The 72,089-nt window shown below is 42.8% G+C and overlaps 4 protein-coding genes across 5 annotated transcripts; all 4 read right to left on the bottom strand.

Annotated features, from left to right (window-relative positions):
• Positions 1 to 44,652: 44,652 nt before the first annotated feature.
• On the bottom strand, positions 44,653 to 46,128 carry LOC126565974 (uncharacterized). The gene is made up of 2 exons (XM_050223175.1): positions 46,012 to 46,128; positions 44,653 to 45,945 (listed from the first exon to the last, which is right to left on the bottom strand). Exons 1-2 carry the CDS (start codon positions 46,126 to 46,128, stop codon positions 44,653 to 44,655), a joined length of 1,410 nt encoding a protein of 469 aa, XP_050079132.1.
• Positions 46,129 to 46,885: 757 nt separating this feature from the next.
• LOC126565973 (uncharacterized) lies at positions 46,886 to 48,142 on the bottom strand. The gene has a single exon (XM_050223173.1). It carries the CDS (start codon positions 48,140 to 48,142, stop codon positions 46,886 to 46,888), a length of 1,257 nt encoding a protein of 418 aa, XP_050079130.1.
• Positions 48,143 to 49,305: 1,163 nt separating this feature from the next.
• On the bottom strand, positions 49,306 to 50,559 carry LOC126565972 (uncharacterized). The gene has a single exon (XM_050223172.1). The coding sequence runs from the start codon at positions 50,557 to 50,559 to the stop codon at positions 49,306 to 49,308; it is 1,254 nt and encodes a 417-aa protein (XP_050079129.1).
• A 7,145-nt stretch (positions 50,560 to 57,704) lies between these two features.
• Positions 57,705 to 59,616, bottom strand: LOC126565136 (uncharacterized). Of its 2 annotated transcripts, none has more exons than XM_050222281.1 (6): positions 59,354 to 59,616; positions 59,030 to 59,238; positions 58,625 to 58,760; positions 58,283 to 58,545; positions 58,058 to 58,190; positions 57,705 to 57,932 (listed from the first exon to the last, which is right to left on the bottom strand). In XM_050222281.1, exons 1-6 carry the CDS (start codon positions 59,403 to 59,405, stop codon positions 57,826 to 57,828), a joined length of 900 nt encoding a protein of 299 aa, XP_050078238.1. In that variant the 5' UTR covers positions 59,406 to 59,616; the 3' UTR covers positions 57,705 to 57,825. The 2 variants fall into 2 exon arrangements, with proteins under 2 accessions (XP_050078238.1, XP_050078239.1); XM_050222282.1 differs by having other exon boundaries at positions 57,705 to 57,929.
• Positions 59,617 to 72,089: the final 12,473 nt, after the last annotated feature.

Raw genomic sequence — 72,089 nt, 5'->3', positions numbered from 1 at the left:
GCTCGCCATGCATGGATAGCAGCAATGTTTCTGGCACGGGCAAAAACGAAACCATTAGAAAGGATTAAGCTGTAATGCAGATGAATTTGAGGCACACGAGGGTCAAAGTTTTACCCCAGCGAGACTTTGATTGATTCACAACGGGGTCGAATGGCCGGGTGTGCGTTAATTCAGTCGCGGTGATGTCGACTGAATTAACGGTGTCGGTGATAGGGGGGCACGCAAGTATTGTGATGAAAAAAGTTTACCCCGGACCAACCTGCAGTGGACCGCTACTGTTCGTGTGACGAGGGATTAGTAAAAACAATGTTTTACACTCACCTTCGCCTAGACTGACGTGTACATAGTAACAAGTACACACTGCGGCGAATGAATAAAAAGCCGGAACGAGAATCAAACAATACAGTGCTCACACACACACATACACAGAAAAAAAAGGGAAAAGAGTGTGCAAAAACATGAAGTGCAAAGAACAAGAGTGCCGAGTTGACAGGCTCCGGAAAAGTCGACCCGCGGTCACAGGCTCTCTCCTGTTTAAATATTTGCTTTTCCACTTTCTTGGGGCTTTCGGACGGCGCGTTTCGCCAAACGAACCAGCAGCAACTCTTGAGACGGAGCACTTTGGGGTTTTCTTATTATCTTTAGGGCCTCCGAAACCCCCGTTTTTCTTGCTTACACTGGCGGCTTTTCAGCAAAATGGGCGCGAGCCGACAAAATGGTTAATTTATTAACAAGCCAAAGATAGAATTACCCACCTTGTTTTCTTACCGGCTCTCGTCGGTTACGCGAACGTCGTGGCTCAACGCAGGCCGCAACATGAATTGGCAGATGAAGTAAAATTAAAAATTAATAGGTAGACTTTTGTACTGGAACAGAGAAAACAAACTAAACCGAACGAAAAAGAGCAAAACACCAAAGCCCAGCAAACCAATCCCTGGTCGGTCTGCGTCGATTTTGTTCTGCGGCCACAGGCGGCGGTCTTGATGATGGTTGTTTTTGCATGGTATATTAATTTTTGCGATGTTTGAAAATGCTCCCGATGGAAGAGGGCAGAAAAAAAAGATCCCCATACAAGCAAATTAGAACCCATTTTCGGGAAAACTGACGGAGGTTTGCTTGATGAAGACACGTTTGGACTGGGTCTGGGTAGAGCGTAACATTCCCCGGCGCGTTGTCACCGAGGTTCGTTACCGCAAGGGAAGGGGATCAGTTTATGTTGGTGGCCCACATCCATCCGTCGAGCCACTCGATGTGGTATGGAACGAGCGAGGCGTGGGATTTATGCAACCAAGTTTAGGGGAAGTAAAGGAGGGTTGTTAACCGAACTCCGGCTACTGCTGTTTTCTTTAGAAAGGACGACAGCATGGAGGTTCTCGGCAGGTTATGAATACCTTTTGGTCGGTGCTCTTTTTATCTGCCAAATGTAAAGGCCATCAACATGTTTAGAAGTGGCGTGGCACATGACCGACGTGTCAACTAGCAACTAGGTATATCTTTATTAATTCCTAACGCGAATCAATAACAAAACCATGCTGCATTCCGCACAACCATACTAAAATGTAATCCTTCTATTAACCGAAAATACCCATCCGTCTTGAGTAAAGCGTTTTTCGTGGATTTGTAAACGTAAGAACTCATCTAAAATCGTGCCATCAAGTTGGTAGCAAACTGCTGGTTGGTTGGTTCGTAGGTTGGCTGAGTGCTTCGATATTCCTCAATCAACTCGCTGATTATGTACATATAGGGGGAGGGCGAGGGTGATGTTTGGCTATCGTTTAGGTGGTTAAATAAAACTCCGTTCTCCCGTCTACGGTGCAATTTTTCCCTTTTATACACCGGAATGAGATTGAAACGAACGGGTAGTGGCGTGTGTGTGTATGTGTTTGAGCTTTTTTTGCAGTACAGTGAATCGACTGCCGTAATAGATGGGCCACCAGCACGGATAGCGTTGCGAAGACTAACGGGAGACCCTGGGCAAGATGATGCTTTGCCCTGGCTGGTTTTACGCCGGCACGAATCGTGAAGCACGATGGCAGAATTGAATGGGAAGATGTGTCTGTCTGTCTCTGCAAGTCTTGTAATGGCATCCGTCTTTACCGATCGGCCATCCTCGCTATTTCCTGGGCGCACGGCACGGGCGCACCACAAAATGGCACGGGATGAGAACGGAACGATCAAAAAGGATATCTGAAGCATAAATAGAGCAAATATTATTTCCATTTTAAACGAGAACGACGAACATATTGGATGCGAACACACTAACCGTCAAGCATATTTTCTTTTCCGGCAATACTTTCCACCCGTGGAGCTGCGATGAGATGCTCCACTACTTGCAGAAAGTGTTTCGGGAAATGGAGTAAAGGTGGGAAACAGAGGAAGGGAGGGATGAGGCAGCAGTGAAAGAATATTCGGCACAGTTTATTCTATGACGTGATTGATGGGTTCATTCGAATGTAAAAATCCAGAAGAAGATGCTTTGTGGAGGAAAAGTGCGAACATCAAACATCTGCCAGGAGTGCTTCACACCAAAACAGAAACCATGCGCTTTTCATTGGATCAAACTTATGGATGATGGAATACACAAGCACAGACAATGTTTCCGTAACACATTGCAACAAGGCGCTAAAGATCTCGTCTTCCAGACATTGAAAACGTGCAAAGTTATGCTGCGTGTCCGGGAATAATGTTCGTCACGGCACTACACACGTGGCCTCCCTCATTGAACTCCGATGGAATTCGTAATAACTGCGTGGTCTCTTTCGTACAGTCTCGCTGCTGTTGCAACGCGGCCTATGGAGCTATTGCATTATATCGCAATGGCGGCGGCGTATGCAGCGCAACGTGGGTAATTGAAATATTTCTCATGCAGTTTATTAATATTTGTTGCCAAGGAGCGCGCGCTTGTCAGAGATACTAAAGGGAATTATTGTAGGGAGAGGGGTGAATGTGGGTAATATGAAGAAGCTTTCTATTAGTCAATGTCAAATTAGTGTCTATTCGATGGATTCCCGCTAACATTTATACTCTATTGTTAATAAAATAGCTTTTCCTCACATCAACATTAGAACTAAGGAGATTTTTCAATACACTCAAACCTCTTTTACAGTCAGAGAAAGTACACAGTATTTCAATTTGATATATTTGATTTTAGCTTTCTAAACGTGTGAATGAGATTTTATCCCACACTTTCGACGCCGAAAAGCCTTGCAGAGAGAGCGTAAACTGTGCACTCTGTTTCTCTGAGCATTCATTTGGTTATTGGGTGTGTACGCGGTTAAATCGGAAATCAATAGTTTACGTTTTCACGCAACAAATGCTGAAAGCTTTCCTCAGTCAGCGCTTCGCAGGCACGAACGCAGGCTGGAGGTGGGGTTGATTTTCATTTTTATGGCAGTTTTATGCATACGATTGTCGTGTTTTTAGGAGAAAGAATGCGGGTGAACCAATCTCGCAGCGCTTGAGATATATAGAGGGAAAGCTCAACGGAACGATCGGAAACCAAAATGAAACAGTCGGGTTTAATAATGTGCAAAATATAAATATTTCGGTTTTGTGGTTATTGCAAAGAATGAAATGCGGACGGATTTTTATTTGGGCTGCAGAGGAAAAAGAATCGATTGATTTTCAATTTGACTCGTGTGGTGTTGTAAAATCCGGCAACATTGAAGTTGGACTCTGAGTTGTTTCCCGTTCTAAGGCGAACCACGAAAGGGTGCGTAGTTTACAGCTTGGCAGTTCCCAGACGATGGCAAGTGAGAAGCTTAAAGTTTAATAGAACACTAAGAGAATTCTTAGTGAGGCGCGTTAGATACCCGCATAGCGTCAAAAGCGGTGAGGCAGATTGCTGCTGATGCTATTTACGTCGCTGTTAAATTCCAGCATCATCATCATCACCATCGTCATCATCATCATCATCATCATCGTGGTCATGATTCGTGCTTCAAATTCGGTGGTTCCGTCACGGAATCATACACGGTGTTTGTTTCGCCCTTCAAGCGTAAAATGGGGAGCTTAGGGCATAAAGTATTGTGTGTGCGGCCTGTACTACGGCAAAGAACACTGCGGAGCAAGAACACTCGGGTAAATTTTGTTCGTGTGTGCTTTCGTGGGCCGAGAAGGTTGGAGGTGAAGGTGGCAATACGCCGGTAGAAAATGATAAATTATGCTCCGCGCCTTTTGAGAGGTCTTATCATCGTCGTGATCATCATCATCATCATCAGCAACAGCTCGAGAAAGGGTTCACCGGTCTCGGAAGGATGAATTGAGCGGTTTTATTGGAAAGACTTGTATACGACTTGTGTGCGGGTTGATCATAATCACTGCAGTTGGAAAATCGCGTGGTTACCACCGCCGGCTCAAGCTCAATTCATGATATTTTTATCGCGATTGGGATAGGGAGATGGTACACCGACCGCGCTAAGGTGGGTTGTCAGTTTCGTGGCCAATGTCGTTGTGCGTGTTTTGGAAGATAGAAAAAAAAAAGGATGAGACAGCGATGGTTGGGAGCACAAAATTGAGATGTAACATGAGAGCAGTATTTTGTTACCAACGAAACGTAAAGGGTAAGTGTTTGGGATTGATTAGGTTTTATGTTGAAAACTTTTCCTGCACATAAGCTCAGCTTAAAGTGAACAACATTTTAAAGCCAACATATAAAAGAATGGTGCAAATGGCCCGTGTCTGGTGGTAAGTTTAATCGAAAGCTTTAAAAAATTTCAGCCAGTGTTTTATGAGTGTTTAATTGAGCTAAATCGCAAACCCTAAAGCCATCGGGTACGCACACGGTCGAGGCTGCAAGTTTCAATTCGAAAGGACACAGAGATTGCTGCTGTCAATGATATTACGCTGCAACCTTGCTTAAGCATGTGACAAAAATACGTTTTACATCACAACAAATTCGCACCAAAAACGTGAACTATCCCAGGTGGATCATTTACATGTCACAGAATGTTATACACCGTACCCACCGTGAAAAGCGGATAAACATTCTAAACAACAATCTTATAGTGGCAAACGACGCACTTTCGTTCCATTGGTCGCATCATGGCTCCGTTCGCACGCGCTCTGTCTACAAGCACGAACCGCTGGCATGTTACGCGCCGAGACGTGTAGATGCATTTACGGTTAACGCTCAGTTTGCGTGGCATTACGCGTTCGATTGTTCGCTGCTGGCGCAAAAACGAGTGGCGCATTGTCGTCCCAGTCGCTGGTGCCGGGCCTAGACCGGGCCCGCACCGACGGTCTCGCCCTCGGTCGTGAGGTTAAAATGAACGGTTCCAATGATCCGGCACTAAGCCGGGAAACATAGCGTCGGGGCAGTTCAGAGGCTTCCGCTTAGGACCGATTCAACCGTATCGAACTACCAGCCGCGTGCACGCTGGTAGTTGTCGCTGTCTATATGGCCTCGTTAGTTAGCAAAGGTGCATTTATGCACCTCGCCCTATCACTTTGCTGCTTGTTTGGTTTTGCGTTAAACCTTTCTTGATATATGTATAAGCACGTTTTCCCAAACGAAAAAGACAGTAAGCGCTGGGCCCGGAGCGAGAGAGAGAGAGAGAGAGAGAGAGAGAGAGAGAGAAAATAGGGGATTATACGTTTTAAATGGTGACATATACGACAACAACTCGCTCACTCTTTCTCTCTGTCCGTTTCGCTCTTTGTTTTGGATAGCAGGACATCAACGCAAAAATAACAACATGCGCCAACAGGCGGGAGAAGTGTCATTATCAAAAGCAACGACCGGCGGGACGGGCGACGGAACCGGAATTGCATTGCAATGCATGAAAGACCGGGACCTAGGGCAGGTGGATTAGCAATAAATCAACCGAAGCCAATGACGACGATATGGTTTGAATGGTTGTACTTCCGACATTTGGCATCATTCTTGGGATTATGACCTTCCCACCGGCGTTGCTCGGGCACCAGCATGTGTCGTTCACGAACGAGACGACGATATGAATGCGGCAATTTTCGAACCAATGTTCACATCTGGGGTGGTTGTGTAGTAAATGATTTACCATAAGAGACAAAAACAAACTCAACAAAAAAAGGTCACACTACACAGCACGAGCACAAGCAACGGTAAAGAGCCCAAAATCAAGGTAGAAAGCAGAAAGGGTAGTTGGGTGTATGAAGATAAAAATAACATTAAACATAAAATATCAGTGCATCGTGTGTACGTATTACCGCGGGTGCCAAATTTCCACGCGGGGATATTTTTCCTCTTACCGATTTTGTTTTTCTTGCTGCCCGGAAACTGGAGCACGGTGGAGAACATGCCCGAAAATGGATACGGAATGTTCATTTATCTCATTTCAATATGGTCGAACCGTCCGATGCGCGATGTCCGGAACAGGGACCGAGTATTGGGCAGCTTTTGGTGGTGTGCCGTGTGTTTTTGGGTATGTACTTCTTTTGAAGCAAATTAATTTATGATGAATAACACATTGCACCGCATTTTATGGTGGCGAAGTACGATCTGCAGGAAATTGCGCCACGCGACATGTGTAAAATGTGTGTCAATGCATTGGTTTCTTTGCCGATTTTCCTATTTTATTTTCGCTTTCCTTTTCTCAATCTCTCTCTCTCTCTCTCTCTCTCTCACTCTCTCGCGCGCGCGCTCTCTCTGTGAATATTTCGTGTGTTTTCATAAGCTTTTCCGTAGCCTAGCGACGGATCAAAATTATTAATAATTCCTCTTCTTGCCCCTTGTCGAACGACGACGAGGCACTTGTGGAGCTCGATGCCTCGTTATTATTGAATATTTTAAATTCATTAATCGATCGTTTATTGGCAATTCGTGTTTGAGAGCTTGTGCGATATTTTGAGCAACGGATGTCACGGCGTGTAAAAGCGATCAAACACGAAAGTACATTTTCTTGTGGCCGATGTGGATTTGGTAAGGGAAGTGTGGGAATGGAAATGGAAAAGCTGGCAACCGTTACAACTACGAAATTGCGGTAAACACTTGAAAGCACAAGTAACCTAAGGAGTCATGAAGGTATCTGAAAAGATTTACGGTAATTTTGCGCCGTTCAAATTTGCAGCTATCCTCCGATCCCTTATAGGATGGTGTTTGTCTACGATAGTTGAACGGCGGCTGAACAGTTGAATAAATATTTGAATCAAAACAGAATCCGTACCTCCGGGAGCGACGAGCCTGGCTTAAATTGTGGGCTATGCCGGTTAGGTATTGTTTATGCAGGTCGTGGTGAATTTATAATACACACCCGCGTGCTGCAATTCCTGCGACCAACGATGCTGACCAGTTTGCATAGAAAAGGCACAGGAAGAATCGACTGACACTGTGGTGGGGTGGAACTGGAAAAAAGGGACTCTCCAATGCAAGACGTCTTCTCCGAATGACTGCACCGACCTATGGCTTTGCTACGATAGTTTTGTATTCTTGCAGGTTTAAATGGTTGGCCAAGCTTGCACCCCACAGTAGGAACGCATGGTACGAAATTGGAAAGAGGAGATGCATGAGGGGGCACGAATTTGGAGCAGTTTTAAATTGCAATGTCAAAAATCACGGCTCCCATGCACAGGAAACTCGAGCACTTTCCCGATGAGACGGCGGCGCTTTGATTCCCGGGGAAACTTATTTATGAATTTAATATATTGTCAGTGCCACTTCTGGGTGCATAAATCAGGAAAGTTGTTCCGTGCACGAAATTCAAATGCAGCCAACCTTCCTCACCCTTCCTACAAACCCATCGCTCCCTTAACCCCCCCCCCCCCTTCTCTCACGTCACAGCCCCTTTTTGTGCTATAATTTATACACGCTTATTGCGCAATCTGTAAAGGTATTTCCTCTGAATTATGAAAACGACCATGCACGGTGTAAAAACGCGACGAAACCGGAGCACCGCAGGAATGTCTCGAGAATCTACCCACCTCTGCTGAACCGGGAAATGCGCGGGCACTTGCTAAAAGTTAGTCCCAAAAATCTCAATCTGAATCCCCACAATCCCGGTCCGTGTTTCTTCGACGATATGGGCACCGTATTCGTGGCTGCACGTGATGCATGCGAACGGATGGGCGGACCACCACCAGGTTACCTACTCCGTTTTGTGAATTGGTGTTTTCCAGGGGATTCCGCTGTGCAAAGTATACTCTCCCGCCGATCGCCACCGAACGTGGAAAACGAAAATGCATGCATTCTCGGACGGCTGGGACGCCATTGGTACCAAGAAACCATTGCATCGCTTATGTATGGTTACGTTCAGGGGGAGCACATAATCTCGATTTCGTGTGCGCTTCTGGGATTCTAAATGCACCGCCGGAAATCAAAAGCATTCCCTTTACGGTCCGGGATGCCCACCCACACCGTTTCGAGACCGACCGTTTCGAGAGTGCGGTTTAATTTTTCCGTTATGACTTTGAGAAGCCGAGAAAAAATTTTACTTCTATTGAATTTAATATTACGAGCGCATATATACACACCCCTGGTCGGATGGGCAGTTGGTCCCGTAGCCAAGTAAAGTGAGTTATTGCATTACAAATTTAATATTGTGTGCTGCTGTGGTACTGGTACTTGCTTCGGCTTCGTTCCTTGCACGCTGGATACAAAGCGTTATGCGCAAATGTTCTGCTAACGATCATTTGAATGGTTCACAGAAGAAGAGGAACCCGAACCGATGCGAATCTGTGGTTGCGGTATGGGTGCAGCTGTTTACGTATACGCCCGTTCCAGACCCCCTTCTCTTTCGGCAGGTTGAATTTTTCTCCATCCGGTTTTGCGGTTTTGCAGAGGCGTACACTCTGACATTACTGGCAAAATGTGTACATGCGAGCGCATTTTGAAGGCATTTCTCTGACCGGGTAGTAGTGGCCGATGGGGAAAAGCACACAGGGTGAAAAAATCTAGTCTCAAGCTGCAATGAGTCACTGCCGACCGACCTTACGATGCAATCAGCAGAAAATCGATCGAACAGGTTATGATCGAGTGACGGTGACATGCATGCGGTTAGTGGATGGTCTCGTTTTCGCAGTGATGGAGCTATGTAGTTGCATCTTGAGATTCACGTCCTAATCATACCCAATCATGAGTTCTCTCTTTTTCTACCCGACGCTTTTTTCCCTCTTCTTCTTCTTGTACCATTTCCGTCTCGGAGTGTCTTAGGAATGCATACGAAACCAATCAGAGCACTAGCAAAGGAGAAAAATCTGGAGAGCGATTTCGAAAAACCAATGATTTCCGAAACGAAACAAACGAAGGTTACCGACTGAACGTGATGCGAATGCTGAATGGGCTCGCGTCTCTGTGTCGACCTTTTTGTGGCAAAGCATCGAAAACCATGTTGCTAGTTAGCTAATCACCTTACGAGGACGAGGCTGATCCACGGGAGGGAATAGAAAGAGGAATGTGGGGGGAGAAGGGGGGGAGGGTGGCAGGCCTGTGTGGTTCAAGTAAGACAGATAGACGCAGCAGCAATTGGTACTGAAAATAGCACAACGCACCAGACGGATAAGATGCTACTTTCTTGGCACACCGGCAAAGATTTTGTTTCGTGTGCAATGGAGACGCCTGGTAGTTGACGCGGTCACGTGATGGTTGTGGGCGGCGGACCGCGAGACGATAGGGACGTATGAGTAGTACTTAAGGTGATACTTTACGTCTGTCGAAGCGTTAGCGATTTGTTGATGAATGGTAACCGTTTCATATTTATATGACCTTTGCACAGGAACGGGGTCTTCGGGATTTAGTTGAGAGAGTTCTCCCCGGAGGTTTTTTTTATCATACTTGATGTCGCATGTGACATAATGAAGGAACCTAATTACCTACAAGCGAAACAAAAAATAAATTGAAATGAGCTTGCTTTGCGCTCGCTTGGCGTAAGCTGTAAGCTCCAGAGGGGATTGTGGTGACAACGGATGTGAAATTTTAAGAAAATATCTGTACCGCATAGGTTAGCTAGCAGAATCTTCACGAGCCCCATCACCAACACACAGCTGGTGATGCACGATTACTTTTGGCGTTTTGTAGAAAATGTTGCGTCGAACGTTTTTCCTGCTTGTCGACAACACAAGCCCGGACAAGAAGGCGTTTACTGGGAGATTGAGTATTCAGGGTACGTTTGCCTCACACCGGCACATATTGCATTGCATATTGCGAAACTTGACTTTTTTACCCTATTCCCTATTCACTGGGTCCTTTTCGCCAGGACCGCTTCCTCCACGACCGACCGGCACCGACCTTTACCACATCCCAGTTGGTGCACAGGTCCTTCGGGGTAGGAAAGAAACAGTACCGAGAGTGGCATAAGGCTAATATTTGAAGAGATCACGTTTCTCTGCTGGCAAATTCACATCCGTTCACATCGGATTCGGAGTGCCACATTGGTTCTCCCGGGAAAGCGGGCCAGCGAACGGTGAACCTGGCTACACTCCTCACCACCTTCCCCCTTATATGCCATATATTTCTTTTGAATGCGGGCCATAGGGTTTTGTGTTTGAATGTCGACGCCAAACAGGAATACCTATACTAACACTCTCACACACACTTACACCGAATCGTTTGACGCATGTCTACGTGTGTATGTGTACAGTCGTTACTTGTTGGTCATGCATGGCCCACACGTTTCCTCCATAAATATTCAAGCTCATATTCCCTTGGTACGGCTCAATGAAGGAAACATAAAATGTCATCTATCTTCAAGCAAATAATCTTCCTTTTTTCATTTGTCACTTGGGAATAGAATTTGAAAGGCGATAGGATGGTGCAAAAGAAAGCAAGGCAAGTCGTAGGTCGCCACCATTGCAAATCGAAAGGACAGATGTGACAAGGAGAGGAAGAGAGAGCGGGGCTTGTATAGCGATGAATGATGCAGAGATGGAAGCTGGAAGGACGAAAACGGACAACAGCAAAAAAAAAAAAGGAGACAGAAAGAAGCGGGATTCGAATAACGAAAACTTCTACATGAAAGTGTTGGAGGCACGTTTTTCCCTTGGATAAAGCAAATATGTACACATGCTTCCATTTATTTGTCCACTGTGTAGATATGATTCTTGCTGCTATTGCTGCAGCAGCTTAAGACTGCCACTTCAATGACGTTTGCACTGCACACCGGTAAATAGCCGTAGTACGTGTGCGGTTTGTAGTATCCTGTTTGCTGTTTTGGTTCCGTTCGACCGGAAGCCTTTACCGATGGGGTCTGGCGATACGGACTGATGGGGACTGTTTGGGGGTGGCACTAGAATGGGACGTAATGATTGCTTGTGGGGAACGAAATGTACATATTCCTACGAACAGGAACCTATCTGGGCCACGGTGGGCTCACCTCACACCACTTGGCCCTTGGTCCCTTCCTTAGCGACGGCTCGTTTGGGTTGGTTAGCTGCCCTCCGGTTTCTCCCTTGAGGAATCGAATATCATGCTGATCAAACAATCTGTCAGGGACGCTGTCGTTGTCTCTTTTGTGCACTGCCAGGGACACGGAGCCAAAACCTGCTGGGATGAAATGAGTTCGCGTGTGTGTGTGTGTGTGTGTGTGTGTGTGTGTGTGTGTGTGTGTGTGTGTGTGTGTGTGTGTGTGTGTGTGTGTGTGTGTGTGTGTGTGAGTGTGACCGTTGCTATGAAGCATGAGTTTGGTGTTCTTGAAGATCTTGATATAGTTGGAGCACCCTACACCGTTCTTGTACATTCCGGTTTGGGACAGGTCCGCACCGAGTTTGGCCTGACTCGGAGTTTGGCTTTGGAAATGAAGTGATTATCTATTGCATTATTTAGCAAGCCTACTCCATTCCATTGAATGATTTGATTAAAGATACTGAACCCTGGGCACTGGGCAAACCGGGTGGCCGGCTGGCTGGCTGATTTGCTTCGTCGGTTTGTAGTAGTTCGTACAGCACCAAGCGATGAAAAAGTGTGCTTTATTTGAACTATATATTCGTCCCAGTGTGGGAGATGTCATCTCAAGAATGCTTCACCTTCTTGTACGGTGTTTGCCGAGATTTGTCTTCGTAAAACCAAGCAAACGCATTGGAACGTCACGCCAAAAGCTGTCAGATAACCGGTGACACTTTGGTCCATCCACGGGCGGAGGTGGACCTTAAATCGTGCTTCACTGTTAAAGTAAATGCAGCTTGACAGGCTGAAACGAGTCTCGAGCTGCTCGGTTGGGCTGGCTATGTGCTGCGGCTGTCAAGAGTGTGAACCATTTTTCTAGCTTGGCTCAATCCCTACTTCGAAACCGGTCGGAGATGACTCCGTCCGGGTGAAGCTATACATTTTCATCCACTCATCGCATTAGCATGTGCACGGCTACATTGTTTGTCTCTGGTCCGAGGTCCAGCAGCGTTGGGGCTGAGTATCTCTCTGGTCCTGCCCTGGCCCTGGCTCAATTGGAAGCCGACCTGACTCTGACTGGGCCCGACCGATTCTGGTGGTGCTTCCGGTGCTATTACAGAGGAAGTCATCACCGAAGGTATCCACATGGTGTGAAGTGAAATATGCGGCATGCGATAGTGTAAAAACGGCGACAAGAGCTTAGCAGAAGATTTAATAAACGCTTCCAAACGAGCCCAATGCGGCTGGGGACCGTATTTCTGTCCGTAAAAGAATGTCACTTTACGTCGTCATCTCGGAGCAGCGTTTCGGCTCTCGCCGACGTGGGCCGAGCAGGAATTTCGGGAATGAAAATCACAACCTTCACCCGGCCATCAAGTGCGGGCCTCATTGCTTTCCATGCTGCTGCACTGCAGACGTTGACGTCAGTGGTGGCGCTATAGTGTATGCATGACATGTATTAAATTGTACTACGATGCATAATAGTCGTGTAAGTGGAGATGCTCAGTCATGTTGGATGGATTATGCATTCAGCAGAATTTCCCCGTAGTAATCATTTGTCACTTGTTCGCACAACGGCACGGCAAGAGAGGCCATCAAAACAGAAGCTCGCTCGAAGTGTTGTTTAGTGCGGCGAACCGAACCCGGGCTTCGGGACGGTTCTTGCAAACACGTGATTGTCAAAAACAACGAACCTTTATATCAACACCGGCACAACCAACAGACAGAGAGTGTATAATTTTCAACGCCAACGACCATTAGGTTTGTTTCGATGTTACTCTTTTTGCGCATACAGTCTTGCTTTGCTTTATAAAATGGATGCAAATTCTTTTAGCGTCCGATGAGTCTGTTTCTGCTCTTATTCTGTTCATACACATACACACAGACCCAGAAGCACACACACACACATATTGGAAGCTCAATGTTCCTATTAGCTACAGGTTTTCTTTTTGAGCGTAATCGAATCATTGTGCACCGAGATGGGACATCTGCACTCGGGAAGTCACAATGCAAGTTGCAATTTATTTGCGTAAATTTTGCGGCTTACCAACCACAATTTGCATCTTCCCGTCGGTGCAATCGGAGAAAGAAGATAAACGGTGACCATTGTCTCGAGAACGAGGCCCATTATTCTTCCGCTACGATGCTGGTGAACATCAAGGCGATCGATGTGATTGGCAGTGTGCGAATCAAAGCGTACTTGTCATTAGGAGCTCCATTGAAACTGGGACACACATACAACCTGGATCGCTAGAAACGTGGCTACAAACACAACGCGGGGTGAAACGGGCCACGGAGGTCAATGGGCACATTAGCGTAAACGCCGCAATAAATCGACCACAAAATATTGTTGGGCCCCGATTCGGTCCCAAACCCGATACACCGATACAGGTACAGGTTGATCGAAGAACTAGTGTCTATCGTAAATTTACAGAAACTCAATATCGATACGCGTGATGAGTGTTGGATTTTGCCTGAACTCGTTTCACATATGTGTGTGCTAATGATGGCAAAATAGCACTGTCGAATGTGGAGGGAGGAATTCATTCCTCGTTTCATTCAAATCGCCGTAATTGGTGGGCCCACTTTTCTCCACATTTCCATTGCCACAGGACATTTTTCTCACCAGTGAAGAGCGAAAAATAATTTATTGGACAAAAACAAAAGCTTTCCTTCTCGTGCGGTCTTTATGCTTATATGTATTTCTAAACCTCGATAAGAGTGTACTGTACTTCGTAGCATTGTGTAGCCTTTATCATTATACCTCGCGTTTGGTGTAGTGTAAAATGTATGTTTCCGAAGCCTTTTACGCTGTTTCACTTTTTCGATGGTATTTATTTTTCACATCAGCACCACTGTTTGCACATAATCAAAACTCGTGTCGCGGCTGGCTGTTCACAGTGCATCGCAGACCCAAGGGCTAAGGGAGCGAGAAGGAACTGGAACTGGGTTGACGAACAACGACGACAACAAGAACAACAACAATAACAACAGTTGACGCATTAGAGTGGTTCTCAGCGAATCAACTATGCCACAAATCCGTCGCCTACGGGTGGCCTCGAAAGGTCCCCTACCAAGGGCTAAGCTGTTAAGAAGACACAGCAGGGAACGGTCGGTTCTTCTTGGCACCGCTAGTGTTTTGAATTTAAAAGGACGTCTGTTTTGTAGCCGAGAGCTCCCCAACAGCTCACCCCATGCAATTCCACTTCGTGTCCATCGTTGCCACTTCCGTTCGCAAACAAAAGTGTTGGAGTATGAGCATGAATGACTGCTGGTGGTAATGTGGCCCGCGAGAGAAAACGTCGGGTTGTAAGGGAAACGTTAAGCGTGTTTCGTTATCCCCGAGATGGTTGGCTGGCTGGCTGGCATATGTGTTTTCTAGCGTCACCAAATGCATTTGCTCTAGTGCAGACCCCTTGTGCACGGGTGACTGCAGCTCCTGCTCTTGCGCGCCTTCAGCAAGTGGTGTGATTGAAGCGACAGGTGCCGGAAATTTGACAAGTACTACGGCGTGACCCCCTTTCATTCTGTGCTCTTAGTAATTATTCGGGCTCCTGCATTGTGGAACGTCTCGGTAAGCATGAATGATTCTGTTTTGTTATACAGTTGGATAAAGCAATGCTCTGAAATGAACACCGCTGTTCGGTTCTCCCCATGGCACGAGTTGTGATAATTATTGTCGCATGTGATGCAAATTCTCGATGTGGAATTTTTGAACATTTCTTTTGTAAGCTTTGCGTCTGAAGCTTTGCTGCGCTTCGTGCACTTGTACTAGAACACTAGAGTACACTAGAGCCAATTTAAATAATTATTGCACACAATGTGGGGTGTTTCAGGTGTCTTAAGGTAACAAGGTGCCAATCTCTGGAAGTAATTTTGTTCGATCGACTTCCAAACATCAATCGCAAAAAGGAGGAAATTTTTGCCAGAAAATCTGACTTTCGTTACAAAAGAAATAAAGTTTTTGGACAAGAAACGTTCCATTTTACTTTGATAAAACGGTAACCGATGGCTTGCTACCTAAAGTCCGGTTCCTGACATCACCGAAAGGAACATTTCTTCAGCAGGATGTGTATGGGAATGTGCTTTTTCGTTGCTAAAGGAAAGTACAAGCGAATCAGACTAAAACTTTCCTTTGGGCATTTGTAGTTTATCGCAACAGCTGGAAAAGAAATGCTGAATCGGATTAATCTCCGCTTGCACTATTGTGTCGTGGGGTCGTTTGCACCACTATTTGCTTTGTTGTGAACGCCATTTTGTAACGTACTAGGAATTGGATTGTTGTCGTTTTGGTTTTGTGTAAGCTACCAGAGCAAAAGTAACCCCTTAAAACAAGCGCAAAAGGTATAAAAGTTTGAAGAAAAATGAGCAGCGACAAGTGAAAAGTTTTGTCACTCGATTCAGTTTTTGCTGGTGCTTTTCTTCCCAGCAGCGACTGATGTGGACGTGAGTTATTTCGGGCATTATTGTTTTACTATATTGAAACAATTGGATCGGAATTTAAGGTGGATTCGTGTCAGATTGGCATTTTCTCAGTAAGATTTACTATAAATAGAAACGTGAATCAAAAGCATTACGGATGATGTGGTACGTATCTGTGACAGGGGGTTTAATTTAATGTATGACATGCAGTGCTTTCCGTTGTCCAGATGCGATCCATCTTCAAGTCCATGCAAGATGGAGGCCGCTCGCTTTGTATCAATTTCTTTCATGATCCGTAATTTACTGAGGCGGTGGTACGATGCGCTCAGTATGTAAATGTTTAATCAATCCACCACAATGTTAGTATTCGTTCAATCACATATTTATTACGTATAAAATTATGTGCCTGTACGCTGTAGCTCATGTGGTCGGGATTTATGGAAAACGATGCGCAAGGGTTCAGCGTAATCAAATTATAGGGTTTTGATTTTGCCTTTTTTTATGTGCTTCGCATTCACATAAACAACCGCAAAAAATAAAAATAAAACACATTCTGGTATCACGCATGTGGAGGGATTCTCCTTGAAACGTTCCCTCCGTCCAACCGACGTGAAGATGATATATGCCTCTCGTGATCCTAAAGAAGAACGGAACACCATTCCTCTGATCTACGAGAACCGCTGAGGAGGTGTGAAGGAAGGCTTCATATGGAAAGCCTTAGTCCTACAATCTTTATCGATTGGATGGTTTTTGGCAAACAGCTTAGTTCTCAGCCGACTTCGAGCAAAACGAAATGGTGCAATGGTACCACGAGCAGAAGAAGAAGAAGAAGAATAGCTAAAAGGATACAGGATACAGACACCTGAAAGGTGAGAGAGATTTTTATTGGAAATTTTACGGTTCGGATAATTCAGTTTTTGAAACGGAGCTCTCCTTCGGTTGGGATGATGATTTATGGGAGAAAGATTTTTCCCATTATGATACGTAAGTAGCTTTAAGTAGAGGAATAGGCACCTCGAATGCAAGCCTATCCCATCTCCTCGCACGTGCGGGAAAGAGTGCTTTTGTGGATTATTTATGAGGCACCCAGTTGTGATTGGTTTGAGTTTTGAATATATTTTTCGCAATCACACATATTCCAACCCTCGAAAAGAGCCCGGAATTCAAAAAGGTTGCTGATGAAAGCTGATGCTTAAGCATATGTTTCCACTAGAGCACAGACTAGCATAAACAATGCATGGAACCAACCTCCAAACATCAAGCTAGTTTCTAATGTGTGCAGTGTGCAACCCACAGGAATTTAATGATCATCCCCAACCATTCTAATACACACATCGATTCTTATTTTGCTGATAGACAGTTGGTTTAGTTCTTTTCTTTAGCCTCGCCTGTCGGATGGTCTGCCAACAAATATAAAAGCTACACTTGCGGAGACAAATGTTCACGAGCTATTTTTCAATTTTCGCCCAAGTAGCCCCCATGTCCCCACGGTCAAGTGTTGCGAGAGATACGGCATCGAATGTTAACGGCGACACGATTCCCCATAATGTGCTGCAAAACGCGAAGTAGCTGTGTGTGATATATTAGAATCCCATTTGTTTTATGCCGTCGGGAAAACGCTCCACAACGTTCTTCTCGTCTCCACTTCTTGTGAAGTGTGTGCGCCTTTAGTGCGAATACATTGGAGGATAATGAAAAGCATACATACATCGCGGTGGACCTGTTTAGATATTAAAATTTCATGAATTCATGCTCGAACGAACACATCATCGGCAGAAGCATTGAAAACCTTGGCGCATTGGTAGCAGTGGTCTTGGGGCCGTACACCGTGCTTGTGTTCATTTCATCTGCGATCACGTTTCGCAGATCGTTCCCTTCGCGGGTGGCTTTGGTCGAGGTTGTGCGGCATAGCGCCGTGCAAATGTGGCGTAATAAAAGGCGAAAAGTAAGAGTGGAATCGGAATCGTGGAGAAGCATGTGCGCCATAAAATTTTTTTATGCAAATGCTACGACCCCAGAACACATTTACACCGGTAGAGGCGAACATTTTACAGCATCAGTGTGTCCCCCCATCAGCAAGGGGGAAGCGTCGGGGACCGTCGGGCCGGACGCAAAAGGAAGCCCAAAAAGGGGACTCTTCTCCGATGTTGCATCGAGTGGGATGGAAAGAAAAAAAAAATGCCAGCAAAAAACCTTGCCTTTCCATGTTTCAAATTTGTTTCCCAGGGAATTACCATTTCTGTCACGAGCAAGCAAGTAGGAAGGATTTTCCTACCACTTATTCACACCCGCTATCTCACCGCCGGTCTAAGGCGCTTTTGTTGTGCCGAGCATCGGTTCGGTTGCTTTGGAAAGTCCTCAGAGTGAGTGTTAAGTGAGCGGGAAAGTGCAAGTACATTTCCATGATTGCTGTCGCGGCCGTTCGCGAAACGATCATTCTAGGGCGGCAAATGCATTCTCTTCACACTTGATCGGGTGTGAGAAGAGGTTTTTTTCCCTTCTTTAAGGAGGGAAAGAGGGGTGTAGGGGAAGGAGGTTGTTTTTTACAGGTTTGTTGAAGGTTCCAAGGACGAGCGAATTATTGGAGAACAGTTACTTGGCAACGCAGCGGTATGGCAATTCCCATCCAATCAATATTAATCAATTGAGAATGATTTCCTTTATTACACATTTTTTAGTTTGTGCTGTTTCCGTTTCCTCGGTACTATATAAATATATGTATATATTCCTTTGTCATTGTTCTATGTACTATCGAGCACCGAAAGAACGATGAGATATAAGAATAAGTTTTGAGCTTGTTTTTACAGCAGGAATGAAAACGAATATCGTGCACATATGGTCATAGTCTCACATACAAAAAAAGTTATTTTTCTCAAAAGCACGAATTTTGTAGCTCCTCGAAAATGGCGGTGCTGACCATAGATACAGGTCTGGCAAAGTTTTGTGATGTTTCACCATCTTCACAGTCTCGGTGCTTCGGCAAAAGCATAAACAGTAATGAAATGGCGATTATTGTCTGCTCTGTCATCCGCCTATTACACATGCTTTATCTACTGTCACGCTCTATCCTGTCGAAATGTGAATGTTTCTTGTTGCAATGGGCAGATATTGACCTCACCGCAGTATCCTAAGGATGGCCCGGAGTGAATGGTCCGAAGCTCTTGAACCTCTGTGTACTCGTTTGAAGACGTCGTGATGTAATAAAATCCAAATGGCACAAGTAATAGCGATGAAATATGCCCTGCTCGGCCACTACAATCGAGCCCCTCGAGAGACAGAGACAGAAACCAAGACCAGGGGGTTCGGCGGTAATGATGTCTTGTGTACTCTCCAGTGAAGGGCGATATGGTTATGGTTATGGGGCGAATCACGCTTTCCGCACTCATGATGTGATTTGTTTTCGGACAAAGTTGTTATGGAGAAAAGGCGGAAGAATAGATATTGACCGGTCACCGGATGCAGGTCGTTACTTTATTTCTTTTCATTCCATCTCGGTCGTTTTACGCGGTTTCATACAACCCGCCGGCCGGTGTGCCGGTAGCCGGGACGAAACGGGAAATGAGCCGTGGTGGTAATAGTTTATGCCTTATCAAATTACTCTATTACTAATGGTAGCCCTCCATCATCGGATCAGTCGCAGTTTAATTCAATTTGCGTTACGTAGCCTAATGCAGAAGCACCAGGTGTCGAACAACACAAAGGTACGGTGGTGTACGGCACGGCGCACAGTCCTTTCACACTTTGTGGCCATTACATAATTGCATTGAATGTAGCATTGGAGATTTTTTTTCCCTTTTCCCCTTTGCAATACACAATGTACATGCAAAGGAGTGGGTGCTTCTGGGGCCTCTTTTGACTTGCTTTGCTTATAAACGCTTTCTGGATCAGTATCGAGAAGTTACCCACCAAAAAAAACCTAAGCCAATTCGAGCAAAAATTTTCATTGTGTGACTTTATTTGACCTCCAGGAATCTTCAGAGGTAAATTATTATCAGTTAATTTTCCTTGCTCATGACTTTAAAATAAATAAAGATAGAGCAAAGCATAGAAAATACTAGTTTGGTGCTTTAATCAAAATAACATGCTGCTTTCGAGCACATATTGTTCAACCGTTGCAAAAGCTTAGCTGACTGTATTGACGATCAAACCATACGCTCAAGACACAAAGCATTCAATCCTTTGATTGTGTTTTTCATGTGAAAATCTTATTAATTCTGAATGTCGTTCCATTCACGTTTATGTTTCTGCGATCGCTAGCGAACGGAATTAATGGCCTACATGTACCTTACCGAACGTGTGCGCGCACATTGCTCTTAGACTGACCGAGAGAAAGAAAGAGAGAGTGAGGGAGAGAAAGCGATTCAGATTACTGATTATAACGAACTAGTATATCTGCATTTTCGTGAATGTCGTGCAGTGTCCGGGAGGCAACTGGCCACCGCGGGCCACAACAGTACAAGGGCTCCTTTCTTTTTGTAATCATCCCGCTTCTTAATCCATCCATCCCAGCACTTACATTGTGCAACCATTTCGCGCTCTGTGCAGCAAACTCATTAAAAACATAATGAAATCTAAAGAAAGGAAAATCAACATAAAATTAAGTCGTCAAAACGGACATAACATGAGAAAATGGAGCGGGCAATTTTGCCGTTTTTGTTTCCGGATTTCTCTTGATGTTTCTTACAGCTTGCGTTATTTTTTTTTCCTTTCTTATTTTGCCTTATTTTGCCGCTACGTTCTTTGCGACTTCCTTCCATTACAATACCATGATTTTTTAATGTCCGCATAACACCCATCCACTGCCATGCCATGGGTGTCCCACGGGTCCAATCTAACTGGTACCGTTTGCCGGGTGAAGATTGTAGTACTGTGAGCCACAGAATCACAGTGCAGCCCAGCAGGGTACAGAGATTGGTTGGGTCGGATGGGTATGGTTAGTATGATGGTTACTCATAAAAAAGGGCGAAACAATATGCATCTCCCTAAACCGCTCTTTTTTTTTAATTCAGTGGGATCGCTCCGCAGATAGATGGTATCAAAAGATCGTTTCGATGCTTGTTAGTGTTGCGGTGTGTTTCTCTGTGCCGGCTCAATATTTCCTTTCTGTCCCTGGACAGGAATTTGTTTATTGTAAAATTTTCGGTAATTTCTCATTTGAAGCTATATCAAGTGTAAAGTGCCGGTTTGGCAACAAGCAAGGCATAAGACAAAACTATATGCTTCTTGCGGCAATACAGCAGACCAACTCTCCCCATGGCAAGAAAGGCAAGTTGGTCGAGAGATCCTTTTGTTGATTTTGAGTACATTTCGTGTAGCAATTGGAAACTCATTCTTTTCCGAAACCTTAAACGTATCCATGTATGTCACATCCCGGAGGAAAAGGTTGGTTCCTCGTCTTTCATTTCGCTTATTGCAATTTTGGTCGCAAGACAGACACAACTGTTTGCTTACGAGCGACGCAACTATGGGGTGTCGCGGTGCAGGAGTCATAGAGAAGACGTGTATCAAATGGTAAACTTGATATAATCTTCCCCCTCTTCACCTGTGTTTTTTAGAATGGTCATGCTAGTGTTTTTTTCTTCTCTTCGTTTTGTACAGAAGGTTAAAAGAGAGGGAGGAGATGGAGAGCGAATAAGAGCAGCGCAGAACTAGAAAGCAAACCCCCAGAAAAGAACATCTAACATCCTTGCGCGACAGAGCGGGTCTCCAGTAGACGGACAAAGCGCTTGTGGAGTGCTTATTTGTACTCGAGTTGAATTTCGGAGAAGTTGTTTTCCACCGGTAAAGTGAGCCCGATGGTGCTTACACGGGTTTTGCCGTATTTCATTTTCCACTAGACCATGCTAAAAGACACAAGAACACCGTTGGAGTTCCCGTGTTGCTTCTGTTGTTCTTTGTCTTAGCTACACGCTTTCGAACGTTTGCTGGGACGGTGTGGTTCTCATCGTAGCGAAAACGAAATCTTTTGAGCAAAAGTCGTTATTTTGATTGATATTATTTTTCCCTAGCCACGCACGCACACATTCACTCACAATCTTTGGTACATTGCTTTTGGCCGCACTGGCGGTGTTTGGCTGTTGTTCTAAATTTAATGACCAACAACATTACTCTAGGGTGTACTTTTCGATCCAAATATCCTCTACTCAACCGTTCAGAGAGCATTGATTTCCGCGAACTCTTTGTAGACATTTTTCGCTTTTCTCTGTTCGAAGAAGCTGTGTATTTAAGGAAAAATATTCAATACAGCAAAAACCCCGACGCACTCGCCAAATCCTTTCGACTTTGGTGAAGTATCCAACTGCAACAGAGAAGCATCCAAGATGCGAGATAAACACCCATTAGAAACACTTGATTAAAAAGCAAACGAAAACTTACTCCAAGCATCACAATTAACCTTCTGTTGGTGTGTTAAAAATGGTTTCAAACAATCGCCGAATTTCCAGGAAAACATTTACCCCGGGAGGATCACGCCCGAGCTTACATACCTTGTAGTGCAACCAGCTTATGACGCTTTTCCCCCTCAAGACATCCTAGAAGGAAGTCAAGTGAGGGGGAGTAGAGCTGACAGAGGTATATGCAAAACAGAACGATAGAATTGATCCTGCCTGCCAGTTTAAAACTTGCCAAGGTTTATGGTGCCAGCGTTCCGTTCCGTATTATGAACGGAGGTGGCAGCTTCGTTCGATTGTACTCGTGATGCTGCTGCTGGAAGGATGGTGGATGGTTTTGGCCGGGCCAAATTTGTTGATGTTGTTGTTGAAGGGGCCTAGAAAAAATAAACAATATTGCTTCGAGCGAGCGCCGAACCAACGTGTGTTCTGTGACTTGTGCTGTGCAGAATAAACAAAGTCGAACAAATATTACTGCCACTCACACACATAACCACAGACAGCACACATAAACAAGATTTATACCCTACGCACACACTCACACACGCATAGACAAAACAACAGAGTAGGAAAATCATGGCGGCCTTTCGATATAACACGGCGTTCGCCGTTATTTGCCAAGCCGATATCGTCGAGGGAAAGGACGCCGATCGGGAGCGCCGATATCCGGATTGATGCAATGAACTATGACATGCCTCAGTGAGCCGGAAAAAGTGTATAATGTACGGTCAACCATTCATATACCATATGTCAATCAAGCCATATGATTCCGATTTCGTGCTTGGTTATTTTATTTGAAACGTGTTGCTCGCTCTGCCGGGCACCGCTGGTCAATAAAATCTGAACCGAATCGCCGCTATCAACCAACACTGAATTGCGTATGTACGGGGCGGTTTATGTATGTGGTGGTCCAGTATAGTAGGGAACCGACAATATCCATTCGCTCACGTGTGGGAATATCCTTTATTTTGTTTAACAATTACGTGTACTATAATTGTCGTAGAGACCGGAGTGCGGAATCGGGGGACGAGGATGCCAGAATATCCCGGTTGGATTGTGTATGCGTTTTATTGTTTGCAGCGCAACCAGTTCATCGTACGGTTTCGGAAGCGGAAGCTTATCGCTCTTAATACGCTACACAGGAAGGAAAATGACCCATCAGAATCGGCAATCGATTCTTAACGCTCCATGGACAAAGCACCGGAATCATAAGATAAGTATCTCCGTATACGGAACACTATCGATCATAATACATAATGATGACGAACGAATTCGGCCACTCGGATGGTCGGTGGGACCAAATGGGCCGTACCGGGAGGCATTCGAATAGCGTGAGTCGGCGGGATAGTGATTAAATTGTCTGTCCACTAAAAGCAACTGGCAGCCGATGAACAATTACGATAACGATTTCATCGAAGCTGAAAAAGCATCCACTCTTCCAAGACGACAGTGCTGGTGCTGCCGGTGGTGATGTGCGGTGGAGGCGCCCGATAGGTTTCTTTCCATTCCGCGGGAGAAGCGGTAAAGGAGCACAAAAATTACCGCTTCGCTCCATGTTAATTGTTATCACGATCGGAAATAATGGACCATCTGGTGTGGATCTCATGGAGACATATTGTCGAGCAATGGGCGAAAAACCACCGTTCTCTGGGGGTCGACAATGGGCGTATTTCCGTTTCGGTTGGTAAGAAACTCTCCCGGAAAAACCACCAAAACCCGCACCACGAGCCAGAGAGGGACAGAGGCCTGCGAAAGGAAAAGCGACAAAAATAGAAGAGAGTAAAAAAACCAGATACTTTTTTGTTTTGCTCTCGAAGGCTCAAGAGATTGGCCCATTTGTGAGTTGTTGTTTCAGAGGATTTTCTTTGTTATCTTATCGTTTCGAAGGAATATTATAATTCGAACCATTCGCATCACATTTCGTCCAACCCCGCTCCTTGGTAGATTTGGATACATCAATTTTACAAACAAGCACACACACACACACACACACACACACACACACTCGCACGCGCGTGTACAACCACACACCTACATGCACGATGCGCAAAATCTTATCGTATTTCGTTTGACTCCGTAGCCCGTTCTTCTTCGTGCAGCTCTTTCAAGTTAATGTTGCCTTTTGTTCGATTTCAATAAAAAAGACGCCCGCGAAACCGAATATTCGAACCGTATCGATGGTGGTGGTGCGTGCCCATTTTTGCTTCCCTACCATGCTTCGCAATTCCCCCCCCCCCCCCCCCCTCCGGTCTACCCCATCGCAATCGAGCACGCAGGGAGACATGCAAAACGTGTTGCGCGCACACGCCTCACGATGGCAACCGAATATGATAGGCGGCATCTGCTATCGTTTTTCCATTTAGTAGCGGAATACATTAAAAAGCTCCGGGAAAATTATCATCACTTTTATGCCCCGGGAACCGACTGCTGCACCCCGCTGCTGTTACCTGGTGTGGTGGCCCAACGTCTGAATGGCTGCGAAGCCTGCGTCATCACCTGGTGGTTCTAATGCGAAATGTTTTCTCGCTTCTTTTGCGGATGACCCGAACCGCTGTTTGCAAAAACCTGGCATGCATTCATATTGCGGTTTATGGGGGCACCACCGAAGACACAAAGGGTACAACAGAATGGCTCGGAATACACTCGGATAGAACATCGATTGTCTTACGGAACGATGTCCTAAAACTTTGCGTCGATGTCTGTCTGCTGTTTGATACGATTATTGCTAAAGATGCTATAGTGTGGATGATCAGATGGGAGGCGTTCCTCGGTCTCTTCCGCAGGAAAACATCCTCCATTCAGGCTGTTCAAGGCACTGTTGGATAGTCTTTGGACTTAAACCGTCCACACGGACGTACCTTTGCTGCTGTAAGAAGATTCCGCTGCATCCAGCCGATGGACGACGGAGATATTTAAATTCTTAAAAGAAAATCTTTGACTTGCTGCCATTTTAAACCGGGCCCCTTTTTGAATGTGAATTATGTTAATTTTGAGAACTTGTGTGTTGCGTTTTGGAAGGACAAGCATTGTAATAGGAACTTTATACGCAGCTTGGAAATTGATAAACCAAAATGGCAATAGCCAGAACATCGCACACTCGCAGGTTCCGGCAAATAGATAATCTGACAAACCGCTGTTTCTGCTCCATAGTAACGACATCGGTTCCCAGGCCACCAGATCGGGGTAGTGTGAGCTGGTTCTGAACCGGTTCCTCGTTTTATCGTTCACAAAAACAAGCAACTGTGTTGATGTGTTGCGGAAAGGGACACTGAGAATTATGTAAAGCAGCCCTTTTTATCCTTATCGTTTCCCTCTGTTTGAGTTCTCAGTTCCTCCGGCCATTGGGGCCAGAGTGGTGGAATCGTAGTCCGTTAGCTTTCCATCCTTTCTCAAATGAACACTTCGTCAGAGTCTCTGTCGCCGATGGGTTTCGGTGTGTGTTTTTTCCCTCTCTCATTTCTACTTTTTTCATCTTCTTCTGTTTCTCATGCCATCGTTACCGGGGCTCTTTAATGTGACGGCTGGCGGAGTCATCGTCATCTTCTGAGGGTTTTTCTTGCACCCGGGAGTGTCGAGAGCTTTCCGTTCCGGTCTGAAGGTAATGCTTGCGATTTGAAATTCCACCAATGCTTGGCTTTTTGCTCAGGAGAATTCATCGTCGCCGGACTATCAATGAAAATAACGAAAAGAAACGCGACAACGGTAGTGACAAAGAGCTGGTGCGTATGAAAAAAAAGACATAACGAAGCACGAGAAATAAAGGTATAAAAAAAACCCCTAAACCACGCTGATCAGAAGCCGAAGAAAGCAGCTAAGAAAATGAAAAACAAAAAAAATAATACAAGCCGGAAAATCCCACAGTTGGAGCTGGAGGAAAACGAGATTTAGGGGTGCGCTGCAGAGCTGCTTATGATTTTGCTTCTCATTTTAAGCTGCTGTCCCTATCATTTAGGCATCGTCGAAGTTGAAGTGCCGGCATTGGAAACATTGAAGATGAGATTTGAATTTTAAAGAGCACAAGTGGAAAGTCTCTCATCGCAGCGCATACATTTGCTACAAATAGCACTCGGGCGAAGTTTTGAGCGCGCGGTCCCTGTGTAAGAATCACAATTTCCGTTTTTTTTTTTCGAATACAACCCTAGTCAATAGAAGCGAAAGCTACGTCCACCAGTAAACCTAGTTGTAGTTTGCTCTGATTCAGGCATCCTCAACGCTGCTAACGCATAAAAGCAATGTAGATGTTTATAGTTTTCTTAAAAAATTCCACTCTTTTTTATTCTAACAAGGGATACACAGAACCAACACAGAAAGAAAGTTACTCCTGTGAGGCGTTGCAAAGCTCAAGCCATTGCAGTGAACGATGTTCTGAGGGAAAAAATCCTCCTTTGGTGGGCGAATACTTGATTTGTTTGGCAGTGCTGTGTTTTCCCAGCACAATACGCTGACTGTGTGCCTTCTTTTTTCTGTGTCAAATGCTGAGTACGATTCGAGCTACCAAGCAAACGTGGAGCGAAATGCACAACACACACACACACACATATACAAAAGAAACGCAAAATGTGGCTCTTTTTGTGGGTGGAAAATGTAAGCAACATGCTTGTCCCGTTTTGTCAGCATTGCTGTATTCTAGCGTTGTGACCTAAGATACCAAGATGGACTCCAGGAAGGCATGGGATAGCTGGGAAAGTAAGGACACTCGGAAACACGATGGGAGGGAACTGTCAATAGAGATATGTTAACGGCGGATATTGAACCTAAGCCCGGAAATTGGATTATTTTCTTTTGGTTTGTTCTGTCTTTTGCTGCCGCAGTTTCTGCTGGTCTCACTTACGGCGTCGATCACCAATCGTCATCCTCGCCGCTTCCTTTTGCCGATACAGAGGTGTTTTCGTGCTGGTTGCGGCTGCAGAATATTACTGGATTGATTCCGCACAGCGTACCGTTTCGCGAGCTTATTTCGATACGAAACGAATTTTAGTTGTGGCGTTTGGATAATAATGCCCCTATCTCTCCGGCTTCCCGTTTTGCCATAATTTCAACCACGCAGGGGACGTCCTGGGACATATCAATTTGTATCGATTTGCTTGCATATGCAAATTTCCTGCCAGCGTCGTTTGTCAGCCAATCGAACAAACATCGATGTTGACGTTTTGTATTAGCCGTCGTCGAGTGAAGTATTTTGAAAAATATATCCTTGTCCTGTTGATAGTCCTAATTACTGCTCTAATTAGGTTTTCTCAGTGCTTGGCCTCAGTAGTGTGGCGTCGCCTTATTTCGGAAGACGAATCTCTAGATCGTAGGTAGTAGGTGTTGGTAACAGGAATCAACAAACCAATTGACCATTCAATGCTGGATGCGCCTCACATGTAGCGTCTTTGATGAGTCATTTGATAACAGTTAAATCAGCGTTGCTAAAGTACACAAACCCCGTAAATTGTTTATTTATACATTCCCTCTCACTTTCTTCAGACATCATCGTTTCACTGCGAAGGCCGCTCGAACATTTGCGAGAATGAATTATGTTTCGACAATCGATGTTTTAATTGAATTTCCAAAGAATCCGAAGAACAATCAATGGAAAAGCAATGAAATTTGAAACTCTACATATTTTCAAGCAAGGCAGAACAGTTCATCATCGATTTCCGTTCGATGGCAAAAGCCCAATGATAAACGGATATAACAAAGAAAAGCGAATGGACTCTCATACTGTATGAAATAAATTATGTGTATTCCTGCTGCAACTAGTCTGGCAGATGTTACAACCATTGGTTCCTTTTATACTGAACCATCGCGTACATTAAAAAATAGAACTATTCCGTGAATTCCCTCCAGCTCAACTGTTAATGGTAAAGGCCTGCATAATAGAGCACAAGGAGCACGGCTGTCGATGCAAATGCCACACTTATCTGTGATCTGATGCTATCTCAGACCTTCCATTTGTCGGAATCTGTCTATCGCGTTCGATTTATTGCAGGATGGAGGCGCCTGGTGGCAACATACAACAATCAACAGGAAACGTCGTTGTGTTCATTTTTGGCGCTAAAATGTAACGCCATCTGCCCGACCTTATCGTGCATTGATGCGGGGGAAACATTATTATGCTATTATTTGACTTTTTTTTGTGCTGACCGGCGTCTTTTGCCGTAGCTCTGATACAATTGTGTGAATCGTCGCGCGTGTGTGCAGAGTGCTGAAAATCGCATGATAAACTGCGATCAAGTGGTCCAGGGGTGACCGAGCAATGGTTGCACTCATATTCTGTCCGTGCGAAGCTGCAAACGGCGACTCAACGTCGTTCCATCGGCGAAAAGAACAACTTTTCACCCGCAGATAATTGTTGATGGGATGAACTTTGAACGGGATTTATTGAAATTTATAAGTTCTCTTGAGAGATTTATCCGTTGCAAAAGTTATCCTTAATCTGCCGCGTCTTAAGGGAAATAGAAATTTATGGTCGATTGCATTATAAGATGTAAACCAATGGTAGTAGTAGTGTGCCGGTAATGATGTCGTTCCAGCTATGCATCGTTCTGGTATGTCTTCCCGCCCGAGTCGCGTATTCAACTAAGAATGCCCGGTTGTGGGTTAATGTGGAAACAATGATGTAAAATATGTACTTTTATATCTGCTCGGTTTACAGACTGCTCGAAAAGCTGTGGGTATAGCAACGTTACGGCTACGGAGGATAAGTAGAGTCTCTTCGACTGTTCACTTGGCCCTTCACTTGGCTTTGCCGTGATTGTGAGTAAGAATAAGAGTGTATGGTATAGAATAAAGCGTACCAGGATCAAACAACAATCGAAAATTCCATTTTGCATTCCATTTTACCCATCAACGTACCATGCTCCAGCCAGCGATGGTAATTAGTACGAAGTACGACAATGATTAGTTTTTTATATGCAGACTCGTTTATCATTTGTTTCATTTGTGCCTAAGAGCTCATTTTGGATCCTGGATGTGTCGCGGTGTGTGTGTGTGTATGTGTGTGTATGTGTGTAAAGAGTTGGGCATTGAGTTGGCTTTGCAGTTGGCCAACACAATGCTACTTTTCATTTTCTGAACCCTTTCTAGATGAAAGTTGGAACGCTGGCATTGCCATTCCATAAGAGGAGGGGGCTTGGCTGCGTTTTTCTCCCCATTTGCCAGATGTGCAAATAAGCCAGCGTTTGTGTTTGTATGTGTGTATTGTACGAGATACAGCTGCAAGCTGCAAGCAGAGTTCACACGTTTCGAATTGTTCTGCAGCTAACTAGCGAAGATGTGGCATCCCGTCGTGGAGTTGACCTCGGTTTGCGGTTACGAACGGTTCGTTGTTATGCTTTCTCTCCGTCTGCGTGTGCATGTGTGCTGCATGCTATGTGAGTGGCTTGTTTTTTTTTTTATTTCAGGATTGTTTTTCCCCGGTTTTTCCCAAGTCCATGCAGCAAGAAAGCTTATCGCACGGTCTCGTTCCTAGCACGGTGAAGTGTATTCGTGCCGTGCAGACATAAATCACCGATGTAATTTGGCACATGTCTAATGACATTGATGCAACGATTTGACTCTGCGGACAGTAATGGGCACTGCGAAAGAAGCTGCCTTGGGTCAAGAAGCGAAGAAGCGATGAACCAGAAGAAAAATGACGAAACCATCAATCAGCTCACCCGGAAGCGCCCATCAATCAGAGGATGTGGATAAATGAAGACAAGCAACGACTTTTATAATCTGAATGGTTTTATTTGTGGCTCAACACTTGCTTTTCACACATGACCGTTACTGTGTGTGCTGCTCGGTGATGAGCAAATCGTAGCAAAAAGGGTTAAACCATCAGCAGACATTGTACATCTTTTCGTACCTTTTTTATTCTTTTGCTTTTGTTGGGTTTTCATGTTGCACTTTTTATAAACTTTTATTATGCTTGATATTTGACCGACTATTAGAAGTTTATTAGATTATCGATGCTTCCGGCATTGAATGAATGCCCACACTGTTGATGGAAAGACAGTTGGACGCATCATTACAACATCACAAAACACACGCTTCTTTCTGACGCGAACGTGGTGTGTTCATATCAGGGCAAGCGAAGACAGCCAACCGGAAATGGAGTCCAGTTGCATGTGTTGAAACCCAGCTAATCCCACGGCGAGAAAAACACCGCTTGTGATCCGATGTTCTCAAATCATGACATAATTTTCCAACTTACTGTTCATCTGGCATTACGACGGTGCTGATCTGTGTCGGCATTGGTCGCAACAACTTCACTACAAGCAATCCCCTGCCAGATGTATGAGAGAATGAAAATAAAGGTAAGCACATAAAATCTCACAGATTTCTTTACTTCTCCTATGGTGGCCTGTTTCAGTGCCGTGGCACCTCGCCGGAACGTGATGGTATAAGATTCGCCCCTTTTTGGTATCCCTCCTTAAGCGCGAACATAACGTTGTGCACTTTGAACCGGGACGAAACAGCTACCGTACGAAGATTAAGCCCTGTCGGCAGTTCCTAGGCAGTTCCATTCCTTCCGTTCCGTTGCCGAATCCTTTACTGCGTCCTTACGTGTGCTCTATATGAGCAACGGCAAAGGTTAGTTACATGTACATCCGAGTAAGACGTTTCATTTACGACAAGGTATACCGGCAGATCATCGAAACGGTGTCGTCGGTGGTTAGCTACGGTGCTATGAGTGACTACTTCCCCAATTCCGGTGATCAATTAAGCAATATTTCCTTTTGCCCAAAAGGAATTCAGACTACGAGAACGGGCAGAATAAAGACAGAAAAGAGTCAGTGGACGGTAATACAACGTGTGTAAACGGCGCTTAAGATAGAGAAGCGGTGAATTGAGTATTCAATTAAACGAATTGCGAGCTCGTATGCGAGCGTCATTAAATTACCGTTTTACGACACTTGTATTCTTTAGTTAATTAAGCCTAGTGATATGACAACAGCAAGAGCAGAGGCAGGGTGGTCTCCAAGGATTTTATCCTCAGGGTCGTCAGCTTCAGGCCCACTTACCAGTCGGCTATTGTTTTCGGCGTGAAGGAGCATTACGACTTCTTTTATGGCTATATTTGCCTCTTTGCCTAGTGGATAGATGAACTGATTGCGGTATCATTAGCTGTTGGTATTAGCAGTTTGGGATTATCCTTGAAATTAAATTACCTAATACAATAAGTTTATTGTACGCCGTGTTCACCGTAATAAGCAGGGAGAGAGAGAGAGAGAGAGAGAGAGAGAGAGAGAGAGAGAGAGAGAGAGAGAGAGAGCATGCTCGATTGATGCAGGAAATCTACGTAAAGAAGAAGCATAACCACTGATAGTAGATAGTACTACGAATGTGTTAGGAATATTGACACCTTGTGTAATGGATTAATTGGCTGCTGTAGGATAAAGCGGCCATGGATTTGAGACTTGGGCTCTCTTACCAGTAGAACAGTTTAACAAATTAAACGGAGTGGTTTCCGCCGCCAAGAAGGAAACGTTCCTTTTATGAACATTAAACGCTGACAGACTTGTGGCTTTTCCGAGCAGAGTCCCATAGCTTGTTGGCGAACGCAAAACAAAACCTATGCACTGCGAGCAATTTAATAAACATTCACATCAAGCGTTAACTACTCGATCACGAAACCAATACTGACCGACCGTCCCCATGAGAGTGCAGTGTGTGGCATCAATCGTTTGTATTTTCTCGGGGGAGGGAGGGAGGGAGTGTTTGGTGTGGCAAATAATAACAGGCAAATGGGGTGGCCTTGCGAAAGTCAACTATGCGTGTTGCAATCCGTTATTACTGGTTTCGCACCGCATCGTGCAGCGCCGAGTGGAGGAAGCACCAAATATAATTTCAAATTCCATTTGCGCACCAAACCCATTTGCTATTATCCTGCATTATATCAGTACACACATTCCCATTCCTCTCGGCCCCTATTGAAACCAGCATCGGAAGTGGAGGTTTCCGGCAAACACGTCCAATTCCGCCTGCGTCGACCGCATAACGATGCAGGTGGGGAAAAGTATTCAAATAGGAATACAAAAAGCCATTCATCAATGCTCGTTTTCAGCAATTTCAATAATTAATCATGAAAAAAGATCATACGATTTTATTCCAACCACAAATTTCAACCACTTGCTGTGAACATGAACCCCCTGCCGAGACCCGCTCGCTTGTTGGGCTGGTACGCTCCATGGCACATCGATTTGAACAGTCCCTCGGGGAAAGCACTAACTGTTCGAATAAATGAACATTGCACACGATGAAAACATACCCACACGCATTGGCTTCATGCAGCTCGTTTGGTTGCGTTGCCCCTGGGACCCTTGGCCGTCCACCCTGTAGTCGAGCGTTTACGAGTTAGTAGAAAGAAAAGCACATGAAACACCGGCAACGAGGTCGGTCGACGAAGAGAGCAAGGGAGAGAAGGTACAGGTTAAAAGTTAGCTTTTGGTTTTGCAGGGTTTGAAGCTCGTTCGTTTACGCAAAATGGTACCCTATGGTGTATACTGAAACCAATTATTTATTATCCAATTTATTTCGTACACACTACACAGCAATGGATCGTAGTTTGAGACCTCACCACGCCAAATAGCTGGTTGGTAAGGTGCATGGTCAGGTCGAGCTTTCGGGTACAAGTTATTCGGAACCTGCGTTTGAACATATGTTTTTCTCGAACTGCACCGAACCGGTGTAGCGTTGCCTGGATGCCAATGAATAGGGAAAGCATAATGAAGGGCATGAGTACTAAAACGCAGTTGCGGTGAAATGTTGTAAAGGCAGGGGCGTTGGAACCAGTAAACTGACGGCGGGAGGGGAGTGTGGGAGGAAAGAGATTTGAAATAGAGCTTGAACCAAATGCGCGTTTGTGTTGTGTTTTTGTAGTATGTAAAATCTGCTTTTTAAATATTTGTTATTAATATTCTACACTTGAGGATCAAGCAGATACATGTTCTGCTGTAAGAATCAACAGAAAATCATACACAACAACATAAGCTGACTTGTGCTCTCCTCGACGCGACAAATGCGACAGTACGCAGTACAATAAACATTCAAAATTCAAATCATACTTGATTGTATAGTGGCTGTGTGATAAGGAGCCGGAAATGAAATCAATAGTCCAATTGTCGTTTTAGAAATCAACCCTCTTTCATTCGTAGCGCCATGCCTGAAGCACCATAATTTTGTCTCTTACCTTGTTTGACACTCCCTCATCCTACTCCATCACCTCCCACCCCTCATTGTTCCAAACAGAACGAAAGGGGGCCCCACAAGGTGGCGATGCTGAGAACGATATCGGGTCGACTTTTCCAAGCAAACAGGAAATTCTTTTACTCATCGAACAATACGGGAAGAAATTGAAAATGAATTCAACCAAACACAACGGGTGTCGAACAGGCATGTTCCTGGCCTGTTCAGGGAATGCGAATGTGCGGTACAGGTGTTATGTTTGAAAAGAAAAAAACGGTCTTTCTGATGCCAAAGATCGGTTACAGCTTCTGGTGTGCCTTCGGTTCGCAGGAATGAACCTAATTTTCTCTTTTGAACGAACCTATTCATTGTAAGAATTGATATTTGACGACACCCTGATGGTAGTTCCTAAGCATAGTTGAACTTTGAAAATGTAGGCTGGCCTAAAAGTATTAGGCATAGGCACACTGGTGACGCAAACTCTCATACAGCGTCGACAAAACCGGACCGAAACTAAATTCTTTAAGAACGTACTATTTTTGTCCAGCAATATACAAATTGTATACAAAAGGATCGCTTGTGTGTGTGTGTTGTTATGGATAGTATAAATATTTTACCTTCTAGCCGTTGACCAAACTCTGTTGAGCATTGCCTCATCAAAGCTGAATTATAAATGTGAAAATTGTTTTCAAATCTCTCACGCTTATGATTATCCTTTGAATACAATTTAAACAAATGTATGGCATCCTTGTAGGAATTAATACACGAATTTTATGAATCATTTTAATGCGATATGAGCGAAGTCAACAAAAGCATATTACAAACAAAGCCAATCTGATTCTAGCGTCTTTGCGTTGCAAATTTTTCTTCTAGGTTTAACGATCTTCTAGGTCACACTGGCCATCGAATGGCTTACGAGACTAGCTGATGCCACGTAAGTGTATAGTCAGTAGGCTCTACAGGGAAACGGTCCGGATGGGATTTGAACATCGGTCCTTTCGTGTGAAGAGCGGCGCCTTAGTCGCCGCATCAGCAAACAATGCTTTTTTTTAAGGTTTTTTTTAGTTATGATATTACATAATGGTTCATGATAGAAAAATGAGACATGAGTAATGATGAAAAATGTTACTGAAATAATTGTGCTGGTGGCGGTAGATGGTGATGATAGTAATGTGAATATTTCAAATAATTTATAACGCGAAATCCATGGTAGAATTTGCTAGCTATGTAAGGTACATGGCTAAGGTACTCTGGGGTACAAGGTGGTACAAGTGTACACAAAAGTGTTATTTGTATTTTATTACTTTCGAGGCCTTTGAGCATAATAACATAGCAAATTCAAAGTGATTTTAGCCATGCTTCAAAGATTTAAAGCAGCTGCATTTCGCCCTAGCCTTCTAAGAAATTTGTGCGATCCAATACGTTCCGTTGCCTATCCGGAAAGTGATCGATACGGTCCTAGAATTCATACCAACCGACAGGCGAAGGCAAGCACTCCATGCAATCCATCGAAATCATCCGGATCAACAGAAAACACGTGCCTCATTAGCTTAGTGAGTATGATGCACTTGCATCAACCATATGTCATGCTAAAATGCATGACCATAACCTATCACGCCGACCGTGTCACGGACACGGCAGTTCGGTTGGTTGGGTTTCACCGCATCGTTGTCGTCGTCGTCGGTTCCATGGTCATTGGTCATGTTAATATAGATCATGTTTTGATAAAATTAGGTAAACGATTCGACTGGCTAGTAGCGAATTAATTATACTTTTATAATTATGCAACCGGATCTGTTAAATCTATTGTACCGCTTACTGCAGCCCACGTCCGACGTTTGCCGTCATAGCATATTGACTGGTGATGTTAGTCGATTCCCATCGACCAATCTCCACTGCGAGAAGAACGATTGCTGCCTGTTCGCTTTTCGTGCTGTCAAACAGCCCGCCCTCGTTGTCCTAGCCGAACCGGCGCGTTGTCCAGTCGCTTAAAACATGCACCGAACAGAATATGGTGGGCCATCTGAAAGCAGATCGCACCGGGAGGAATATTTGTTGCATGCATTGCTGAACAGGAGTACGCGTCTGGGTCACCTGTTTGCGTTGCGCTTGAACCAATACCCTCAGCTCGTGAAATTCTAGCTGCCCCATGGAGTTGGAAGCTAAATCATGACTTTTGTCCTTTCGCTCCGACGGTACGCGTACCGCTGGAAGCTCAAGCACAGCGCTGGTTCTGTTTCGTTAGCGGCATACTGTCAAATGTACTTTCGGATCACAAACAATCTGTACATACGGTGATGGAATTATGTATTCATGTCACCATTATTGAGGATTGAATTTTTCGTGGCTTCATGTCCACGTTTTCCGTCTGCTCCTGGTCCGCTTACGACCACAGCAAAACACGCGTGAAATGAGCAGACACAATGCACGGATCGGATTCGGTGGAATCACGTGGAATCTTCACGCCGTAGGGTAAGGTAAATAACCATTAGAAGCTTATTAATGGTACATCGTAACACAATTTGTGACCTTTTCTCTTTTGTAAAACATCTCCATATTTCATGTAAATTCGTGCTGTTGGATATGTTACAATAAAGAAGAGAGTGGCGAAAAGAAGGAAAAAATTGCAAATGCTTTTCTTGTCTAGGTTGACCTTATTGTCAGCTGCCAACGTAACGCGGACCAGGGCAGAGGGTGAAGAAAAAAAAACCATTAAATTGTACCGGGGTTCCACTGTGAACGCTCGCACCTGATTCATTCTTGGTCCACCGCTGTCTAGATGGTCACTAAGAGCAACTTGGCAAAGCTTTCCTTCTTACTGAACAAAATCAGGCCAGACACTCATATCGTTAAAATTTAGTGTTTAATTTTTACGGTTATGATAGCATTTCTCGTTCGTTGGTTGGCATTTATAGACTCGACAGACGGAAATTTCCGAACATTGGTTACTACGCTTCCGGAAGGTTCCGATAATCAGGCGGCCACCGGAAGCCCAGGAAATGACACCGTTGATTGAGACAATGAGGTAGAGTGCACGGGAACCGCCTCCCGCTAATGACGTGCTAGGTGATGTGGTATCTATAGTTACGCTGTCTGACTGTACATCACCATCATCATCATCGTCATCATTTGCACCATCTCATCATGAAGTTTGTGGTTGTAAAATGTCATTATCCTTCGGCCGTAGAATAGACAACGGTTTCGGGTTTTGGTCCAGGCTCAAAGTGCCAATGTAGTGGCCATTTATTCTTCGGAGAGGTGAGTCTACACCGTCAATAATGGCTTTACTTGGCAATTCGTAATGATTCACTCCAACGTTTGTAACACTCCAATGTTCGACTTTGCATACGCGCCAGCTGCTCCTAGAGCCGCAACATTTAATTTGCGCTAAATTTGATAAAATTTTCTTTTGTGTCATCGTGAGCACTTCATTTAATTACGCAGATAACTACACTTTCATTAAACTTCGCACAACATGAGTCACAACTTTTAATTGAAAATATTACTCCGCAAATGCCAAACAACGTGAGCGAGCGCCATTTTCTTTCGCGATTTTCGGCTGCTCGTGCTTTCTTCTTTTCCCACAGGCACTTCTACGGAACTACACCCTACCACCCACCCGCCAAAAAAAGGTTCTAATGAAATGTCAATAATTACTGGGTAGCACCGTTTCTTCTTCACGTAAGACATGTTGTGTTTGTGTGTACTTTGACTAGAATGTATGTGTGTATGTATGTATGTAGGTATTTATTTATTTTGGGTAGGCCTACGAAAACCAGTGGTCTTTATTTGGAAAATCCATTACCATTAACATTAATGGAATGGATGGCAGTAAAAGTATGAAAACAACTTTCCTTGTGGCCGCTGTTAGCGTTATTAGCGGCTTTGTTCATGTTTATTTCTTCTCACTACAAAGAATATCTTGTGCTCTACACAAACGTGTATTTCTGTGCGTACCGAGGCGAGAATAAGGCATCGAATGGACAGAAGGATCTATGATTGTCTCGTAAGAAAAAAAACTACACAAAAAACAAGGTCCTTTGGCAAATAGTGTACCTTGCAGTTCACAGATTTTGCATTGATTCGATATCACATGTTCGAGGAAGATATTTTAATTAATTACGCTGGATATCGTAGCAGTGGCAACGTAGATTTGATATATCACTTGGTTAGTTTTGAAACGTAATTTGTAGGGTTCCCAACGCCCTGTCAGTTAGGAGCCAACATAGTACGTAAGGAAGAGGAAAGAGCTTAAAAGAGCAGTAGGTGCCTGTTTTCGGTTCAGTCAGCCACCAGCCACAACAAATCAGCGGGTTAGAAAACGACAGCAGTTGAACTTTCGTGTATAACGTGTAGTGAGTTAAAGTGCGTTTTGAGAAGAAATCATTCATATGAATGAGTTTTCAATGCGCCAGAATTGTATTGTCAAGCTGTCAATCTCAACCACCTTTAACGCTCGTTGAGACTTTGCATTCTAATACTGTGATTTATTCATCTTTTGAATTTTGATTGCACTTTTACAGAGGAATAATGCAGCATTGGAAGGTGAAAATTGAACCGACATACATGTGGTATAATTTTGTCACGTCCAATTTGCCGCTTGCTGAGGAAGCATGAGAAAATTCCCGAGCCATCTTCCCCGTTGTCGCGATTATTGACAATACAAAAGCTGCCACGAAAAGATGTTATAAAAATGTCAAAACATATTGAATATTGTGATGTATTCACCGTCCCGCTCTACTGTCGCAGGTTGAATGGTTCTCTTTGGTCGATTGTCAATGATAGAGGAAGTAATAAAACGATTGGGTATTAATAGGATGCCAGTAAAAGTGTTGGTTAAAAGAAGGTAAATTCTACACTGTTGAGGTTCGTGATATTCGATGTAACCTTTTTTAGATTCCTTACCAATGCACAGTGACCGGAAAACTGCGACGAGATGTCACCTTCATTAGGTTTTATTGCGCCGTCATTTATTTAATTAAAACACCCCCCGGATGCCCAGGAAAAATGGTTTGGCATAAATCAACCAACCGAAGCCCGGTTCGATCGCTCGGCGGAAAGTTTTCTGGCCTCTCAAACTTGCTACTGTTGTGGACAATTAAATCCGATTATCACCAACAATTAATTCAATTCTCTGCTGTACGATGACTGACCGCGCTTCTTAACAATAGGAGCGAGTGAAATGGAAATCGTGGAACGGAATAAATTTACAGTTTGATTTACAACGAGCCACAAACATTGCAGGTAAATGATGCGAAAAATCATATCATTCAACTTGGTTTTATTCGCAAAGCTTCAGCATTGCACGTAACGCACAAAAGGGCTAAGAAAAGGAAAAGAGCACACAGGAGATTAACGATTTGAACACAATTTTCCAATCCGTATCGATTGCAACAGGGTAGTAGAATGATAGATCGTATTGTACAGTTCGGTTTCATCAATCAAAGCTGATTTGGCAAATTCTAACCTGAAAACTAGCTTAAACAAACTAATTGAAATAAATAGAAACAGACACTTTTACCCTACTCGGCAGCAGCACCTTGTATCCAATGACGAGTCCCTCATTCCAAATGGAGGAAGGAAATAGTTAACTTCCGATAGAGACCGTATTAAACTATGCTTTATTGACACAGTTTCTTTTCAGCGTTACATATCAAATAATACGGTAGTTTTTGATTTACATTTCAAAGCGTAGTCCGTAAAAGAACCATACTGAATCAATGAAATACAGTGCATCAAGCTCGCACATCATGCAACAGTGATCGCTGGGCCCGAAATGCATCTGTTTGATTGCTTTTTAAAACTCATTAATTAATCATTGGTGGCGATCGTGCCATGATGCAACGGTGGGCGTGGGTATGGCGCTGCGGTAAGATTCATTTTCGAATGGAACAGATGAATTATTGGCACCGTTTTTCGGTCTGGCCACTAGCCTCTGAATAATAAATGGCGTCGGTCGAACGATCTGACCGCTGCTCTTTCACACCCGTTTATTGGATTTTACGATTAATCTTAATGCCTGAGTTATGCCTTGTGAAGGGTACACGTACATACACGATTTAATGCTCGCAACAGCTCAATGCGAAACGGGTTGGCAAAAGTTTAATGTTGTCTGTTGTACATTATAGTGCATCGCTCAACCAACATTCTGAAGCTTCCGAAACGACTGCTAGTTGGCGTATAGAAACGTTTCGATAACTATTGGTGTAAGGAGCAACGCGTATTTGTAAACTTATGATTAAATTTGTTACCGTGTTTTAGGAGTGATTTCAAATTGACCGCAGAACCGTCTAGGGGAAGTTTTTATGCACGTGAAAAGTATGTAAAAAGTACTTGCACCCGTGTACGCCTGGTTCCTTACCTACTTAAGCGTTTTGTGTATGGTATAAATTTTTGTTCATCCGCTGGTGTTCAAGCGGTTTCAAATATCGATTCTTTTTTTTTTTTTGCACTTTGAACAGTGAAAGAAGAAGTCTTGTCTCAGTCTTTTATGGTGCCTTAGAGTTGGTAGTTGTCAAGAAAGGGTGATAATAAAGCCGAGCGTAGCAGCAGCAGTACGTAGAAACATACCGAGATTCTCTACCGCACAATGTTAGTGCTGAGCTCAGTCGCACCAAGCCCTGCCATGCCGTGGGCTTACGAAACACATTTCTTGCGATATCTTCCGTTACATACCCGCCCGGTGCAGCTCAGCCCTCCCTGGTGGGCTGTACTGGTTGGAAAAAGGTTCATTTTATTGCCTTTTGCCAGTTTCCCTATTGCCTTATCATCGGCGGGTGGCAAATGCCCAGACCAGGAGTAGGCCAGCAATGATGGTCGGTCGGTGGTACTGGCAGCGTTTTTGCTACGAGTTCATTTTCACCAAAAGAGGACGAAGAAGTTGGCTTAACTTCTCGTTTTTATTTCCAAACCCGATCCCAGCATTTCGTGAGTGCGAGTTTTACGCTGTTCTGAGTAAAGACTTTTCCCATTTTACTTTCCTTCTGGTGAACTGATGGCTTTGCAGACTTCAAGTTTGCCTGCGTATACACACACACATACACACACACACACACACACACACACACACACACACACACACACACACACACACACACACACACACACACACACACACACACACACACACACACACACACACACACACACACACACACACACACACACACACACACACGCACAGTTCGTAACGAAGCAGTTTAGCCTGTAGGAAAATAATGAATGCAAGGAAACTTCCAAACTGGGCTCAGGACCATAGGAGGGGAGATGAACGATGTGTCGTGACAATGGCAATCGCAACTTTTTCACATAAATGCAGTATTTGAAATGCATGACATTCCTTCTGTCCTCATTGCTGCTGCTCTGCGTTGGTTAAACATCTTAACCGTGGGTTTATACAGCATTTTAATGCATTTTCATTCTCCAAAACTGATAGGTAGAAAGGCTACGAGCGCCATCGCTACAACGACCAAGTGCGAGATCCTTGGCGCGATAGTTCCACGGATAAAAAACGGCCAAAAGTTTGTTGTTCGGTGGTTGGCACAAAGGACGAACATAGCTTCTTACAACACCTCAAGCAGTCAGGAGCTGCTGGCCTAACATTTTTTACTGCGCTCTAAGCCATCGTTAAGATTTGTCTATATATTCAATTCACAGTGCCCCGGTGAGAGTATTTAAAACATAAAAATCAATCACACTGTTGTTGGATTCTTGATTTATCACTGAATTTAATACCAAATCCTTTGGGTCGGTACGCGTGGCAGTGCGAAAATTTGTCTGGTAAGGCGTAGCAAAGCTTTTCCCCTACTTACTCGAAGCACATGATGGAAACTCGATCAACAATGTCGCAAATCCGGGCCACAGCCAGAATCCTTGTTATTTATATCATGGTGGTTAGGTTTTCGCAGCAATTTACCGTTTTCGAAGCAACTGGGAGCAAAATATTTCACAACCAACCGTTTTTGTCCGAAGGTTTGACTGAAGGTTGTTTGGTTTGGTTAGTACCAAGGCTCTGTTTCATCGTTGGTTGAAGAAGACTTGCGTTTTTGTAAGTTTCATTTTTTGGCAATCGATTGAAGCTTACTTTATTTATTCATCTGTTTTGATAGTAGCCAGTCTCTTCGCGGGTGCTTTTACTGCTGTATCACCGAGGAGTCGTGATTCTAAATATTATTTCTTCATAAATTTTCATTCCCTTTTACTGCTTGCTGCTCTTTGACAGTTGCTGTGGAAAAGCGAGCCTAACCGAGGGTCAATATTCATTTATTAATGCAGTCGAAAATGTTGCTTGTGTGTTATTGTTTTTTTTTTTTGTTTTGAAGATACACAATGGTATTAAAACGCGAATCAATATCATTAAAGATGGGTAACGTTCTGGAATTTAGCAAGACATTCCGCTTTTTTCCATTTGATTCATGGCAGTCGTGCACAAGGGGTTTACGTCTTGTGAATTATGCGGTTATAATTTTATTCCTTATTTCCACTGCAAACATCGTTGGATTTAAACTTGAACATACCTGATAACAGCTAAAGCTATGGGAGTTTGACAGTAATGACGTTCGACATTCTCTCAGAAGAAGGTAACCAGCTTCGTCCGAAGCTGGTTACCGCACACTAATATTTAAGCGAACGTTCGGTCCAACAACAGGCTAATGAGTTTCTCTTCTATCATCTGCCGGTTATCTCAGCCAACAACAGTTAGTGGCAGCAAAATCTAGCTTTTATAGTCACTTCCTGAACGGAGCTGCTCATGACAGTACAGGAAGTCATTCATCTGGCTTCCCAACGATGTATAATCAAAGCAGTGAATAAACGAGGCCGAGGACCTTCGCAGCTGCATTCGATTGTTTATTCTCTTCAGATAGTGACCGGGACTGATTCATCATCTATCAATGCTTATGCTTCCGGTTCCGCTTGTTTCATTAGCACACAATTGACGATGGATTTGGTGAGAGGAGTTTGCCGCACATAACCGAAATCCGTTTCGTAACGGGTTACTTTCCGCTCCGTTTCGGTTGGTTTACGCAAGCATAACTGACGTCCTGAGCGGTTCTTGAACGGTAACGGTGTACGTAGCTCCGACATTAGACACACATCATGGTTTGAGTTTTATTTCATGAACCTGACAAGACAAATTGTTGATTGAATGTAAAAGAATGAAGTCATGTCGTCTCTCTTATCACTAGTGCTATATTGAAAAATTACACTGTGTTCTAGTATAAATCTTGTCCTTTGCCGACTCATAATTTGCTAATCATCCTTCGCGAAAAAGGATGGAAATCTTCATTTCAAATGTTAAACTTATAATCTATACATGCAAAGAGTAGGCAACCCGTAGTACATACCAGCGACAGCTCGCATTCGCTTCTTAACCGAAACATCATTTGGCATACGAGACCCAAGCGAGCCGGCCTATGTCAGATTAAATATTCTAAAAAGCCGTGCGTACGTAATCAAATAATTTCCACTTAAACACCTAGCCCTTCTAGAATTCGGAAGCGGGCGTGAATCGATGTCAACAGTGGTCTGAGGACGGTTCGAAACAGTGCGTTAATGTTGTATGTTTGTCATTCATTTGCTCAGTGAGCGTCACAAATGCCGACAGGTTTAGCGAAAAGCCGAAAAGGATACGGTTAATACCCGCAAAGCTTTAAACAAATTTAATTCATTTAAAGCTGGTCTGAGTTTCGCTCACCAGTTTCCGGTAGAACTCTGTTGGGTTTGTTCAGCAACCGCCTGGCCGCCTGCCTAATGCTTCTCGCGTTGCCTGCTTGGCATCGAACCGTACGCACACAGACGAACCGTTTTATCAACCGCGCGAAAAGACGTCGTGCAATGGGTGCACATTGGCGAAAGAAAGTGAAAAGACTCTCTGTTGGAGAGTACGGCGTACGAGACTAGTACGTGTTTTCGACATATTCCAAAAGCGGCCTGTCAAAGTATGCTCCCAACCAACGCGCCGACTTTGCTCAAGCCCAAGCTTCAAAGGAAAACGTGTGCGATTCCTATCCCTGGCTTCAGCCTCTGTTTTCAACACTCCTTTACCCTCCAGCAGTACGAGAACACTTTTGTCGCGTGGATTGCGTGGTGTGTTGCGAATAGAAACACCAAAGGCAGTACGAGTGGCGCCGGCAAGAATGGAAAGCTGGCGTCGAAGGGTGGGGCTTTCCGGCGCTGTTGACGCAACAAATTCCACAGGTACACGCTGCCAGTAGTATCGAAGGCGAAAAGAGCAGCTTTAGTAGCAACAGTAGTGGCAGGGGCACGTTCCTGAGCTGCCGCTTCTGTTTGTAGTGGAATCATTCGGTAAGAAAATGTGACAAATTCATTAGAGTAATTGGCGTTATAGAAGAAACTTGATTTAAATAGGGGAACATATCGCGGCTCGACGCGCCCACAGCCCATTGCCGCACAAATGATATTCTAGACGAGTTATTAAAAGCGGAAACTGACAGCAGCTACGCAAATCAGCACACTTTTGCCGAATGACTTTTGTACGCTGGCAGCGTGGGTAGAAGCCGAGATTTTTCTTTTGCTGCAGCGAGCTGCCATCTAGAGGGCGCAAAACGACCCTTCGTAAACTTTTAGCACGGTCCAATCCCAGCACCCGTTCTCAGGATGTCAACGCCTGGAGCTTTAAATGAGAGGGTGTAGTTGGGAAACTCAATAGTGCCGATGTGCCCAGCTTTCCATCGGCAAATGCTGTCCCATTTCACTAACCTTAGTCTCGGTAACGCGGCCACAGTCACATGGGGTAAGTAACAGCATTTATTACGCTGATTTCATTATGTAAATCTTTAATGCAAACAGCTTTGTGGTTGTTCGTGTTGGCCTGAAATTCTCCCACAGTGCTCTTAAAATAATTTTCATTTGGTGGTTTCGGTCGGTTGGCGCTTTCGACGCCAGTATCTCGGCCCAATGAGTGAACGGGTCAGCCGCCTTGCAAGCGTAAGCATTCGAGTGAAACTAACGCAAATTAAATTAGTCGACTCGATGGTAAATCGTATACAACCCAAGTTTTAATTAATGTTTCATTTAAGACAACAGTGTTGGATGATATATTCATTATGTGATTTACTACTGATGATTTATACTTCTTTATTGATTTATATTATGCTTTGCATCCGCGAAACAGCGAAAGCTTTGCTATTTTTTTCCGCTATCGCTAAATCCAGTATTGGGAAATTACCTGATATTATACTCTTTCATATAGAAAGAACCCTTGTCTTGAGCATGGCCTGGAGTATAAGTTCTACACTGTTCATTACTAAAGATGCTTCTAGGACCAACCAACATTGTGAAAATAAATCTATAAGGTAAATTACAATCAGTGCTTTTATTTTTATATTGGATGTTACACTATTGTTCGTTAATTGTTGAAGTATCTAAGAATCTTCACTTGTATGATTCTCGCGTAGAAATCTTTTTAAAGAAAATCTCTGCTATAAAACATATTAAGCCCATAACACTACCTACACCATACGCATACCATAGCAGTGTTAAATTCTGTAGCTTCACTGTGCGATTAATGAACTTATCTTGCTTATACTGCCATTTGGTTTGAGATTTATTGCGATAGTAGAAATCGTAGATGCCTGATTCAATGATTGCTTGCACATAGAAACTAAAAAAGTTTCGAATGATAAGGGTTCCTACGTAGTAACATAGGGGATATTCGTAAAATTTAACTTTGGCGTGCCGTAGCTCTTGAACGCGAGCACGCACACGATCTGAATCATTGACAAATTTTTCATACATTGCTATGCTCATCGCTTCGTTATCGCGCACATAATCGATGTAACAATTTTGATCCAGTGACGGGAGATTATTCAAATCAAACGTTTTTAAAGAAAGATGAAGAACTTCTACACTTTCCTTAAAAACGCAATTATGTGTAATATCTTCCAATGTGTTTATCTCTTGATGATACCGCACATAAGACATAAAGGATATGACGAGTGACTGGTACGACGAGATAAGCACTATGCCCATAACACAGAATATAGTGATGATCCGATTCTCCAACGAGCCGCCATATGGTCTGGAAGGACCCGAGAGAGATATCATGATCAACTCGAGCACTATCTCGGAAAAATGACGAGTCCCGAGCACCTCTCCAAATAAGGAGAAAGTGATCGCTATTGTTAGTACCAGTAAAAGAAATGTTGCCCATGTGTAAATATCGAAGGGTTCCACCAGTATCGCAACAATTGACTTGGGTTTAGCCCGATGTGTTAGAATGGCAATGTAAGTGGATCCTGGACCGGAAATTATGTCATGATCTTGCATATCCTTCGGGTTTGGTACAACAAGTACGGATATCCGGTTGGACCATTTTGTTTCTTGAACTGCTGTAGCATTTCTTTTGCTAGCGATTAGTTCCAAGAGATATGCATCGAATGTCATTACCTCTCTGTTTTGTTTTGTTGCATACATTACAATCTTATACCCATGCAAGTCACGCACTTCATCCGGCACACTAATATTGTATGGATTGAGCGAAATTACTTGATTTGAAAAAATCATCCAGTGGTAGATCTCCATCGTACGATTGTAAGTGTAAGACACTTCGTAGCCGTTTCGCAAAGATATTGCGAATTCATTGACAGAAGGATGTTGTAAGTCTTGTTGCAACCATGATGGATAGAAAAAAATACTTTTGGTAGCGTATTGTATTGGTTTTGATATCTGCAAAGAGATAGAGAACAAAATAAAGCAAACATTACGCACAAACGTAGCACCAATCTATATTACATTCAATTGATCCAAATCGTCAAAAGCTATGAAGTTACAGCTATAGAAATCGTGGGTATAGTTGTAAAAATGTCCAGACTGATTCACCATAGTCTTTGTGAACGTCAGATCGCTCATGATCACGGGTAATATTGTTTCGAAAAGAAATTCACTGCTCAGGCTTAGCACTAGCAGATTTGGGTATTGCTCTACAGGACATACTTGTCTCTGCAGCTCGAGCAACGTATCAACATAAAATTTCGTGTCGATCTGAGGAAGTGGAGCCAACGAACCTACTGACACTGGCACTAGACAAGTTTGAAGCAAACAAATGACAATGCAGAATAGAGATGTATAAACGTTATGCATCATCCTACGCTAGTACGTGAATAGTAATTTGGAAAGGGAAAAGCGTATCTTTATACTAGTAACAAAATTTCATATTCATTCTTCAAATCAATGTTGATATAACTTTAATTTTTTGAATATGATATTCATACGAAGCAATAAGGACATATATCAATTCAATGATAGTAATTTGATCAATATGTGATGGTCATACATTACATATTTGTACGCCGAACGCATAAATATTGCATCTCCAGTCCTCAGATTGTGCATTTATGCCTCAATACTAAGGAAAATAACAGAACCATAGGTTATGAAAATTTGTAAGGCGTTAAAAAGCTTTACATAATCTTATCAAAGCTAGTATCTGGATTGAGCAATACACTTAACACACACCTCATAACTAAAAATACACTTTAAGTTGGACAACATCAATGCTTAAGTGACATTATATTACCATTTATTCTTCATCGTACCAAAAGCAAAGATGTAAAATCGTAAGTAAATATTTCCTACTTTGTTGTGTTTGACATAAAAAGCAACACATTTAATATAAAACCGCTAGTCCTTCAATTTCGTTATAAATGACTGTTTCCATTACGAAACATATAACACTCAGCAACGCTCCACATAGGTATGCATACCAGAGTAATAAAAGATCACTTATTTTCACAACTCGATCAACAAATGTATCCTGATCATACTCCCAATTAGGTTGTGATTGGTTGTTGTAATAATATTCATAGATACCAGATTCGATAATTGCCTGAAGATAGAATACAAATAATTCGCGTAAAGGTGACGATACAATATAGCAAAGCTGATATTCGAAAAACTTGGTTTTAGCGAAGCGAAAGTTTTCAACTGCGAAGGTCATTAGGTCTTCTTTGGAAAAGGCGTGACGGTCATCCAGTGTAAGTGACGTCATCATGAAGGTTCGTTGGGCGTTATCACGTCCCATCAACAATTTACAATCCTGGGCGTCATCGGGATATGAGCCATTAGGATACGTTTTAAAGTTGAAATATTTTGGATATTTGTCATCCTTGAAGAGACATTGTTCTTCTATCTCTGCCATCGTGTTGATCTCTGGATGGTACCGCACATAAGACATAAAGGATATGATGAGTGACTGGTAGGATGAGATGAGTACTATGCCCATTACACAGAATATAGTGATGATCCGATTCTCGAATGATCCGCCGTACGCCCTGGAAGGACCCGCGAGAGAAATCATGATCAACTCAAGAACTATCTCTACGAAATGACGCTTTCCGAGAATCTTTCCAAATAAGGAAAGAGTAATCGCCATCGTGAGTACTAAAAAGAAAAATGTAATCCATACATACGTATCGAAAGGATCGATCAGGACCGACACGATTGACTTAGGCTTGGCCCGAGGGACAATAACTGCCATGAAAATGGTTCCAGCTGCCGGTAAAAGCCCACGCATATTTACATCATTCATGCCAATTAGTGGCATAATAGAGGTACGGCTTGAAAGCTTGTCAGTTAATATGGCTGTTGTGTTTCTCTTGAGAGCGATCTGTTCCAAGAAGTATCGGTCGAAGGTCATTACCTGGCTCATGTGTTCCAATACATACATTTCTATCTCAAAGCCATACAAATCACGTGTATCATCCGGGACGATAACGTTGTGCGAATCAATCGTAATGGTCTGGTTGGAGAATCTATTCCAGTGGAAGATTTCTATCGTGTTGTGGAGATCGTACACCACTTCGTAGCCTTTTCTGAATGCATGAGCTATGGATGCATTTGGATTTTTTTTAAACGTGTTACGCATCCATTTTGGGTAGAAAAAAATCGATCTAATACTTTCTTCCACTTGCTCTGCGCCCTGGAAGAGACAAGATTACATTGTTTGAATAATACTTTTGTCGTGGATGATACAAATAAACTTACTTGTAAGTCAAGCATGTAGCTAACGGGGATAAAATTACAGAAATAATAATTATCAGCAAATAAAAAATAAAGCGTTGCTTGATCGGAAATCATTTTTGAGTGCGTCAGATCACTCATGATCGCGGGTAATAATGTATCAAAGAGACTTTCATTGCTGTATCGTAGTACTACGATGCTTCGGTATTGCTCTACAGGACATACTTTTCTTTGCAGCTCGAGCAACGTTTCAACATAAAATTTCGTGTCGATCTGAGGAAGTGGAGCCAACGAACCTACTGACACTGGCACTAAGCAAGTTTGAAGGAGACGAATAATAACACAGAGCAGAGATATATAATCGCTGAGCATCATTCTACTCCACTACGTAAAATGTAACAACCAAGAGAAATAGCGTTATGAGTTGTACAATTGCTACTGTTTTAGAGAAAATGTTTTCACGCTTCAATTCATTACTAAAATCACACTGTATTGATGTCATTATGTATTCATTCGAGTTTTTATTACACCTCTGTCTGTTGAATGCATAAATATTTCACAGCCATTATATGTGGGTAAAGAATGATCAAGCAATTTTAGCATTTTTTATTTATGTTATTTTATTCCAATTTCCTCCTTGGATTGGACCTTACCCCGGGCATGCACGGTTAAATTTTTGTATTCCCTGTATTAATAATGAAAGAAAAATATGCATCTCATCCACATAGGCCACCAAATACAATCAACAAAGGCCGCATAGGGCCCAGAGCTGGCATAGGGCACCGAACTCAATAAGAACTTTCCCCTCGTGTGCTACAACATCAACGTCAACATCAAACCGAACCAAAGATCATGATTATGCAAAACCGAATGAATTAAAAAAGGATTGAAGGTTTGTAAGAAGATTGAATATTAGTTTATTTCTCGTCATGTTAAAAAGAAGATACTTGCAAAAAGTGTGCAAAAAGTGCACTAATCGCAGCGCAAACGGTCAATCCAATAATGGAAATAGAACGAATTCAAACGATTAGTACAGGGTGGTGCTGCATACGCTAAAAATCCAGATAATTAATGTAAAACCGGTTGTCCTTCAATTTCGTTATGAACGACTGTTTCCATTACGAAACATATCACACTCAGCAACGCTCCACATAGGTATGCATACCAGAGTAATAAAAGATCACTGATTTTCACTACTCGATCAACGAATGTGTCCTGATCGTACTCCCAATTAGGTTGCGATTTGTTGTTGTAATAATATTCATAGATGCCTGATTCGATAATTGCTTGCATATAAAATGCAAATACTCCTCGCAGATGGTCTTCGACCATGTAACAATGCTGATATTCGAAAAACTTGACTTTAGAAAAGCGAAAGTTTTCGTATCGATAAACTGTGAAGTCTTCTTTGGAAAATTCGTGCCTGTCTTCAAACAATAATGCTGAAATCATAATAGTTCGTTGTTCGTTATCACGACCCAAGCATAAAGAACATAAAGTTTCGGGTAATGTACCATTTGGAAATGTTTTCAAATTGAAGATTTTTGCATATTTGTCGTCATTGAAAAGACATTGTTCTTCTATCTCTGCCATCGTGTTGATCTCTGGATGGTACCGCACATAAGACATAAAGGATATGATGAGTGACTGGTAGGATGAGATGAGTACTATGCCCATTACACAGAATATAGTGATGATCCGATTCTCGAATGATCCGCCGTACGCCCTGGAAGGACCCGCGAGAGAAATCATGATCAACTCAAGAACTATCTCTACGAAATGACGCTTTCCGAGAATCTTTCCAAATAAGGAAAGAGTAATCGCCATCGTGAGTACTAAAAAGAAAAATGTAATCCATACATACGTATCGAAAGGATCGATCAAAATGGACACGATTGACTTGGGCTTGGCTCGAGGGACGACGACAACCCAAAAAAATGTTCCTACTGCCGGTACTAGTAGCTGATGGATATTATCATATGCCAAATTCAGTAAAGGAATAATTGTTACTCCATTCGTAAACTTTTCAGTTAACACAGCCGTTGCGTTTCTTTTGATAGCAATTTGTTCCAAGAAGTATCGGTCGAAGGTCATTACCCGGGTATAATGTTCCATTTGCAACATTTCTATCTTAAAGCCATACAAATCACGTGTATCATCCGGCACGACGATGTTGTGAGGATCGATTGAAATGATCTGCTTAGAGAATCTGTTCCAGTGGAAGATTTCTATCGTGTTGTTGAGATCGTACACCACTTCGTAGCCTCGCCGAAAAACTTGCGCTAAGGATGCATTCGGATTTTTTTTAAACGTGTTATGCATCCATTTTGGATAGAAGAAAATACTTTTAACAGTATCCTCCATTCGCTGTGTACCCTGAAAAAGACGAGATTACATAGTTAGGGGTTTAGGTCGAGGACACAAGTTAACTTACTTGTAAATCAGATATATGATTTATGAGTATAAAATTACAGGTATAAACAAATGCAAAGTTATGCATTCCTTGGTCGGTCACAGATTTGGCGTACGCCATATCGCTCATGATCGAGGGTAGTAAGGTATCAAAGAAACTTTCATGGCTGTACCGTAACAATACGAGATGTCGATAATGCTCTACAGGACATACTTGTCTCTGTAGCTCGAGCAACGTATCAACATAAAATTTCGTGTCGATCTGAGGAAGTGGAGCCAACGAACCTACTGACACTGGCACTAGACAAGTTTGAAGCAAACAAATGACAATGCAGAATAGAGATGTATAACCGCTGTGCATCATCCTACGCTAGTACGTAAACTGTAACAGTCAACGGACGGAGCGTTTCGAAACATAGAATGTCACACTATTCCGCGATGTGTTCATGGGTAAACATTTAAGATTGAACTAATTTTGAATTCAGAGTACTATCCCTGAATCAAAACCAATCCGGTGAACCGTAAACGATTTCCGGTAATATTAGATGGCATTAAATTGCGTATTTGTCTTTAGAACGCATGAATATTGCATATCTAATCCACTTTTTTAGTCTTTTGGATTAATCTACATCTCTTGGAGCTTTTGCCTGACTCAATTGTATCCGAAGCTAAAAAGTCAGTCCTGTGCAAGTCCTGTGGGTACGGTTCTGATGGGGATTGATACTCTGTTCGGCCGTTTGAAGGCTCGCCTTCTTTATCTACCACCCTACCCTTACCACCAAGAAATATGAAGAATACAAGAATGGTTTTGGTGTAACTTGCCTTTTCACTTCCATACTACGTTTCTTCATTGTATTTGCGATGCTTGTGACTGAAAAATAATATAGGTGTATGAACTCTATATTTTAGATATAAGTGCAATCGATAAGCTTCCTCAAATTTCTTGTTTATTCATTTTTACAGCCGTAAGCACGAATCTTGAACGACAAGTATTAGAGCATTAGAATCAAAAGATTTAAGAAGATTTAAATGAATTAAAAAAAAGTCAATGAAGCGTTAATCAAACTGATTCATTGGATTGTGCATATGGATGCATTCGTTTCTTCTGTACAGTTTGACGAATGCATTTTTACCCCTTTGTATTTCGGCACAATCCCGCCGTTGAGAAAGCTGAAACCAGAATGAATGGATGAATCAATATTAATTATTCAGTGTATTCAAAAACGATGTTCAATACAGCAGTTGCAGTTCGGTAGATGAGACTGTGTTTATCCTTAAAACTAACGTTCCATAGTTTTTAATGCACAGACAATGAAAGACAAGTCATTACAGGACCTAACCAACGAGGCGTATGCGAGCATTATGAACCACAAACAATGTGTATGTAGAACTATGTGCTTTTCATATCAAAGACCCACAATTTGATTGCTAACCCTTTTACCAGCTTATCTATACGATAAATCTAGTAGAAGACAATCGATAGTAGAGTTAGCAACAGCCTAAAAGAACTAGCATGACGATACACCGTTCTTCTGAATCCTGAACATCATCATGCGCAATAGAAAAAGCAAAAGGAGGATTTTTGAGTATGTCCCAAATCGGTTGGAAATCTACATAGTGTAGGGGGTGGGTACTTGTGATTCTGTTCCTGCATTTAAGGCAGCTTGGTTCGCATTCTAACACGTCGAATGATTCCACAGCCATTTACCTCGATGACGTACCACTGTCGATTCGTTCGGCATCGATTATGCTCTATAATTTGGGGGATGGCAATAACAATAACGATAAATTGAATGGGTTATGCGCTGGAAAAACCTTGCGTACATTTTATAGAATGAAGGAAAAGGAATCTGCCGTTGAAACAGAATGGGAAAAAAGCCTGCAGATCATCAACATGGGGAGTCGCATTCTCCAAAACTTTCGTATCATTTTCTTTTTATTCGTTCGTTTATTTATCAGCCCTATGGATGCCGCATGGTTTGCGGGCCATGCAAAATGACCAAATGTAGGGTCAGGGATACGGCGTCCGTAAAACTCATATAACGTATAACCGTCCATCGAATGGAGCATCGGCAGCACATAGGAATGGATAGCGTAGGTTTTGAGATTCTCGCTTCGGATGCATCATCCTTTGCCATTTATTCGAAGCAGGCTGATCAGAAAGCACAACAGTCGATGGAAGCTGACCAAAATCCCATTGGTGTGCAGGGAGCCGAGAAAACTAGTTGAAAAATGATTCTTATTTGTCACCAGCATATGATATGGTGAATGATTTACGAGCAAAATGAAACACACAACGTTGAGTTCCGCTCACCATGGACTGTTGTGGATACGGAATCTTTAGGGATCACACTTTGCATAGTTTTAGCCACCTACTTTGCTCACGGAATCATAAATCATCATCAAGATATACGATCCAACATTTTACCTGTGGAACCTGTAGATAATTTTGTAGAATTCTGGTTGTAAATTTTGATATTTGCAGTCAAATTTTTCAAACGATAATTTTAGTTATCGAAAGATACTATTTAGGCAATATGTGTTGTGTTGGCGTGTGCATTCTCTTTGCTATTTGCTTTTTACTTCTTTCGAGGTAGGCGGGTAGATTATTTTATTCAATTAGGACGACTGGGACGTATTACCATGCCGATTGTTACATTAAAGATTCAAATGGGAAAACCAAAAGAATTTCAGAAATCATAATGATATTTGTCATGTTTGGTATGTTTTAGGACTTCAATTTGTTTGTTTAAATAGCCAAATACAGGACTAATGTCACGATAAAGCACATTGATCTAAATCGAAATGAAATTGTCTTAAGGTAAACAATAGATGAGTATATTTGCGTTCAAGTCTTGAGGTGGATTGTGCCACTATCTTCTGCTTCTTGGCTTCATTTTCCTCTAGATCACCCCAGCCATGCTAATGGCTTACTAGACTACCGTGCCATGGCTTACTAGACTACCGTGTGAAGACTGGTACCGCTTCATCACTGGGCTGCCCCATTGCACCACCTCATCAACCCAAATTCTTCTGTTGCCATAGACGTCAGAAAAGGATACATGCTATTTATTCGATTTTCTGCACTTATTTGTTTCGCTCCGGACATGTTGATTAACATTAAGACACAAATTTTCTTCATAATTTTATGTTTCAGGTAATCCTAGCATCATGCTAAATCTGTCACCTAAGAGTCAGCTCAAAGAAAGCTAAATGTTTATGTTTCAATTGAGCGGATCAGTCGTCGTAAGCGAATATGATGTACGATACATTTATCGCATGTTTGCCATGGCAGACTTAAACGAAAACCTAGCTAAGGTGCGGGTTAGTTTTGGAGGTGTGTACGGTAGTCCAATCGTTTTGGCCAATAGAGTAAGGGATCTTAATTACATACAAATATTCTCGCATAAGCAAATACTCATACGTTCAGAAAAGGATGGGGCTTCGCAAAACACATTAGTCTTCTTATAATACATGTCGAAACATACCCTTTTTAATGTTTGTCAGCGTTATCAAACCCGCTGTGCCAAAAACAAGCTTGAAGTAAAAGTAAGATACGTTTGTCATAGCGTTGAAATGAATCGTTTCGAGAATTCAAACGAAAATTATTTAACCATGTCTATTTCTTGCTTGTTTCTCAGAAGGCACCAAATTAACGAACGGAGTTTGCAATGGAGCGTAAAGCAGTAGTGTCGACGAAAGCAAATATCGTTTCAGGTTTGTACAAATATTGATGCAGGTTACTTGTACTACACGCGGTTTCCGATGAGCCACCAATCAAGACGACTGATGTACCAGCATGGTTCGGGGCATCCCCCGTTTTGCTTTTCAGTCTTGCCAAACAAAGTCCCGTTTTCCGAGTGAGAGCAAAAAGAAACGAAAAATGTTAAAAATGTTGCGTGACTACCGAGCATTAAAGCTGTCAAACAAGATTTTTTTCGCAGAATCGTGATTAACGGCCAAAGTTATGTCGACTTGTAACGTAAACCGATTAGCAGAAGATGAGAAAATGTTAAAAGTGGAGTTTTTTTTTTTGCTTCTCCTGCTTATCCAAACCTGCCGCTTCTAACCAACAGTTTAACCAAGCTAAACGATTTCCAAACACTGAAAAGACATGAAAATTCCTTTCGGCTTCAGACTAATTATTTTAATTATAATCACTTGGATAATATTTTCTCGGCTCATGTGGGCGTAATCCCCAGAGATTGTGAAACAAAATCGCTGCAAATACGCATCGCAATGACGACTAATGCAGATAAGCAATAGAGACGAAAAGCGATACACATACAAATATATAATATTCCAGGATACTGGTTCTGTGTAATTTTGACAAACGATCGACGAAATTACTTTATCAACCACAGCTTCAAACGAAACCTTAGACACGATAGGAAGGGAAATTACAGAGAAAATTAGATGATTTGATTATAATTAGCGAACTGTCGGAGGAAAGTTATCTTTCGAATAACCTTCCAGCGTATTGTTACGAACTTTACTTCGAGTTTCTTTGACGTAGGTAGGCGTTGGTTAGATGTTGTAACCATTATTTTAACTTGAACAAATAAGTGATTCACACCAAAACCTAAACATCTATGTCTTTTTCATACCATTGAATTAAAAAAAAAGTTCGCTAGTATAAAATACGTCCTGAATTGCAACACAACAATATTGCTGCTACAAACAAAAACACATTTTCAATGGAATCTCGGTGCCTTTAGCAAGCAGAACCATTTGTAAAGCAGAACCTTTTTCGAATGGTGAACAAACATAATGTTTCTCAATTAATTGTGCAGAATCTGACCATTTTTTTTAAATATATTTTGCTATCAACTTTTTTCAACTCTCTGGCTCCTGTAAACTTGTTTGGATTAAAATGGATAACAATCGGAATTTTTAATACTCTAAACCCCGAAACAAATTATGCTCCAATGCTGCGGTTGATTGTTGGTTATGGAATTAATCGATACCATCGGTCTCGGTTTTGATGATATTCATCGAAAGCGAACCCAGCAGAACCTTTGAATCATGTGGAATACGCTTTTGGAGATACTTTCTACAATAATTTTGGTCAAACTTTCGTACCATCGTTAGCTTGATTTTCTCTGGCTTCCAACCAGCAGCGAACATGTTGTGTGCGTGGTAGAAAAGCTTGATCAAGCGAACAGTAACAACGGAAGGAAAGAAAGAGCCAGAAAGCTAGAGAGAAAATCTCTTCACTACATACCTTTCACCACCTGGGGATATCAAGCAAAGGTCCGCATTTTCACTGCCAATGAATCGTGTTGAAACTTCGCCTTTCTATTCTATTCTATATTTTTCGTCTTAGTTTGAGCCTTCGGGATGATTTGAAGATTGGAACACTCTACAGCATCTCTACCCAGCGCGCTCCCTCGGCGAACGAGCACAGCTAACTGCTTGTCCATTAAACTTCAAATGGGTATCCATTTTCATTTCAAGTGTTGTGTAATATCATACTGCTGCTGTATGCACACAAAAGGTAAAAGGAAAAAAAGGAAGCTAAATGGGTGAAGTGAGAGACGCTCGGGTGAAAATGGATGGAACGAAAACTTTCTCCTATGTAGTGCTTCGTCGCTCTCGAGTAGTAGCACTAAATAGAACGATAATGAAATGAATGGATATCATACTGTTGTAGCGCGAAATTGGAGAACAAGCGCAACATAAGCAGCGTGTATATGAGTCTGTGTGTGTGTGTGATGTGGCGAAATGCTTGAGCGAATGTGTGGGAGCATGGAGAAACTTAAAAAAATCCTCTGACCCAATGGCTTCAATTATTTCAGCAATGGTGTTCGATTTCTTCGGGCTTCGATAAATAGCTCTTCAGCCCGTGTACGCTGCGCTTTGTGCCATTTTGGTCGAGCAGCAGCACAGGAAATAATCTTAGATTGCCTTTTCATTATTATTTTTTCTCTCCGTTTCTCGATGCTTTCTGTTCAAAGCCATCGATATCATAGCACCCTCGGCGACAGAATTTCTGCTTTTTGCCATTATTTTGCAACGGCAGTTTCCATCGAAACTGCTCCTTGCGAGTGGGGGAAAAATGAATCGGCCGATTCGGAAAAATCGGTGGAGGAAAATTCTTTTCTGTAATTTTATTAATAGTTATACCTTTGGGCGAGGATCATACGGCACAAGGACCAGGCTTAAATGTTTCTCATGACTGCGTCTATTTCGGCGAACCGAGCGAGCCAAGGTACCGTCGGTGTATATTTCATCTTACCGCGGCAATGCTGAACAGCGCTTCGTTACTCGATCGTTACAGGACTAGCGGTGGCTCATTTTGAGTTGCTTCTTCTCATTTGTGAAGTAATGTATTTGTTGGATTTGTATAAGCTTTGTTTACGATTTCCGATTGAAATGATTTCTTGGTCTTTGCGAAAAAAATAATAAAAAATTGTTAAAGAATGACGATTCGTTTTAAAGGAATCAAAATTTTAATTCGATTGCTTTCTGCCCATTTCGGATTATCTCACTGTGAGCCATACATTGAACTAGGTGAACTATTTTTGAAACATTTTGATACTTTATTCACTCCATTTCCATCTCGTACGGCGTGTGTAATTAATAAAACGAATGTTTGCAATAGTTTTTTTTCCCACCAGTGCTTATCCACTTTCCGTGCATACCGTCGCTTCCATTCGAAAGGATAGCGCCATGGATGTCCTGGGCATAGTCACCGTCTTGCAGGAGATGATTTAGTTAGATTTGTTAGGTTGAGTTTAAAACTATGACAAATATGTACAATCCACGCACTGTCATACTCTGATATCTTTACAAATCGGGCTTGTTTTGGTATCATTCGTTTGTTTTGTTAAAAGTTGTGGTTTTTCTTTGTTTTAGGTTTCTGTGTTGCGGAATGGGAGAGTGAGAGGAAAGAGGATGGGGGGTTTCATTAGTATTCCTTTGAACACATTCCAATTGAAGAAAAAACGTTGCAGCCGAGCTGTTGATATGATGAATATACTTGACATTGATATTATTGATATGTTCTTAAGAGTGACCCTTCCCCCTTGATCGTATCCATATCGGTCACTCTTAACGCATGCACGACGCTAATTGACAAACAAGGACGATTAGGAAAGAAAGTGAACAATTGAGTGATGCATGTCTTTCATTCCCCAGCTTCTTGATACTCTGCTTCCTACCTAACGTTGACTTTTAACTAGTGTAACGATAACTGGTCAACAAAATAAAACTATAAATTACTAATTTGGCTACCGACAGGCGCTCAACACTTTCCGTCGCCCCATTATTCGAGGCAGCTGCTATGCATAATCGTAATCCGAGTGGAACGCAATGAGGTTGGACAGGAGGAGAAAAGTTATATATAAACTGTTATTGTAAAGTCTCCAAGCAGCAACACAAAATAATGCTGGCAAGAGTTGATTACCTTGTACTCGGTCCGCTCGCGAGTCGGCCGATACGTCCCTTCTAGACTCCAGGGTAGGTGCTTTCTGCAATTTCTCACCCTCAACACTTTCCTCGTTGCTCTTCCAGTATACGGTCGAGATGGTCGCGAGGCACTGGATGAAAAATAAATTCTAATTAACTTCAAACACACCAGAATCAATTATGCCTACAAGAGACTAAGGAAAGAATCTCCTAACCGTACTACCTTCAACTTCATATCGCCGTGCTTAAAATGTTTCGGTTTGACGCGAAACTCGAGTCCCAGAACGGATGTTTCCAGTTTGTCGATCCCCGTAATTTGAGGCTCGTACCTTTTCACCAGTCCTGGTTCAGCCGGTTCGCCGTTGATGTACCACGTGAGATGGACTGCAGGTTTGGAGCGGCCTGAGGTGCAATTCACACGCACCGGATCACCTAGTTGGTAGCGTGGTCTGCCACCGGAGATGTGCGGATCTTGGTCCGGCAAAACTGATCCAGCCAACGCAGAAATTGTTAAAAAAATAAATCCAAAGATCCCAGATGTAGCGAGGACCGATCTGCTACTTACCCACAACCATCATTTCGCCATGGTCCGAGACCGTTTGAAACGAAGGAGCCTCTGCGGATACCTCACATCTATACTTCCCGCTGGAGGATAAGTCTAGTGGATCTAGGATCACTTGTTCGCTTGTTGAGTTTGCTAACTGGAAAGTGAGATAGCAACCCGAAGGTATAGTATACGTAACAGTTATACCACGAAGGGCAGTTATGAAAATTAATAAATCAAATTATTTTTGCAATTAGTTTTTAATTCGTTAAATCTTCCTAATGCGTTCAGGCAAATAATAAATTTACCAATCACTTGCATCCGAGAAACAAAACAAAAATCTATGTTTTTCAAATGATCCAAATGAATGATTAGCACATAAAGATGTTTGCTAAAGCACGCAAATGAAATTTGAATAAAACTTACATCTACGGCTATGCCTGGTTGGGGAAAAACACTTCCCGGAGGATCATCTCTTGGCACGAAACGATAAAATTCACGTCCATCCTTGTACCATTTCACTGAATACAGTGCTTCGCCCTCCATATCGTAGTGGCACTCGAGTTTGACGGCGTGGCCTCGGATCGTATGTTTGGGAACTCGCACCTCGGTCAATGTGATACAGTGAATGAAATCTGAACATAAACAAATTTTCTTATCATTTATCCGGCAACCATCTTAGCCCATCACTTCTCCCACCCCTCGTCCCACGCCACTGTGTTAGGTTTTCTTTCTACCTCCGCTACGTACCATAAAGGACGAATAGATGAAGCACTATTATCCAACACCACATTTTATGCATCGTTTTCGAAGTATCCAGTTGGAAGAAACGTGTATGATGCCAATGCTCATACCGTCACGAGCACGCCGTTTTCTTATGCGTGCTGTCGCACGACCAATACTGCATATTCCACAGAGTTTTCGACGTCCGATCCACTGTGTTTCGTGACTAAGCGTTTGAATGTGGTGAACTTTATACCGTTTGCCATTAGTTGACACATTTTTTCACCCACTGTCCCTATCCGGCGTTAGCTTTGCTTTTTCCCTCCTTCGCTCCTCGCTTCAGTTTCTCCTTTCCTCCTCTTACTCTGCCCCCGACCTTGTACCGCTCACTCAACAATTTCTTTCCCTCATATTCACGTAATTATCCGGCCCAGGTCACCGGATTTGAACATAAATTCACTGCGCGCACAAATGCCGCCGACTCAAGGATCTATTTTTATGAACACATACGCGTCCGCTTGGGCGCTTCCTTTGGGAGCAGGCGTTTTGTGGACGTGTTAAGATGGGTAATTAATCTTGCGTTTGCACCGGTAAATTTGGAAATGTAGTACACCATACACACTAACAACTAGCTCGTAATCCAATGCGGTGAATCAGGTATCAGGTGAGTTGAGTTGAACCGTGTGGTCGGTGTACCGTTCTGTCCCTTTAGCACACACAAGCAGCACTCATCTTCAGCAGTTCGGCAAACGGCCTGCCGAGCGTCCGGTGAAGCATATTTGCCCTCTTAGCACGATCTTTGCCAACTGAAGGTAAATGTTAAAAGAGCATAGCTATTCATTGCCGCCCGCAGTCATCGGTGACGACAACATCGGAACAGTCGGGAGAGCAGTTGGCACGAGAGATGTCGTCGGACAGACATGCGCACCGAACACGTTCGTCAAGTAAAGCCGAACATACCGTCAACATTCTACAACACCCTCGTGTGGTTGGTGTAGGAACTACACGTGTTGTTATTGCATTGGTATTTGCATTAACAACCCACGGCACAACACTATGAACGTCATCACAGGTAAATGATGCACTGGACACCATCGTACGCATGCATCAATCAATTTTCACTTGGTTAATGTAGAATTCTGAGCAGAACAAAATATTTCGTAGGGTAAGATGAAGGACCACATATTAACGATTATAAAACACTTTTATAACAGGATTTCTAGAACACATGGTTAAAAATTTGATACGCCAATTCTTGATCCATTAACCAAATATTTTTTTCGGTTATCACACAGTTCACATAGCGTTTTAACGTTTTTAATTTGTTATAGAGTATATAGCCATACATTTCACTTTACAAGGCACAACCCGCAATCCTCGAATCTCACAGAAATTTGCCTAATTAAAGTTTAGTAAATCAGATTTAACGTTTGAAGTTATGTCAAATGCGAAGAAGGATTGAAAAAAAAAAACAAAAACAAAACAGCTCTGGTGTTGCCTACTACAAAAGTTACCACAACGTGGATCCCATCTTAAGCCACCTTACATGCAACAAGATAAAAAATCGCTTCACCAACACCCTGGCTGTACTCGGCTGCACAGTTGTTTTTTCGACATAATACAAAGCTTCGTTATTGAGGGGGCTTTTTTGAACCACAAACAGAAGGATTACATCACTCTCCTCTGATGGACCGGATATCGGAACGTGAACGAGTCATAAAGCCCGTAGTGTGTGTGCACGCGGAGAGTCATAAATATATCGAAAGCGCATAAAACCGCCAGCGACATGGCGAGCACACTTTTTATTCGAAAATGTTCTATGAAAAATGCAAGTACATCGAAACCGCTTTTTCCAGTTCAACAGAGGATTAAATATATTGCTTCAGCTGCAATTTCGCCAATTCTTTTCTGCAGCTTCAACGGTGATGCCGCTTCAGTCCCTCTCCGGCACATGTCGGTTGGGGACAGAAATGGCTTGGGTGGAAACACAAATGTATTCTGGTTAAAGTGCAATGGCTTCAATAATTAACGCTTCAAACAGTTTTTAAGCAAAATGGCAAAAGGACAGGAAAGCTGATGGACTTAAAAAAACACGCCCATAGCTAAACACGCTAATTCAGTTGCAAAAGGAATGATTGTTTGAAGCCTGTCTCATGGAACCATTATCCAAACGATTAGCCATTAATTTTTGTTTTAAAAAGCATTATTTGTCGAACTTTTGAAAATGAAACCAAAGGCTTTGCACCGATATTTTTAATATTTTGCTGTGGAATTATACTTCTTAAGACACCACTTGTCTGGCAACATCTAACGGGCATGAAAGCATCCCTCCTATTTTTTCCTTTGAGTATTTCAACGTGCACTAACCTTGGAACGTTGACTTTAGAAGCATGTCTTTCCAGTAAATTTCACACTACTAGCAACGGAGTTGATCGGTAAATCGCGCAGCATTGCAATGCACCATGCACACCGCTACATTAGCAGTCACAATTCATCTTTTTAACTTTTTTTATTAATTCTTCTACCATGGAAAATATCTTTCTCCCTCTTGCTGCTTAAGGATGTTGTACGACTCATCAATTATCTATCATTTATGTGAGGAGCGGAAATCGTCGGAAAACATTTTGGCATATAAAAGCAAATGCTAAGGCGTTATCATATCATTCCGACTTACATTCAAAACTGTTATTTCTAGGCTGGTTCGTGGTTCGCAGCGCAGAAAAATTCATATTAACACGTACCTAGTTTTAACACAAACTACACGATTCTTGCTTTTGTTTTCCTTCTTCGTACAAATGCAAGGCACGCGTAGCAAAGCCTTGTAAATTAAATATTGCGTGACAAAGAGTAATTATGGACGGCTCATAAATTGACATTTCAAGCCTTTTGAAATTTGACGCATACTATCAAAGATAAACGGCCAGAAACTTGTCCCGGGAAATGTGATAACATTACCATTAAAAGTGTGCTCCGCTAACTGTTTAAGCGTGTTTTTGTAGATTTATGTAAATCTCGGTACAAATAGCCTCTGTGGAAACGCCGGAACGTGGAATGCTAGGGCCGGTGGAAAGAGTTGGCGGTATTCGCTTGTTTTTTGCTTTATTAGCATGTCCGGCATGTCGTGCTTCCATCAACTATGAAACTGTGTGTTGGTCTTTTAACTTTTAACCACAATCATGTGCGGACGATATGGGCATGGGTTGTTTTGCGATGTGCAGATAGTAGCACTTTGCACTGATTGCTTTCCATTCATGGTCCACCCCCATATTCGCCACCCCTTTCTTATACCGTTGATACGAATCATTGACGAAAGGCAAGATGCCGAACCAGAATAATGTCCCTTCAATCTCTGGTCGATTAGCTGCTAGTCAGAGGTCTGGTGATGCTTAAGGTCTGCCTATTGATTGATCAATTGAATTGCTTTGAAAGGCACTATATCCATGTTGCCATTGATGTGTATTGGCGTCCGGAAGCATAAAGCACATATGCACTGTGAGTCAGCCAGCCACTGTGCCAGCTGACCGGTTGGTCGGCCTTGGTATGCACATTGCACCGCACGACTCAACCAGAAAAACGATACTGATGTGATCGATTTGAATTCGATTGGTCTGGGATAGTTTGGTTCGTAGCCTAGGTAGTTCATTGTGGCCGGCACGATGGGTTTCCTTGGCGTTCTTCATTCCTCAATACTTGTTTGTTCGTTCGTTTGAAATGTGCCTAATGGAGTCGAATCGGAAATCAATCAATAGAATGAAAGAAATGTACAGAGCAGCAAACAAATACAAAATAACATAGCTTTATGAGGGGCTTCCCTTTTAATGCAGCTAAAGAAAATCTAAAATCTACCGAATAGCAACATGTTGAAATGTAGGGCTGCTTGGCAAGATACCTTGGAAAATAGACGAGCAAAAAATCCTCAAGTCGGACAACAAATGCTTGCGGCACTTGAAAACGCTAATAAAATCAATATCCTTCATTCTTTGCTTCTTATGATACACTCGCTTTGCTCTATTTCTGTTACACGATTATTTCCATCATTACATTTCAACTCAATAATTTCGTGACAAGGTTTGCTATATTTTGATTCAACCATTGTTTGATTCTACCGACAAATAAATTGGGCTGCAAAGTATGGACATACTGTTAATAGGTGACATTATAGAAACTTTCATTTAAAAAAGGGTTATTATAAAGACTGCACGAGCCGCTCATCGCGGCTTTGGCTTCGGGGCAAGCAAAGGTATGGTTTCTTCCGACATTGTATTTTCCTAAACCGGACAATCTCCATGAGGATGGATGTTTAAAATGGCCAAAGACGTCGCACAAAACATCCCATAACCGTTATAGGAAAATTTATGGTGCGGTTTCCATCCAAACTCGACCCATTCGGCAAACGAATTTTAATTATCTTTTAATTTGCATATAAATTGACTTGTAGGAACAATGAAGTAATAAGGCCCCTTTTCTGTTGCTCGAATCTAGCTTCGTTCGCTTTTTGAAGCGTAGGTGAAACGAAGGCAAGCTGCCAAAACTGTTGAAATTGACGTTAGTTAGTGTAGAGATGGTCGGCTCAGTGTATATTTGGTCAAATTTTGTCTTTTCCGCCTATTTCGCGACCAAATAGGTTTTAGTGAATGAGTAGTTGGGCATGATTAGCGGCACACTATTTTTCGTCTGTGACAAAGCCAATAAAAGCAGCCATAATGCTGTTTCCACAGCCCTAAATCACAGACGGGGAAAACTGGCTATCTATCTGGGTTGATTAGATGAAATATCGAAAATGATGGTGCCTGCTCTTTGAAGCGATTTGAAGATCAATTATTATGATATAGCCAGTAGTTGTTGTGTGCGATGATTGCACTGGCTAGCCACAAAGTTGAAACTTTCTTTGAATATAATTTTAATTAACCACTGCTTTATTGAAGTTGAAAAAGAGCCAATCATAACATGTCCCCGGGCTGGTACCGAGGATCCCCTGCGGGGGTTTCTAGAAGTTATTGCAAGCGAGTCGATTATCGCACATTAACGCACACACGATGTACGTACCGGGGTACTGTGATGTGCAAAAAATAATGCAATTGGAACATAGGAATCATAACTCGTCCATTCTTGTGGTCCAAGGACCGGACCCGATTCCGAGCATAACTAGGCATCTCTCGTCGATTTCTCGATTTGGCACCAACAGCATCGGTAAGGCCGTTCTCGTCCGAGAAACATATTATTTCTGCTGTAGCCACATGCCGAGCACGAGGCAACCGTGCATGTGCTTCTGAGGGCATGTGTTTCTGATCATAGATTCGCACTAGCTTCATTTATGCCAATGCAAATGGGGTAAAATAGTGAATCCGTCACAGAGAAGCATCTGTCAAAAGTGTGCGCCGTAATCCAATAAAGTGATCTTTTTATTGCACCAGACAGATAGACGGAACTGGAAGGACAAGAGGACCTTGCCTGTCCATATGTGAACATATAGTCGTGAGTGTGAGTAGTACATATGATTAATTGATTTTCGAAGCTCCTATGATTCGTTTCCGAAGCAAAGAGAGCAATACCGTCAGCAGCCACATTCGTGGTAGTAGAAAGCGAGTACCAAGTACCGTGAAAGCATTTTAAATTGGCTTGTCGACTTGCTGGCAGCACGGGCAGCTTGTCGTTGGAGGCATGCTCCAATAAGAACTTTTGCGAATGTTGAGGCATTCTGCTGAAATGAGTCACAGTTTGCTCCGAGGGTGCGCGAGCGAACAAAGGAAAATTGGTCCACTTGCTGAATACGGCTCGCCAGCAGAAGGAACGGCCAGGGAAGGTGGAGAGTTGGAAAATCCTTAGCTTTTGCCTAACCTCAAACGGCTACGGCGGCCTGTTAATGTAAGCCGTGTGACTTATGTCGCAGTAAAACAAAATCCTAAAGTGCAGCCGGCGTGAGAGCGCGCTGTACGGTTCGAAGGGAATTTGGTTACGCTTTTAAGGTTTTCCACGGTTGAAGGACCGCTTTTGAATGTCAATTTATCTCTCTCTTTCTTTCTCTATCGGAATTTGCTCTTTCCTGCTACAATGGTGCTCCGTACTATTATATAAGCAGCCCAAGATTACGTCAAAACGTTTGGAATCATTCGTTAATCAGGATCAGAAGTGCTGGTTGTGCAAAATTTGTCTTTGGGAAGCTGCCGCAATAAATGTACGCGTACAGAAGATAGCGCCCCGAATTTGACTAATGTGAAGCACAATTGGGAAAATTCTGCGAAGCGTTGAGCCATTTAACTGATTGCACCATTCTTATTTCAAATCGTTTACTCGCTTGTCTTCCCAGCCGACAAAATGTATCAGACTCTGGACTAACAAGAATGACCCACAATTTCCTTCTTTACGCAATCCGGACTCGTGAAAAGTGTGCGAGTCTTACTAGATCTGCAATGTTGAATTTGCGTTGAACACACACACACACAAACGCTTATGAAACATTAACTACTATAGTGATGACACTACTCATGGAAATGAATAATTAGTAGGGCTACATCGAACCACCCAATGTCTTGATCATCTCGCAAATATTCCTTCAGTATTGGAATTTTGTAACGAAAGCTCTAGATTGAAAGCCATAATTTATTGGTTCATTCGCACTCTGCAACACTCCAAAGCACATATATCGGTTGCTTCATGAGTCTCATTGGTGTGATTAATTTTTTCTTCATCCACCACACACTAAGAATGAAACGCTTACTTACGCTTTTAACAATTCTGGAGAATGAAATGATTAATGGTCAGAATATGCGTCCGAGTGCGTCATGAATAAATCATTATCATCATTAAGGATAGCTAGTGTGACGGAGGAAATTTAGATTTCCAAGCCATCGTTAGGATGGATCTTTATATGTTGCGGAACCTTGTTTGTTGCTGTCAAATTAAGCGTTCATGGGCGATCAAACATTATCTGCAGAAAGTTCATTCAATAACCAATTATGTTGATAAAACCCCAGTTATAGTTTTAGCTGCACAATTTGCTTTCATACAATTTTGTAAGCATTTAAGATTCATTAAGTTCATTGTTAGCAGGCCATGTTGATTACCATTTGCAATAATGTTGTTTGTGAATCACATGAGATTTTTTATATTCGAATATGTAGAACATTTTACAAGATAAACGAATAATACAGTTTTTTTTGCAGAATTATTAATTAAACGCATAAGCGGCGGAAAAGTTTTTGAAGGTTTAAAAAGTACCACGCGTTAATCGAAAGTATTACAAATCGCAACATTTTATCACAACCATTAAAACAAATCAAATCGCAACATGCAATTTAAAGCATGGCAATAAACGCTTTCCCAAATTAAGTATTCATACAACGTAGTATTTAAGTTAATGTTTCTCGATGCTTTAAAGTATAAATGCGTAAGCACCAACGATCGTGCAGCGATCCAACCAGACGAATACTTTGTCACGCAAGAAGATAGTTTTACGATTTATAAGCCGGATGATGTTTCCTCGATTCGTACCTTGCTGTTCAAAAGGGCGCTTGAAGCTTGAGGGTAATCGTGTCAGGCACATGGATGCATCGATTGAAAGTAATTCTTTTTATTATACGGAACGCAATGCACTTGAAACGTGTGCTTATTTTTCATTTCCAAAGTCGATCCCGTTTGTGCCTATGCTCGGTCGTCGTAAGTTGATCCGCGCTACCGAAGCTTTAGCCGCTGAGGCAAACAGTCGGGAAAACGGTTTGTCGATCCAGCAGCAGAGGACACTGTCGAAGTCCCTGGAGTGACATTTTTCATGCAAATTCTGTGCAGTGGAAACGAAACCACCTGACGATAGGACGATCTGACGATGGAGAGCGTTCTTATGCAACCCGGGAACAGAAAGCAACTCTTCCGTACCATGTCCCATCCGATCCGCAGCCATTCTCGCTGATGTCCCCTGCCGGTACATCATAACATCCTTCTTCCGTGTTACCGGGCACACTTGCATTCCTTCCAGCTTATCGAGGCTACAGGCGACAAACAACAGTGAATACTACACTACGACGATGACGACGACGACGACGATGGTGACGATGATGGCGACGGTGAGCCCTGCGATGAGGAAAATGTAATGAAAACAACACAAGTTTCCGTTTCACTTGCTCGCTCTCTCGGTGGCCTGCACTGAACCCAGTTGGAACATGACTTTCGTTTAATCCACCGGGGAGCACAGTCCTGCTAGCTGTATGTTCATGTTTTCACTTCACTTGCTTGTTATTTGCACAGCAGGAGTTGTGTGTGTTTGTATTGTGGTCTGAAATTGAACCTTGCCTAGCGGAGCCATAAGCCTTGATGTCTCGGTCTCCGTACACATGTTGAATGCTAGAAAGGGTTTGGCCGTTTCATGCCTTGACGGAAGGACGGACCCACACATCGGGGCTTGATGCTTGGTACAGAGATGCTAAAGCATAACGAGTATAGTGCAACATAAAAATAAAACAATGCATCCTTCCACCAGCTACTCGGTAGGAAACGATGAAATGGAATAAGCATATCCAATGAAGAGAGCTTTTTCCCCCCGTACATCAAAACTTCTTTTCAAAGCTTTTGCAAGAAAATGGTTTCATAACCTTGTCATTATCGCTGGGACACGACAAACCAATACCAAAGCTTCATTTCCGATGCTTTACAGTACTGACGCATTGGAAGTTGTTCACACTGTATCAACTGTTGAATATGTATGCATTCGAATACACTGTTTCAACAGCACGAAACATCTTATCGGATCGACATTCGTCAACTATCGCCTAAAAATACTAATGACGTATTTGCCAGCTACAATGACTTAGGTTCAAGCAATTATGATTGATTTTATTGCAAGATCTAGCCCCCCCCCCCCCCCCCCCCCCCTCCTTGTACTCTTGTTTCTCGCAACAAGTAGTTTAAGGCCACCGAGCTGTTCCAACGCGGCCGTTTGGAGGTGCGCGGTTCGCTCTTCAATTAACTGGCCATATCTTTCAATTGACAGCACCAGAGGGGGCGATTTCGTCAACTGCCGCAGCCAATTAAATCTGATTACTGCCAGCAATAAATTTAATTAACATTTTTGTTCACTCAGTCTCCCAGTTTGCCCGAGTTCCCGGCGTCTACCCTGCCATTACTCCTTAGTCCTAGTATTCGGCACAATTTTCTTCGGCATTCCTGCATTGTCTGTTTTTGGGGGAGCTTCGTTCGAAAGTTTGTCTCCGCAAGGAAAAGGTAAAAGTTCCCCAGGAGTTTTCGGGTCAAAGCGTATAAATCAACAAAAAACTTCAGCATCAAACCAAGTGAAAAATCGTTTTACCCAACCTGTCCCTAAAAATTCGATCGTAGCACGTCTAATGGTATGAGTTAAAAGGGTGTGTAATGAAGGAGGAGACGAGCAAATGGACAAAGAAATTTGTTCATTGCCTGCTTGCCTTTACCGAGGGGGGGGGGGGGGGGGGGTTGCAGTCGTATACTTCCTGAGGCATGTTCTCGGATGGATCGATGACTAAACGTGTAGAGCAAACAAATATTGGTTAATTCCTCAAGGAAACAACGGAAAGGGCAGGCAACGGATAAGCTTTTAATCAGCAAATATCACTGCACACCTGATCCATAGTGTAACAGACAACCATAGGCAAACGTTGTAAATAATCGAATGCCCATGACTTTCCAGAGTAGAGCTTACATAATGCCTCCATGAGCAATAAGTGTTGACATCGAAATTCGGTTCCTAATTCTATGCTCCCAGCTATTGCATACACACGTGGTACGGGCTGGGGCATATGCCTGACACAAGACACTCTTCTAAGGCAGAAAGAATTGCTAGCAACGCTGCAGAAGTGAGAGGTACTTCAACGTAAAATGAACCATGCAAGAACGTTTGCCCGCAATTACACAAAACACACACACAGAGATACATACATGCGCATGTTATCAAGGCGGGTTGTGAAAAGGACCTCGAGGGAAGAGACGACAAGGAGCGAAAGAATAAAAAACAACATTCCGTGGTACTGTGTTTTCCCTTCATTATGCAAAATACCATGCAAATTTGTTATTTTAATGCTGATGTATACAATGAGTCCTCGATAATGGAGCAACCGGCGGCCAAAGGTGCACATGACCGAGCGATGTTAGCTACCGAGTAAGAGCTGCTCCCAGTTTTATACTTAGAAAACGGAGTGCAAATAAGACTGCACTCCCGCGCGGTCGCTTCCTTTTCGGTCATCGGAAAAGCTCTTCATGAGCCAGTTTTTCTACCCGTTAGGGTGGAGAAGAGTCCTTTTGCTCGACGGTGCAAGCATGGGAAACTAACAACTGTGATAATGATGTACGAAACGGTTTTCCTTTTTTTTACATTCAATGCGCGCTCCTTACGTAATGTTCGTGTGCAACTCATGGCGCTACGAGTGCCCTGGTAGGAAACCTGAAATTCAAGACTTTGTGCATATATCTTACCGGGGCTAGATAGTGTCTGATAGCGATTGATAACAAATGAGCGCCATGTTTTATTGCATAATGTAAAACCGAGATGGTACCGTGCGTGATGGTTCGATTATCCTGTGCCCGTACTAAAACCTGCGAAAAGCATACCCGATAACACATGACCAGCGGCACTCGAACGTGTTGGTGCTGAATACTTGCATGTATGCGTCATCGTTAACACCGACGATGCCGCTGGTCATCATTATTAGCTGAACTTTGCCCATTTGTCATTTTGATTCCATTTTGGTTTTTCTGTTTTTTATTTTTTTCGTCGATCCTTCCTTTTGCATTTTCAGTTACTTTTTCCCCGTTCTGTGCACCACATAATTACCGGTGTGTGTGTGTCTCAAGTCCTTTCTCCCGGCCACTCCGTTCGGCACGACTGCATTATGTAGGGTTTTTGTGCTTTGTTTTCGTCACATAAATTGCTTCGTGGGTCCTACTGGTGGCAGCACAAACGAAATAGGTATGTTGAGCAGTACAGTTTTGCAGACAAACATGAATAAATTATTAACATTAGCGTGTCGCATTTTGTTGAATTTATAATATCATTAACGTCGAAGACTACGGTACGTCCAGAAGATGGAATGAATGAACCATGCCGCTAGGAGAAGCCATCATACAATCGTTCACGTTCTTCCATTCATTTCAACCAGAAAGACCGGTAAATGTGTGTGACTAATTTTTCGCATTTATTTCAATATGACTTCACATTTCTCTTGCATTCGCTAGAGTAGAGCATTCTAGTGCGGCCTTCACTTCGCGCCGGTTTGCTTTCGAATGGTGAGATTAATATTTTTTACCTCGATCGCAGACAGCAAGCAACCCCCGTACCACTGGCAAGCAAGCACCAGTGACATGGCGACAAACGTAGTGGCTTCGCAAATAGCCAACGCTTCGAAACAGACAAAAAAAAACCTAACAGAACACACATTTATCATATTTATGCAAATAAGATGAAATGTTCGAGACACTTCTAGTTGTATGATGCAAAATATGATCCCAAAGTTGGCGAATTCGCCGACCGACTGTTTAGGACGCAGTTTTATCGTCAGGCTCGAGGCTCATCGATTCACCGACATGTTGTTGTTGATGTACAGGGATGGTAAAGCTTCGATCCGCTCAGCAACCATTCAACACCATTTGCCTTTTGCTGTCATTGCTGCTTGAGGCAGTAATAGCCCACTCGGGCAACCACATACAGCAACACAGGAGTAAATGTAGCAACATTATTTATGTGTCAAAGTGTTTTTTTGTTTTGTTTTGTTTACAATGAGTTATTAATGTTGATCGTAATCATGTGCTTCCCATGCTTTTACGAAGACACGGCATAACATGTTGGCTGTCTGCGACACTAAAAACATGGAGCTACAGTATGCTACTATTATCCAGAAAACTCGTTTTGTTATGAACTTATATAACTATAAAACTGTAACTATAACTATACATTTTTATAAAACTATTATGATTAGCAAATCTCAAAGAGGTTACAAGAGAAATGTTATAAATAACATCTTAAAATACTTAGCATACTTTTAATATCATTGTAATGGATTTTTCTGAATAACATACATTTTTCTAAATACTATTTTACCAATAAATCTGACACGAGGGACTTATTCATTCTGTAGGCTCAAGTTCATGAATTAACCATGTCTTGGCAGTACGTCTTCATGCTACCATCGATCCCTATTTCGAACACTTACCTCCGAGCGTATGTACCATAAATAATATTCTTCTCAAGCAGCGGCAATATACTGGAGCAGCTTAAAGCCAGGATATGAATTAAATGCAATTTTGCTAAATTGAAAAGATAAGGACGGGAAACTAATTGAAAATACCCTTTCACCTAGCCTAATCTAAATTGAAATTGTCTGCTCTAGCAGTAAGTGAGACACATGACATTGATTTATCATCCATCCCATTTGTTCTTCGACCATCCGAACTTGTGTTCGTCTTTGCGGCTAGGAGCATTGGAAGCGATTGACCACGGGCCAAGACACAGCGATATTCTTTGCATGGATGGCGCTGGCTCATGAGATAATCATTGCATACACATGTTTGCTCAAACTACATACGATGCTGTGTTGTGAGTGGGTAGGATGCTGGCCTTCCGCACTAAAATGAATATATTGTTTTCATCCCATTCGAATGTTATGCTCTAAAAACTGTATTCGTGGCTTTAGCGACAAGATTGAAAGCGAACGATGACATTTTTTGGGTTGCTTTTTCATCACTCAACAAGTTTACGATATTTGGTTGGCTGGCACACTGCTGCTTGTCTAGCTACTAATACATA

This window comes from Anopheles maculipalpis, chromosome 3RL (genome assembly GCF_943734695.1).
Source record: "Anopheles maculipalpis chromosome 3RL, idAnoMacuDA_375_x, whole genome shotgun sequence".
Lineage (NCBI taxonomy): Eukaryota > Metazoa > Arthropoda > Insecta > Diptera > Culicidae > Anopheles > Anopheles maculipalpis.
This window is presented reverse-complemented; position numbering and strand designations above follow the sequence as displayed.

Excerpts from the sequence above, each read along its gene's own strand:
- LOC126565974 (XM_050223175.1), bottom strand. The coding sequence starts at position 46,128 with ATGAGCGATCTGACGTTCACAAAGACTATGGTGAATCAGTCTGGACAT. Across the intron at positions 45,946-46,011 it reads ACGATTTGGATCAATTGAAT|ATATCAAAACCAATACAATA; the intron begins GTAATATAGATT and ends ATCTCTTTGCAG.
- LOC126565136 (XM_050222281.1), bottom strand. The coding sequence starts at position 59,405 with ATGCATAAAATGTGGTGTTGGATAATAGTGCTTCATCTATTCGTCCTT. Across the intron at positions 59,239-59,353 it reads TCATCTATTCGTCCTTTATG|ATTTCATTCACTGTATCACA; the intron begins GTACGTAGCGGA and ends GTTTATGTTCAG. Across the intron at positions 58,761-59,029 it reads AACCAGGCATAGCCGTAGAT|TTAGCAAACTCAACAAGCGA; the intron begins GTAAGTTTTATT and ends CTCACTTTCCAG.
- LOC126565972 (XM_050223172.1), bottom strand. The coding sequence starts at position 50,559 with ATGCATAACACGTTTAAAAAAAATCCGAATGCATCCTTAGCGCAAGTT.
- LOC126565973 (XM_050223173.1), bottom strand. The coding sequence starts at position 48,142 with ATGCGTAACACGTTTAAAAAAAATCCAAATGCATCCATAGCTCATGCA.